Source organism: Gossypium arboreum, chromosome 7 (genome assembly GCF_025698485.1).
Source record: "Gossypium arboreum isolate Shixiya-1 chromosome 7, ASM2569848v2, whole genome shotgun sequence".
NCBI lineage: Eukaryota > Viridiplantae > Streptophyta > Magnoliopsida > Malvales > Malvaceae > Gossypium > Gossypium arboreum.
In genome coordinates, this window is record NC_069076.1 from 95,631,701 (window position 1) to 95,703,789 (window position 72,089).

General features: G+C 36.4%; 6 non-coding genes across 6 annotated transcripts; 5 read left to right on the plus strand and 1 right to left on the minus strand.

Moving 5' to 3' along the window:
- Positions 1–4,503: 4,503 nt before the first annotated feature.
- On the plus strand, positions 4,504–4,610 carry LOC128295648 (small nucleolar RNA R71). The gene has a single exon (XR_008286208.1). It is a non-coding gene; the product is annotated as a small nucleolar RNA R71 (small nucleolar RNA).
- A 5,093-nt stretch (positions 4,611–9,703) lies between these two features.
- Positions 9,704–9,810, plus strand: LOC128295948 (small nucleolar RNA R71). The gene has a single exon (XR_008286497.1). It is a non-coding gene; the product is annotated as a small nucleolar RNA R71 (small nucleolar RNA).
- A 20,460-nt stretch (positions 9,811–30,270) lies between these two features.
- LOC128296176 (small nucleolar RNA R71) lies at positions 30,271–30,377 on the plus strand. Its single transcript, XR_008286724.1, has one exon. It is a non-coding gene; the product is annotated as a small nucleolar RNA R71 (small nucleolar RNA).
- Positions 30,378–38,148: 7,771 nt separating this feature from the next.
- Positions 38,149–38,255, plus strand: LOC128295966 (small nucleolar RNA R71). The gene has a single exon (XR_008286514.1). It is a non-coding gene; the product is annotated as a small nucleolar RNA R71 (small nucleolar RNA).
- A 15,050-nt stretch (positions 38,256–53,305) lies between these two features.
- LOC128296234 (small nucleolar RNA R71) lies at positions 53,306–53,412 on the minus strand. The gene has a single exon (XR_008286783.1). It is a non-coding gene; the product is annotated as a small nucleolar RNA R71 (small nucleolar RNA).
- A 7,908-nt stretch (positions 53,413–61,320) lies between these two features.
- Positions 61,321–61,427, plus strand: LOC128295843 (small nucleolar RNA R71). Its single transcript, XR_008286392.1, has one exon. It is a non-coding gene; the product is annotated as a small nucleolar RNA R71 (small nucleolar RNA).
- The last annotated feature ends 10,662 nt before the right edge of the window (positions 61,428–72,089 follow it).

Consider the following 72,089-nt stretch of genomic DNA (forward strand, 5'->3'; position numbering starts at 1 on the left):
AACGTAATTTATACATATTTTCACCCATGTTTAATGCATTTTATGGATGATTTTCTATTAGAATTGGTGAATTCGATGCTTCTAATGCTTTAATTTCATGTTTTATACTTAGAAGAACATAGGGGAGCAAAAGGAACAAGAAATGGGCCAAAAACAGAGAAAATGGGCCAAAGTACGAACTTAAAACGGCCTGGACTTCCTTACACAGGCAGACCACACGGCTGTGTCAATTGGCAGAATCGAATCACGACTCACACGGGTATAGCACACGCCCGTGCCATTCTAACAGGCTCGAACACGGCCTAAAGTAATCCCACACGGGCGTGTCACACAGGCGTGTCTCTGTCGAGCCCAAGTTGAGTCCAATACAGAAAAGGCAATTTTGAGGGTTTTAGGCATTCCAAAGCCTATAAATACACCCTAGAGGAGGAGGAAAAGGGGAGACGGAGAATAGGGAGTAAGGAATTACTCCAAGGAAGCCGATTGACCCATCTCAGAAGTCGGATTCATCATCAAGACTGAAGATCTCTCCTCAAATTCCCTTTAGGAGTTTTGGGTTTTCTTTATGTTTTGTATTCTTTATTCTTCTGAGATGTTTTCTTATTTAGTTATGAACTAAAAACCCTAAATACCTAAGGGGAATGAAACCTAAGACGAATCTTGTTATTATTTTCTGAATCGTATGATAAATATTTAACTTGTTCTTAATTATGTGTTCTTAATTCTTGTTTTGATATCCCAGGATACTGATTCAAGATAAGCTCTTATTCAGAGGAGGAATAGACCCTGGCTAAGAGTACATTTATCATAATTAAGCGGAGTTGATTGCGCGCCTAGACATAGGGTGACAAGATTTTGCCGGATTAGGGTGAAATCTAATAAGGGGATCCATAGATCGAGTTAACGCAACCCTAGAGTGTTTATTAGAGAAAAGTCTCAGTTATTCAATCTAGGGATTAGACGTTATTAGTCTTGAATAGGGATAATAACATAACTTAGGGATCTCTACGGAACAAGTTGAATGAATAAATCGTCCGATTCAGAGCCAGAATAACAAGTAAAGTCTAGGTGGATTTTTCCTTAAGTATTGTCTTAAGTCAATCGATTTTTCCCAAAAGCAATTCCCCAGTTCTTTTCTCTTTGAATTCTTAGTTTAGATAAGTAGTTAATTAAAACAAAACCCCATTATTCTTAGGCTAGATAATAAAAAGACAGTCATTACTAGTACTTTTAGTTCCTTTGGGTTCGACAATCTGGTCTTGCTAAAACTATACTACTATTCGATAGGTACACTTGCCTACATCGTGATAATAGTTAGTTCAAGGATGAGTAATTATAAATATTTAAAACCTATCACGAAACCACGCGATCAATTCTAAATATGATATGAGAGCTTTTCAAGAGAACAAGGCAGTCATTTAGGGATTTTTCTGATAGTGAAATGAATACCCCCCACACTTAAGATGTACATTGTTCTCAATGTACAAAGATAGATATTTTGACAAATGTAAGTGTAAGTTTATAAGATAGGGAGAAAAGTGAAACTTCTTGAGTTAAAAATGGACAAAATTCATGGATTAGCGAAAGGGAGTTGTTGGAAATAAAGCTGGAGGACAAACATGATTCTGAAGGACAAAAGGGGAATTGGGGGACTAATTTGATAGTAATCATAAAGATAAGTAGTGTTTAAAAACAAAAGAATCTTCAAAAATTAATAAAAGAAAAATAAAATAAGATAGATAATCTAATTTTTCAAGTGGCACGGCCGGTTCACACGCCCGTGTGGATCGTGTCCCGCTCGTGTTTATCGCGAAGTGAGATGTCGTCACATGGCCTTTGGGCATGCTCGTGTGTTTAGGCCATGTGGCTACATGATCATGTTACACAACAGTGTGTAATGTGGTTCGCTTCTCCCACGGTCGTGTAGCTCTGCGTACGCCCGTTGTATTTTGACAATGTTGTCCACGGGTGCTAGACACGGGCGTGTCGCACGCCCGTATTCATTTGGCAGATTTGACCACGACCAGGTCGCATGCCCGTGGCCACTTATCACATCCCGTGTTGGGAAAGATAACTTTTACCCTGTTTTCACACGGCCATGTTTGGCGTTGTTCGCTTCTCCCACGCCCATGGTAATTTAACAGGTTCGACCAAGGGTGCTAGACACAGGCATGTCAAATGCCTGTGTTAATTTGACAGTTTCAGCCACGGTTTCAAGGCACAGGTGTGTCGCACGCCCGTGTTGTTTTGGCAGTTTCCCCCACGGCCATGTCGCAGGGTCGTGGCAATTTATCGTAGCCCGTTTTGGGGAAATCTTTGCCCTGTTTTCACATGGTCCTAAGCACGCCCGTGTGCTTGGCCGTGTCTGTGTGGTAAACCTGTATTTAAGAGCTCTGTTAGTAAGTTAGGTGCTAAACACTAAAATTGAAAGAAGTTAGTACAATTAGTGCTCAGGTTGCCTCCTGAGAAGCGCTTATTTATAGTCTAAGCTCGACTTACCTCTCCATTGAATGGTCATGGTGATTCGAGGAGTTTTTACTCCTCATTCCTGCTATCATTCTCATCAAAATAAGGTTTTAGACAAGTGTTGTTTACCTTAAAAGTGCCAAACTTGGGATGACTTACCTCGACTGTACGGAATGGGAAAATGCTAAGTACCATAAGAGGGATTTCTTCATTTGGTTTGGTAGTGACAATGTGAGGATCTGCGGCATCTAAAAATACTTTATCTCCAACCTTAAGTTGATTTGGGAAGGTATTGAGCTCGTTCTGGCGTAGTTTTGATTTATCATGTTTTCTCAGTTTATGCGTCCGCCACTCATCTAGATCCTCGATTTGTAGCCCTCGATCTCCATGAACAGGTCCTCTACTACTGCTTGAGAATGACTCATGTGCTTCCTTCAGACTCATTTCCTGCAAAGTAGGTTGTACAATATTGTCAGTTTTAGTAGAATGGGTTAAACGATCACCTTCAATTTTTGATGTGTTGCCAGAATTGCGAGCTTGAAGGGTGTGTTTCATCTCCCACACGGAGTGTGAGTTCACCTGTGCCAACATCAATAATCATTTTAGCAGTTGCTAAAAAGGGCCTTGCTAAAATCAAAGGAGTGTTGCTATCTTCCTCTATGTCTAAAACAATGAAGTCAATGGGAAATATAAATTTATCGATTTTAACTAGCACATCTTTAATAATACCCCTAGGAAATCTTATAGTTTTGTCTGCTAATTGAATGCTCATCCTAGTCTGTTTGGGTTTCCTGAGACCTAATTGTTTGAACATTTTGTAGGGCATGACATTAATACTAGCCTCCAAATTAGCCAATACATTATTAACATCTAAACTACCAATTAAGCAAGGAAACGTAAAACTCCCTGAATCTTTTAGTTTGTTGGGTAGTTTATTTTGGAGAATAGCTGAGCAAACTATGTTTAGCTCCACATGCGACGCCTCATCCAACTTCCGCTTATTTGCTAAAAGCTCCTTTAAAAATTTCATTGTGTTTGGCATCTGCGATAGAGCTTCAATAAACGATAAGTTAATATGTAATTTTTTTAAGAGTTTAAGGAATTTACCAAATTATTCATCTGAGCGGTCTTTCCTTGTTGCATTGGGGTATGGCACACGAGGTTTATATTCAACATTCACTAATTTAATTTTATTATGACCCACCTCACCTTGACCTCTGCTTACCACAGTTTCTTGCCTCGGTTCTGGCTCAAGCTCTACGAATCCTTCTTCATCTTGAACATTTATCGCGTTGAGCTGTTCCCTTTGGTTGGGTTCAGTATTACTTGGTAAGCTACCTTGTGGTTATTCAGAGATTAGTTTAGAAAGCTGGCCTATTTGAGTTTCAAGCCCTTGGATTGATGCTTGTTAATTTTTAAGTGTTGTTTCGGTGTTCTGAAAATGGGTTTCTGACACCGAGACAAACTTTGTGAGCATCTCTTCAAGGTTCAGTTTCTTTTCTTATTGATAGGGTGGCTGTTGAAAACCCGGAGGATGTTGTGGTCTTTGATTTCCTTGACCGCCCCACGAGAAATTTGGGTGGTTCCTCCAACCTGCATTGTAAGTGTTTCTATATGGATTATTTTTAGATCGAGGATTATTACCCATGTAATTTAACTGCTCGTTATTTATGTTGTCACCATAAGGTTGGTATTCCGAATGGCTTGTTCCACCCCCACTTGCTTCGCACTGCATTATTGGGTGAACCTGTGAAGAACTAAGAAAACCATCAATCTTTTTATTCAGAAGTTCTACCTAGTTTGACAGCATAGTAACTGAATTGATGTTATAAACGCTTGCTGCTTTAGTTGGCTATTTTAGTTGGCGTAGTCCTCATGACTTGCCACTAATAGTTATTCAGTGACATCTCCTCTATAAACTCATAAGTGTCTTCAGGTGTTTTACTATTGATAGTTCCGCCAGCAGCTGCGTCAACCATTTGTCGAGTCGAAGGATTCAGGCCATTATGGAATGTTTGAACCTAAAGCCAAAGCGGTAACCCATGGTGAGGGCACCTTCTCAAAAGGTCCTTGTATCTCTCCCATGCATCGCAGAGTGTTTCTAAGTCCATCTACACAAACGAAGAGATATCATTACGTAATTTGGCCGTTTTAGCCGGCAGAAAATATTTTGATAGAAATTTTTCGGTCATTTGCTCCCAAGTTGTAATTGACCCTCGTGGTAACGAGTTCAACCACTGTTTGGCTTTGTTCCTCAATGAAAAATAGAATAATTGAAGACGGATGGCATCATCAGAAACACCATTAATTTTAAATGTATCGCATAATTCCAAAAAGTTTGCTAAGTGAGTGTTGGGATCCTCATCCTGCAAACCATCAAACTGAAAAAATTGCTGTATCATTTGCATAGTGTTAGGTTTTAGTTCAAAAGTATTTGCCGCTACAGCAGGTTTTACTATGCTCAATTCAGTTCCTGTTAAAGAAGGTTTAGCATAATCATACATAATGCGTGGAGCAGGATTTTGATTAACCGCAATTACAGGAGGTAGCTAATTGTCTTGGTTTTCAGCCATCTCTTCGGTTGGGGGTTGAGTATCGTCCTCTTGCTCGTTCTCTATGTATCTTAAGTGTCGCTTATTTCTTGTTGGTTTCTGCGAACTATGCGATCAATTTGTTCGTTAAAGAGTAGTGGTCCTGACGGGTTTCTTCTAGTCATAAACTATAAAAACCTGCCAAGAGAAAGAAAAAAAATTAATAAATAATAATAATTAATTTAAATTAAATTAAATTTTAAGGAAAATAAATGGCTAAAGTAATAAAAATTGAGCGTTCCTAATATCTTAGTTACCCGACAACGGCGCCAAAAACTTGATCGCGATTTTCGTGACAGGTAAGTTTAAAATATTTATAATTACTCATTCTTGAAACTAACTATTATCGCGATATAGGCAAGTGTACCTATCGAACAGTAGTATAGTTTTAGCAAAACCGGATTGTCGAACCCAAAGGAACTAAAAGTACTAGTAATGACTGTCTTTTTATTATCTAGCCTAAGAATAAGGTGGTTTTATTTTAACTAACTAATTAACTAATCTAAGAATTCACAGAAAGTAGAATTGGGGGATTACTTTTGGAAAACGATTGAATTAAGACAATACCTAAGGAAAAATCCACCTAGACTTCACTTGTTATTCTGACTCCGAATCGGACGATTTATTCATTTAACTTGTTCCGTAGAGATCCCTAAGTTATGTTTTTATCCCTATTCAAGACTAATAACGTCTAATCCTTAGATTGAATAATTGATATTTTTCTCTAATTAAGACCCTAGGATTGCATTAACTCGATCTATGGATCCCCTTATTAGGTTTCACCCTAATCTGGCAAAATCTTGTCACCCTCTCTCTAGGCGCGCAATCAACTGCGCTTAATTATGAAAAATGTACTCTTAGCCATGGTCTATTCCTCCTCTGAATAAGAGCTTATGTTGAATCAATATCCTGGGATATCAAAACAAGAATTAAGAACACATAATTAAAAATAAGTTAAATATTTATCATACAATTTAAAAATTAATAACAAGATTCGTCTTAGGCTTCATCCCCCTTAGGTATTTAGGGGATTTAGTTCATAACTAAAAAGGAAAACATCTCAGAAGAATAATGAGTTCAAAACATAAAGAAAACCTAAAACTCTTGAAGGGAAACTGAAGGGAGATCTTCAATCTTGATAATGAATCCAACTTTTGAGATGGATCAATCGGCTTCTTTCGAGTAATTCCTTCTTTCCTCCCTGTGTGCCCCCTTACTTTCCTCTTCTAGGGTGTATTTATAGGCTTTAAATTGCCTAAAAGCCCTCAAAATTGGCCTTTTCCGAATTGGACTCAACTTGGGCTCGGCAAGGACACGCCTATGTGACACGCTCGTGTGAGTCGTGCTTCGAATCTGCCAAATTAACACAGCCATGTGGTCTGGCCGTGTGAGGAGGTCTAGGTCGTGTTGAATTCGTACTTTGGCCCATTTTTCTCTGTTTTGGGCCTGTTTCTCATTCCTTTCACTCTCCGATGCTCTCCTAAGTATAAAACATGAAATTAAAGCATTAGGAGCATCGAGTTCACCAATTCTAATGGAAAATCATCCATAAAATGCGTTAAGCCTGGGGTAAAAATATGTATAAATTACGGTTTATCACACACGGTGGTGGAACAGAGTTGGTTGCGGGGTGGGGTTTGTGGGCTATGAAGTTTGTAAGGTAGGGGGAATATAGAAAGGAAAAGGAGGGGAAATAAGGAATGGAGGTTGAGGTTGAGGAGGATGCAACAAGATGGGGGGTGAAGGTTTGGTCGAGGGAGAGTTGCATAGCGCAGGAAGGTGGGTTGCGGTGATGGGAGGTGGTTCATGGTTCTTAGGCGAGGGAATGACTGGGGCGATAAGGAAGAAAGGGGAACAAACAATGATGGATAGAGCAACAGTGGCAGGAAGGGAAGATAGGCCTGTAGGGAGTAGCGGCTAGGTTTTTGGTGCTTGGAGGATTAGAAGGAAGAAGACAAAAAATAAAAGAAAAAGGAATTAGGGTTTGGGGTTAAAAGGGCGACACAATTGTGTAAGACCCATGTTGAGCCACACGATCGTGTCACATGCCTGTCTGGTTCATCTCAGCCCATGTGTGATTTTAAAAGTGAGCCCAATTTTCACATGGCCGTGTGCCAAGCTATGTATGTGTTTCTCTGCTTCTTCCATGCCCATGTGAGACTCCACACGCCCGTGTGGCTCGGCCATGTCTCACACACGATCTTGTCTCTTACCTGTGTAACTCACTAACTTAGAATAAAATCAAAAAAACTAGCTTCAGGGTTCACAAGGCATAGGACATGCCTGTGTGTCCAGGTCGTTTGTGCCATACGGCCGTGTCGCACAACCGTGTAACTGTTGAATTTTTGAAAAAAAATAAGTCCCAGGATCCACACGGCCAAAGACACGCCTGTGTGTCTAGGTCGTAGGGGTCACATGGCCATGTAGCCAGGCTGTGTAACTCACTGTCGAAACCATTATTGCGTACACGGCTTGGGACATGTCCCTGTGTCCAAGCCATATGGGTAAAATAGCAGTTTTTTTAAATTAAATAGTTTTTAAAAATAACATGAAATAAAATGAAAAGAATTAGCAGTGTTAACACTTAGGCCGCCTCCCGAGAAACGCTTATTTAGAGTCTAAGCTCGACTTACCTCGTATTCGCAAGGTCATGGTGGTTCGCAGAGCCGAAGCTCCTCTTTCTCATTATCAATTCATTACCAAAATAAGGTTTAAGTCGAGTACTATTTACCTTAAATGTGCCAAATTCAGAATGAGTTACCTCGACTCTACCGTATGGGAAGACATCCAGTACCGTTAATGGGTTTGATCGTTTGCATCAAGCTCCGAAGGGGCAATTTTTGGATTTGTTTTGTCTAGCAGTACCTTGTCACCAACTTTAAATTGGTTCCTCACGTGTTCATCAGGGCGTCGCTTTGGCTTGTCATTGTGCTTTCTTGGTTTTTTCTTGACATGTGTCTGTCATTCATCTAGTTCATTAATTTGTAACATTTGTTCATCGTAAATCATTCTGTTTCTATCGTATTGACTGGAACATGGCTCCATTACGTTTTTTCGAGGGGTTTCTTGCAAAGAAGGTTAAGCCACATGGTCACTAACATTAATAGAATATCTAAAATCATCTCGATCACTAGATGTTCTAACAGAATCACAAGCTTGAAGAGTAATTGATTTGTCACTTACACGAAGTACTAACTCACCAGTACTAACATCAATTATGGTTCTAATAGTTTCTAAAAAGTGTCACCCTAAAATTAAAGGTACCTCACTACCCTCATCCATGTCTAATACATCAAAGTCAACAGGAAATATAAATTTATCGATTTTAACAAGCACATCTTCAATAACACCCCTGGGATATCTAATGGTTCTATTTGCTAATTGAATACTCATCCTAATTTGTTTGGATTTCCCAAGACCTAATTGCTTAAACATTTTATAGGGCATGACATTAATACTAGCCCTTAAATTTGCGAAAGCATTATCAATATTCAAACTACTAATTAAACAAGGAATAGTAAAGCTCCCTAGATCTTTCTGTTTGTTAGGTAGTTTATTTTCTAATATGGCCGAGCAAACTACATTTAGCTCCACAGTCAAAAAATCATCTAACTTCCTTTTGTTTACCAAAAGCTCCTTTAAAAATTTGACGTAATTGGGCATCTGTGAAAGAGCTTTAAAAAAAGGGTAAGTTAATATGTAATTATTTTAGAAGTTTAAGAAATTTACAGAATTTTTCGTTCATGTGGTTTCTCTTTGTCGCATTAGGGTATGCCACTCGAAGTTTATATTCATTAAAAACTGGCTTTTTCTTTTTCTAGATTACCTCAACCTTATCATTATTTACCACAATTTCTTGCCTTAGTTCTGGTTTAGATTCAACTAACTCTTCTTCATCTCGCACAGTAATTGCATGAAGCTGTTATCTTAGGTTAGTTTTGGTATTACAAGGCAAACTACCTTGTGGTCTTTCCAAGATTAGTTTAATAAGTTGATCGATTTGGTTCTCAAGCCCTTAAATCGATGCTTTTTGATTTTTAAGTGATGCTTCAATGTTTTGAAAGCGGGTTTCTAACACCGAGATAAACTTCGTCAACACCTCCTCGAGATTTGGCTTCTTCTCTTGCTATTAAGGTTTTTGTTGGAAGCCTGGAGGGGGTTGTGCTCTTTGATTTCTATGACCACCCCAAGAGAAATTGGGATGATTCCTCTAACCTGCATTATAGTTATTACTATAAAGGATATTTTGAGGCCTATAATTATTACCCATATAATTAATTTGTTCGTTCTCTATTCTAGGTGCGAAGGGTAAGCATTTTGGATTGGTCATTCCACCTCTATTTGTATCAAATTGCATCATCAGATGTACCTGCGTAGAAACATATAAACCATCAATTTTCTCATTTAATTATTCTACCTGATTTGATAGCATGGTGACTGCATCTAAGTTGAAAACACCGACTGCTTTCATTGACTTCATCCTCATGACTTGCCACTAATAATTATTCAGTGACATCTCCTCAATAAATTCATAAACCGCTTTGATTATTTTATTATTCAGAGTTCCACCAGCTGCTACATCAATCAACTGCTTAGTTGAGGGATTCAAACCTTTGTAGAAGGTTTGAACCTATAACCATAAAGGTAACCCATGGTGAGGGCACCTTCTTAATAAATCCTTGTATATCTCCTATGCATCATATAAGGTCTCTAAGTCGATATGAACGAAGGAAGAGATATCATTCCTCAACTTGGTTGTCTTAGCCAGTGTGAAGTACTTCAGTAGAAGTTTTTTTGTCATTTGATCCTATGTAGTGATAGAACCTTGTGGTAAAAAAATCAACCACTATTTAGCTTTGTTCGTCAATGAGAAAGGGAATAGCCAAAGGTGAATGACATCATCAAAAATTCTATTAATCTTGAAAGTATCGCAGATTTCCAGAAAATTAGCCAAATGAGTATTTTTGGTATTCGTCTTGCAAACCATCGAATTGAACAAATTGTTGTATCATCTGAATAGTGTTCGGCTTCAGTTCAAAATTATTTGCAGCAATAGTGGGTCGCACAATACTTGATTCAGCCTCAATTAGAGTGGGCTTGCATTAATCATACATAGTACGAGGAACAGAATCTGGATTTGCAGCAACTGCAGGAGGTAGCTAATTATTCTGATTATCACTCATCTCTTCAGTAATAATAATGTCCTCTTGCTCGTCTACTATATTCTGTCGACTTTGCCTTGCTTCTCTACAGTTTCTACGAGTTATACTTTCAATTTCACTGTCAAATAATAATGGTCCCGACAGGTTTCTTCTTGTCATAAACTACAAGAACCTGCTAGAAGCAAATTAAAGAAAAATTAGAATGTAAAAGTTAAACTAAAAACAAAAATAAAATACAATAAAAAATGGCTAAATTAATAAAAAATTGAGTGTTCCTAGTATTTTAGTCTTCGACAACAGCGCCAAAAACTTGATAGTCACTAAACTAACTATAAATACGACAAATGCAAACACACCTATCAAACAATAGTGTAGCTACGGTGAGTAGGGAATGCTGTATCCACGAGTACTAAAACTACTAGTAGTTACCGTCTTCTTATTATTTAGCTAACAAATTGGAGTGATTGTGTTTTAATCTAAAATTACTAAACTAATTTAACTAAGAATGCAACAGAGAGTGAAAGAGGAAAATAATCGAAGATAACCAATGAGATAGACAATACCTAGGAAAGAATCCACCTAGACTTCACCTATTATTATGAATTTGAATTAAACGATTTATTCACTTGTGTCTTGATCCCTAGAAATCCCAAAATTATGTTAATATCTCTTTCGAGAGTAAGAACAACTGATTCTAGGTTGATTAATTGAAATCTCTTTCTAATTAAAACCCCTATCGTCGCATTAACTCGATCTATGGATTCCCCTATTATATTTGACGCTAATCCGGTAGATTTATGTCATCCTATTTCTAGGATTGCATGCAACTCCACTCAATTATGCTAGATCTACTCTTAAACAGGGCCTTTTACTCCATTGAAATAAGCACATTAAACATGAATTAATATCCCAGAAATATTAAAACAAGAAATAAGAATATATAATTGAGAACAAGAATCAACTATTTATCGTGTAAATCAGAAATCAAATAATAAGATTCATCATAGGTTTCATTTTCCCTAGGTATCTGGAGAATTTAATTCATAATCCTGAATAGAAACATCTCAAAGTTAGGATAACCACTAGACATAAAGAAACTCAATAAAACTTCAAAAGAAATTAAAAGGAGATCTTTGATCTTTACGGAGATCCGCTTCTGAGTTGATTCTGATGGCATTTTTTGAGTGTTTTCTTTGATCTTCTCTGATTGCCCCCTAGGTCTTCTTCTAATTGGTATTTATAGACTTTAGAATGCTCAGAAAGACTAAAAATTGAGGTTTTCCATGTATTTTGGAAGTAGGGTGCGAAACCGACACGGGCCGGCACATGGACATTTGGCCAGCCAGTGTGGCTTACACGGGCATGTGGCTAGCCCATGTGGAAATGCCCAGGCCATGTGGATCCTGAAAATAGCTCCATTTGTCTGATTTTGGCTCGTTCTTCTCTCCTTTCACTCCCAAATGCTATCCTAAGTATAGAAATATGAATTTAAAGGATTAGAAGTGTAACACCCCTCACCCGTATTTAATGCCGGAATAGGGTTACGAATCATTACTGGACTTATAACACAAATAAACATACATTTCACATACATATTCCAACACCATGTAATAATCATTCAACATCAATCATATTGTCCTTATTATGAGCCTACGAGGCCTAAAACATGCATTTGGGGTGGTTCGGGATTAAACTGATAACTCAAGAGATTTTTACGAGACTTAGAAAATTTTTCAAACTACAAGGGACATACGCCCGTGTGGCCCAAAAACACGCCCGTGTCACAGGCCGTGTGGACATTCGAAATGGGAACACATGGTTGTGTCCCAGCCCGTGTCTGACCCCATGTAACTCTCTGACTTGGGTCACACTGCCAACACACACGCCCATGTAACTAGCCCGTGTACCCTAAAAATGGCCACACACGCCCGTGTGCCAGGCCATGTGCTAGGCCATACCAAACCTATAGGGTATATTGACTTATGCCATAAGGCCAAGTCACACGCCCGTGTGCTAATCCGTGTGGAGCATACTAACTTGATTTTTAATTCAACACCAGGGGACACACAGCTATGTAACATAACCGTGTGTCATGTATGGCTGAGACACATGCCCGTGTGGACAAAAATAAGCTATTTACCAAACCATTTTGCCACCTAAACTTGCACACACCTAAACCAATCTAATTGGCGCAAAATCATGGTATAATTAGGCATTCAACCAACCTCGAACAAGCATAATTTTTACCATTTCAATACCAACCAATACCAAACATATTAATACCACAATGTGCCATTCAATTCATACCAAAACTCATAATCTTAAACCAACAATACAATCACTTTCAACTATGCATCATTTAGCCTAATCTCACAAACATACCAATTCTCAACCATTTAGCACCCCTAATTACCAAATACCAACTAACATCACATATCCATAATCAATCACATAACAAGAGCCATTTGCACAATTATATTCACAACCAAATCAACCAAAATAAGCCAACTCTCATGGCAATATACAAAACCAAACTTTAGACATTTACAAGCCAATTCAAATGGTTAAATTCTTGACCAAACTATATATCAAAAATGACCATAATCCTATACATGCTATATACTCAAAATACTTAAATTCAAAAGTACCCAGTGATAGTTAGATAGTATGATGAAGTCTCCGACGAATCCTGAATCTGAGCTAGCTTTGATTTCACTATAAAACACGGAAAATCAACAAAGTAAGTTATAAAGCTTAGTAAGTTCATATAGCATAAAAATCAACTTACCATATATGCACAACTTAAGCAAATAATACATAACATAACATAATTCATATTTAATCATCAACTTACCACATATTCATTCACAAAATTATATATATAACTTTCATAATTTCCTCAATACTTGTACGGTTTATGTACATACCTGTACCACCTCGTATCAACTTATACATAACCACCTCTCTAATATACCTATTGAACCATTCGAATCTATCTCAATCTCATATCACATATAATGCTCACACTAGACCTATCAACGGGTCTGCTCACACAAGCTGACAGTCATGACGAAGCTACACAGTGTTGCTCACACAAGCTAACGAGTATCCACAACACATGCCAGATAACTCAGTCACCGGTAGGATGTACGGACCAGCACCCAAATCACACAACCCTTTATGACATGTTATTCGTATCCTAATCTATTTCTAAGCTTCAACAGGGATTTCTCACTTGCCAAACCATCATTGAACATGTCTGTTGAGTCGTACTCACAATTTATGTAATATCAAAGCATTTAAAATACAATTAAAACAAAACTTATTGCATATGAACTTACTTCAAATGTAAAAATGGTGTAACAAGTCGATTAATCCGAAACCTTGTTCTTTTCCTGATCTAAATCCGTATTTCGCCTTTCTTGATCTAAATGTAATCAAAATTAACTTATTTAATTATCACTTTATTCAATTTAGTCCAAAATACACATTAAGGCAAATTAACACTTTTTCCCTAAATTTCAACATTTTTACAATTTAGTCCTTATTTCATAAAATCACAAGTTCATGCAATTCAACCAAAACCCAAGTTAGCCGAATTTCAATTAGGCCCTTAACAGTCCATGTTTTTCATTTATTTCACGATTTAACCACAAAATGTACACATTTCACAAATTAATCCTAAATGACAATTTTGTCAAAAATCACTTTACAAATGTTGTTTATCTAACAATAAGCATGCATATTCTACCATTAAACATTAAAACACATATAGATTCATCAATTGAAAAACCCTAAACCTTTAACAGTTTTGCAAAATAGGCCCTGGGCTAGCTAGACTAAGCTGCAACGATCTAAAAAACATAGAAATCATTAAAAACGGGACAAAATTTACTCACCAATTGAGCTAGGAAGCTTGGACGAACATATCCATGGTTTTCCCTAGGTTAGAATCAGTTGAAGAAGAAGAAGATGGACATAAAATAGTGATTTTTGTTTATTTATTATAGTTTATTACACTAGTTACTAAATTACCCTTTACTAATATATTAAAACTTATATAAGTAATGTCCATAAATGTCCATTTGAATAACCAATGGTCTATTTATCACATAACCCCCTCATCTATTTAATTTAATAACCAAATAGTACTTTTAGCTATTAAAACATCACTTTGCACTTTACGCGATTTAGTCTTTTTTATCAAATTAACCATTCAAACAATAAATTTTCTTAACGAAAATTTCTCACAATCATGCTATCATACTGTAGACATTAAAATAATAATAAAATAATTATTTCAACTTCAAATTTGTGGTCCCGAAACCACTGTTCTGATTTGACTAAAAATGAGTTGTTACAAGGAGCATTAAATTCACTAATTTGCATAATTAATCATCCAAAATATTAAGAATGGGAGTAAAATATGTTACTTTTATAACTTATCATAGGCATAATATATCTAGGACAATTTATGAGACAAAAAGGATCATGAAGATATATCTTATATTTCATTTTGATGAACGGTACATCTGTTTATGGAAAAAAAATCTCTTTTGGTGATGGGTAAAACTTTATAGGTTGGCATTGCTCACTCTATGTTTAGGTAAATGTACCGTGCATATACATTGTATATTTTCATTTATGTGTTTAGGATCAGGCAAGCATGACGAAGTAATCCTCACATGGGCATGCATTTAATACTAGGATGGATGTTGACATAAGTCAATTATTATGAGTTAGAAAATTTATTTCTAATTATATCTGATGAATGTTGTATTTCTATTACTTATTTAGCAACAAATTTAAACAATATTTCCAATTTTGATTAGGAGATACTAGAAAAGATTCCTAATACGGTAGGAACTCTAGTGGTGATGAAAAAACTAAGGCTTTCAATGAATTTAAAGTTGAATATTAGACATATTACATATTGGATGGTTATGAGACAAAAGAGGTCCTGCATATGGATCTTGTAGTTTTTTTTAATAAATTATACATCTATTAAAGGAAAATTATATTTGTTTTGGTAAGGATAAATCTTTATAAATTGGAACTATTTCAGTCTACCTGTAATTAGTTCACATAGATATAGGTGTAGTGCATGTATGTCGTAAACTTCTTTATGTATGCAAAATAATTGGTGAGAGTGGTTGAGTAATCAGTGCTTACATAATGACTTTGATCCAAAAAATACTGACACTAAGGCATGCATTTAATTCTATAATACAAGTTGATATAATTCAATAATTATTTCAAATATCATATGCTTTATTGACACCAGAATAGCATATTGATAGGTAGTTATACACACAAAATTTTAAAATACGCGTCATTAATTGCTGCATGATTTAATGAAAGGGACATTTTAGTTGTGGAACTTCATTGAAGACCATAAAGGGGTTAATTTATAGTATGCGGGGTTGTTTTCTAGGCAAATTATTCTCACCAATAGGTATATATTCCTTTTATCCTAATTCGGGTTCCCAAGTGTTATCTATCTTGAATGTAGCATCCCGATTTTGGTATTAGTAGGAATAATGGTTTTGGGACCACAAATTCGATGAGAAAAATTTTATTTTTATTATATTTCTATGGTCTACGGTTTCACGGAATGATTTCATGAAAATTTCGTTCGAAAATTTCGACGTTTGGGCACTCTATTTAGTAAAAAGGATTAAATTGTAAAAAGTGCAAAAGTTGAATTCTACATGTTAGAGGTGTCTAACTGTCATGAAATTTTAAATGGGAGGTCCTTAAATGGTAATTAAACCATTGTATAACTTTTTGGACAAAAGTGGCCTTGGTTGGGTAAAATTTGAAAGAATAGTAAAAAGGGCATTTTGGTTATTTAGGGGTAAAATGAATTAAAAGACAAATTTTAAACCTCAAATGTGTCCCTTTCTTCTTGCTTCAGCATAATATACCAAGAGTAGCCATGGTTAGCATTTGGCCAAGCCTCCAAGCTTAATTGTAAGTGATTCCGAGCTCCGTTTTTAATGTTACTCATTTCTACCATTATTTTGAGCTAGGGTTTATGTTTTAAAATTTACCCATGAGTGACATGGTTGTATTTTGATGTTTAATGGTAGGAAATGAGTGTTGGGTGTTAAATAAACGACTTTTACTAAGCGGTTTTCAATGAAAACATCCGAAAGGACCGTTTTGTAAAAGTTGTAAAATTGATCATAAAAGGGTGATTTAGTGGGAATTGGAGGCTGCCATAGTTATGAAAATGATTCAGATAGTTATGAATTGATTCAGATAGACTTAAATGTAAGGAAATTGAATAAAAATCATTTTACGAGCATTGGGACAAAAGTGCAAATATGTGAAAGTTTAGGGGTCAAAATACAAATTTTTAAAAATATGATTTTTAGACCCAATTTAATAATTTGACTAATTAGTAGGCTAAATGTGATAGTATAGATCAAGGAAATCGAGATTTGGGCTTAAATCGGGAAAATACAAGGTTATGGACTAAAATGGTAAATCGCCATTTCTGGATCCGAGGTAAGTTCGCGTGATTTAATAAGCCTATTATTCATGTTATTATTGTTATACATGAAATACATCTTGTTATAATTTTATTGAATTTCATGTTAATAGAAATTTGATGGAATATGATATTTAAAAGAAATGAGTGGTTACCATGTAAATGAGGTCCTGCATATGTTGCAGTAAAGGTTGTCCCGAAAGGGTAATCTTTTAATCTCATTATGAAAAGGAAATGTACACCTTGTGTGTACCATGTGAAAAGGGATAGCTCCGGCTATCAAATGTGAAAAGAGATAGCTTCCGCTATCAAATGTGAAAAGGGATAGCTTCTGCTATCTAATATGAAAAGGTTAGGTATACTTTGTGTATACCTCATGAAAAGGTTATGTACACTTTGTGTGTATGCTTGAAAAGGAAAGGTATACTTTGTGTATACCATATGAAAAGGAAAGGTATACTTTATGTGTACCACTCAGAAAGAAATGTACACCTCGAGAGTACAATTGGAAAAGAAAAGGTCTATTGGAAATTCAATAATTCAGTGATAATGACATACATAGTGATATAAAGAAAAATGGTATGATAAACTCATCTATACTTAGTTGATACTAGTATGATGCATATGATTGTCCTGTTTGCATGAGCAGTTGTGCTAAGAGATAGCACAGGTACGTACTCGAAACTCATGAGTACATGTTTGACATGTGAAATGAAATGGACTTGTGAAAAGAGTGCAAATGAATAAGTGATATTTATGAGAATAATTTCTATGACAAGCTTGTGATAGTTATCATTATGTTGCACTAAGATAGATTAGGACAATAGCAGTGGTCTGACTTTGAAAATCCACTAAAAATAGTTGAAATTGATTTAGAGGCTAACTAAAATATGGAATTAAAGCTTAATGAGTCTAGTTTCACATAAATGAAACGGTGTAAGCAAAAGAATTCTTGTGAGATATTTGAATTCTTGTGAGACAGAGTCAGAATAAGTTCAAAATCCCCTATTCTAACTTGGGAAAATCACTAGAAATTGTAAAAAAAAATAATTATAAGTTAGAAATCATATGAATAAAATCCTTAATGAGTCTACTTTCAAGAGAAAGAGATAGGAACATTATCTGAGTCTTATACTATGAGATAAATAAATTTTAGTGAAGAAAGGTCGAAGTTGTTAAACAGCGAAACAGGGAAGACTTTAAATAATAAACTGTACTTATTGGCTAGACCAAAAATTTTGAAAATTTTATGACAGGAAGGGATATGAGTCTAGTTTCTGGGAAAATTAACGGAACTTGATTTGGAGTCTCATAACTCCAGATATAAATAATTTAATGACTGTGACTCGAGAAAAAAACTTAGCTGGAATTTGAATAAATAGAAAGAATTTGAAAATAACATGTTATCACATTGTTTATTATTTTCATGTGAGCTTAATAAGCGTAAAGCTTACTCACTCCTTTCCATTACTTTTAGTTTTTTCAGGTTAGCTCGGGGTTGGAGAACGTCGAAGGCAGTATCACACTATCGAGCCATTACCTTTGGAGTATTGACATGCGTAAGTTAAATGTTTTCAAGTGAGTGGCATGTATAAGGACTTAGTTTTTCTATGATGAATATTGTTGTGAATAGCCAAATGTATTGGCTTATATTGACTTATTGCTTATAGCCATGAGATGTGGCTTATAATGATTTTGGTTTGTAAGCTTATCTATCTATGATATGTGTTATTGTCTTGTGATTGTACTCGTTCACTATGTATGAGAAGTTTATGGTATAAGTGATTAATAAGATGAAAAGGTCAAATGTATGTGTGTACATGTGAAAATGACAAAAAGGCTTGGAAATTAGCCTAAGTTTTGACCACATGGGTAGAGACATGGCCGTGTGTCTCAGCCGTGTGGAGGACACAACCTCTCTCCACGGGCATGTGCCTTGGTAGTGTGTCCTTAAACGGTTGCTAATGTCACAAATAGAGAGTTACATGGGCTGAGGACACGTACGTGTCCCAAGCCACACGGATGTGTGTGACCACACGGCCCAATCCACACGGGCGTGTGACTCTCCAAAGCAAGAAAATTAGTTAAGTTGCCCAAAGATTTTCAAAGTTCTTGGTTTAGTCCTGAACCACCTCAATGTATGTTATAGGTTTCGAAGGCCTATATAAGGGACGATATGCATGTGTTCGAGATGTTTTAATTTTGGCAAAAATTTTGTGGCCCAATTTTCCATGTTGTAAATGTTTAAGTCCGATAACGCCTCGAACCCTGTCCCGGCATTGGATACGAGTGAGGGGTGTTACATTTAGTGGTATAAGAGCTATGGTTTAGTCCCAAACCACCTCAATGTATGTTATAGGTTTCAAAGGCCTATATAAGGGACGATATGCATGTGTTCGAGATGTTTTAATTTTTGGCAAAAATTTTGTGGCCCAGTTTTGCATGTTGTAAATGTTTAAGTCCGGTAACGCCTCGAACCCTGTCTCGGCATTGGATACGGGTGAGGGGTGTTACATTTAGTGGTGTAAGAGCTATGGTTTACTCGATTCTCAGACTAACCTAGCATATGTATGAGAGTCCAGCTATACACGCCACTGATTTGGGATAGTATGACGTCTCCCGACTCGTATGAGAGCTATTTTGTTTAGACAAAGGTACTCTCCAACTGAGCTACACTGACCATACTGAATGTGATGCTAAAATATTTGAGTAAAGCACAGTCATGATGAACTGAAACTTGGAAAGGTACGAATGAGGATTCATGAAATGTGTACATGGTGAAATGAGCTTATCTATGATTAATAGATAATTATATGATGTAAATGGTCTATTTGCTTGAGTGAATACATGTGTTTAGATAACTTACCAAAGATATAGATGGAATGAATATTCACGTACGCTTATATGAAAAATCATGGTTGATAAGCTTGTATAGCTTAAGTAAACGTGTTAAATTGCTTGTACTAATTCATATGATTGTAACGATATGCCTAAATGATGGTGTACGAGGTAAAAGTATAGATTGTGATAAACTCATCTGTGTTTGTTGGCCCATGTATGATATCATGTGCATGATTTATATGATTAAATGAATAGATAAGTAAAGTTATCCAGAAAACATGGAATGCATGTATAAGTATACTCATTAAAATGAGATAATTGGAAAGTAGGCCTTAAATCAATACGAATGTTAGTTACCTAAAATGAATGACATGATTGAGATATGATTGCTATGATGATGAAAACTGTGTTACATGTATATGTATATGAGAGTCGAGTCAGAGGCCCTACGACCTCTCCCCCTTACCAAAGTGGTGTTTTATAATGTGAAATTTCTGAGATTTGTGTTGAATGAGTTACCAGGCAAGAAACCAAAGAGTTTAATGATATAATGGTTATAAGAATGATTAGAGATTGAGAAGGGGTTGGTAAGTACAGACATGAGCTAGAAAAATATCAGATTGACCGAAAGACTGTTTAATTTTCGTAACTCGCAGCTAGTGAAAAAGGTCAATTTTGGTAAAACAAATCTATCCTGGTATGACATCAAGAAATGTATTGATTGAAATTCCCTCATGAATTGGTTCTTTTAGTGAAGGGAATATTATGGAATTTGGAACGGCAGAAATAATTAAAGGAATAATGTTCGAAATATGAAATGTTCAAGCATGGTAATTACAGTGAACAGTTTGTGACTGTCTCTATTGAGATATTGTATAAGATTATCTGATACCGAAAATATTATTGGGGCTATCTAATCCCTGATGAATTCTTATATTATGAAAATGTTCCTTGATCTTAACGTTAGACAAATATGTTGTCAATCTGATTGGGTTATGATTTGCATGGTTTTGTTTTTCTCTGGTATTTTGTTATATTCTGCCTATTGAGAATAGATGAGAAATTGTGTACGGTGCCATGATTCTGTCTCTACTGATCATTGCTCTGACTGATTATACACACACATATATATATATGAATAGCATATAGTTCCGATCGTATTTGTTGTTAGTGGTTGAAATGATGGGCTTTTAGGTCTCGGATTTCTCTATCTTGGATTTTCTTGTTATATTTATCTTGTAACTTGTTGATCATGACTTGCATTTAGAGCATGACCTCCAGCTTGTGATTAATATATATAGAACAAGTATGACTATACCTCTGAATTGATTCTGATAATGTGGTGAAATTTCCAGTCCTAATGTGTATGGTGGATTTCCTTTCTCAAGTAAGTTAATCAGAGTTAATATATTCAGTTGAAGTATCAGTATTACTTATGCCAATGCATTTGTTATGGTCTTCGATTGGCATGATGAGTGAATTTGGAATGATGCATGTTGAATCGTTTTGTTGACTAGAAGAGAGAATTTTTTTTAAAATATCAATTACGGATGAATAAGGTCAACTTAATTTTTCAATCTATGAAGAATATATGTTTAGAATTTAATGGGATGTCCATGCTTGAGAATAAGAATTTATTTCTTCACGGTAAAAAGACAAATAGTCTAATTAAGAAGTGTATGTTTCCTAGAAAAATTGAATGCGATAAGAAGATCTGAGATTAATAGTGTGAAGATAATTTGGGTATTTAAAAATACTGAAATGATCATTGTTTATCTTTGAGTACAAATTCTTGAAATGTTGAAAATTTAAAGATGTATAACAAGAATCATCAGAATTATTTTAGTCGTTTGGGCACTAGAATGGAAATAGAAAAAGTTAATATGGATTTTCTTGTTTGGATCATTCCTGTCCTTGAAAGAGGAAAGTGATATATAGCGTTGTTAAACGTTATGAGGTGTGTAAATTATGTTGGTATATCCAAATGTCTGCTCACCAGATTTATAGAATTTCGTGTCTTTATAAATTTTGGATATCATAGAATTTTAATCTCCACTAATCGGATTGAGATCTAAGTTTCATATCATGATTTCTATGGAAAACTGGAAGAGGCTTGAAATGAAGAGTAGCTAAGGGTTGAATTGGCAAATAGTTGGACTGTGTGAAATTATAAAGAGTATGAGGTTGAGAAGAACTGACTAGTTTTACTATTCGAATCTGAAAAGATTCAGGTGCAAATGTATATGTAACATGATGGTATGGATCAGAATTTTGAGTACATGAGCTTTCTGGTAGAGATTAAGTTTCAGTAAAAATATTGTAAAGTGAATACCAGTTATGATTTTTGTATGTGAATTTAAAGAGATAGGTAGTAAAAGTTTAGCCTGAGTGAAATTTTGATACGTGATATTCGCGACAGGTTTTAAAAATTTATAATTAATCGCTCTTAAAACTAACTATTATCACGATGAAGGCAAGTGTATCTATCGAACAGTAATATAGGTTTAACAAGACTAGATTGTCGAACCCAAAGGAACCAAGAGCACTAGTAATTACTTTTTTTTATTATCTAGCCTAAAAATTAAGGGACTTGTTTATCTAAACTAATTAACAAAACTAAGGGTGCACAAAGAGAAAATTAGGGAAAAGCTTTTGGGAAAAACTCGATTGATGAAGACAATACCCATGGAAAAATCCACCTAGACTTCACTTTTTTTTTACTCTCAATCAGACGATTTATTCATTTGACTTGATCCGTAGAAATCCCTAAGTTATATTATTATCCCTCTCGAGACTAATAACATCTAACCCTAGATTGATTAATTGAAATCTCTTTCTAATTAACACCCTAGCGTTGCATTAACTCGATCTATGGACTCTCTTATTAGGTTTCACCCTAATCCGGCAAAATCTTGTCACCCTATCTCTGGCGTGCAATCAACTCCACTTAATTACGACAAATTTACTCTTAGACAGGGACTTTTGCTCCTCTGAATAAGCGCATTAACTTGAGTCAATATCCTGGGATATTAAAACAAGAACTAAGAACACATAATTAAGAACAAGTCAAATATTTATCATACAATTCAGATAAGAATAACAAGATCCGTCTTAGGTTTCATTCCCCTTAGGTATTTAGGGGTTTTAGTTCATAATTATGAAAGAAAACATCTCAAAAGAATAAAGATAAAAAACATAAAGAAAACCCAAAACTGTTGAAGGAAATTGAAGGGAGATATTCAATCTTGACGATGAATCCAGCTTCTGAGATGGATCAATCGGCTTCCCTTGAGTAATTCCTTGCCTCCTACTCCGTGTGTCCCCTCCTAAGTGCCTCCTCAGGTCTTTAAATAGGCTTTAGAATGCCTCAAAGCCCTCAAAAGTGGCCTTTTCCGAATAGAACTATACTTGGGTGATACGTGATATTCGCGATAGGTTTTAAAAATTTATAATTAATTGTTCTTGAAACTAACTATTATCACGATGAAGGCAAGTATACCTATCGAACAGTAGTATAACTCTAGCAAGACCGGATTGTCAAACCCAAAGGAACCAAGAATACTAGTAATTACTTCCTTTTTATTATCTAGCCTAAAAATTAAAGGACTTTTTTATTTAAACTAATTAACTAAACTAAGAGTGCACAAAGAGATATTGGGAAAAAGCTTTTGGGAAAAATTTGACTGATTAAGACAATACCCAAGGAAAAATCCACCTAGACTTCACTTGTTATTGACTCTAAATCAGACGATTTATTCATTTGACTTGATCCGTAGAAATCCCTAAGTTATATTATTATCTCTCTCGAGACTAATAACGTCTAACCCTAGGTTGATTAATTGAAGTCTCTTTCTAATTAACGACCTAGTGTTGTATTAACTCGATGTATGGATCCCCTTATTAGGTTTCACCCTACTTCGGCAAAATCTTATCACCCTATCTCTAGGCGTGCAATCAACTCCACTTAATTATGACCAATTTAAGGATCTATTCCTCCTCTGAACATTAACTCGAATCAATATCCTAGAATATTAAAACAAGAATTAAGAATACATAATTAAGAACAAGTCAAATATTTATCATACAATTCAGATAATAATAACAAGATCTGTCTTAGGTTTCATTCCCTTTAGGAATTTAGTGGGTTTATTTCATAATTATAGAAGAAAGCATCTCAAAAGAATAATGAATACAAAACATAAAGAAAACCCAAAACCCCTGAATGAAAATTGAAGGGAGATCTTCAGTCTTGATGATGAATCCGACTTCTGAGATGGACCAATCTGCTTCCCTTGAGTAATTCCTTGCCTCCTACTCTGCATCCCTCTCCTAAGTGCCTTTTTAGGTGTTTAAATAGGCTTTAAAATGCCTAAGAGCCCTCAAAATTGGCCTTTTCTAAATAGGGTTATATTTGGGCTCAGCAGTGACACGCCCGTGTGCGATTACTCCAACCCGTGGTCAAGGCTGTTGAATAGGCACGAGCGTATAGTCTGCCCATGTAAGTCATGCTTCGATCCTGCCAAAGGGACACGGCCATGTGACACGCCCGTGTGATGAAGTCCAGGCCGTGTTGATTTCCCATGTGGGTCCATTTTCTCCGTTTTCAGCCTGTTTCTCACTCTTTTTACTCTCCTATGCTCACCTAAGTATAAAACATGAAATTAAAGAATTAGGAGCATCGAATTCACCAAATCAAAGGAGAAATCATCCATAAATATGCTAAGCATGGGATATAAATATATATAAATTACGGTTTATCAAATACCCCCACACTTAAGCATCTGCTTATCCTCAAGCAAAATCCTCAACTCAAAATCAAAATAAATTCTTCTCAATTTATAATCCCTATCAATAATATCTCAAAATAATTCATAAGTATTCATACATTGAAAATTCAACTAAAAGTACATCAAAGTTTCAAACATTCCAAGTTGAGTATTTTATCAAGAAAACATAGGTGTCTCCCCTTATCTAAGTGATTACCTTTGATTAAAATATCACAGAGTTTAACATCCTCACTAAAGATCCACTCAAATTACTCAAGGTGTTTAAGGACATCAATTAAAGCACTCATTAGTCAATATGAAAAGCTATTTCCATAGCCTTGCTTGAAAATCAAATCTCCACCACTATATATTGAGCTGATGCATCAATCAAAAAGGTCTTTTAGAGGGTTGTATTGTCGCTTTGGTTAGGGGGTGTTGTCACAAGCTAAAAGAAAAGGCTAGAATCGAGATTGAATTGGAAAATTACTTAGCTATAAAAATAACTAGTCATCAGTTGAATACAAGTGAGCTTCTTATTAGAATATGGAATTAACACTCAAGCTCAAAAACGACAAATTACTACTAATATGTGTTGAAGTTTTTTTTTTTTTTTTAGAACAAGTCAAATGTTAGAAGAGTAAAACATAGCTAAGCAATTAGTTCAAATCAAATCTCGACAAAAATAGGGATCAAATTAGGGGATTTCAACAATAATGGTTATGCGTTAATATTGAGGGTAAATAAATTAATGGCTTGTTAGGCTCAAAGGGGTTCACTAAGGGTTCACTAAGTGAGCATGAAAAAAATAAAATATGCTCTAAAGGCTCAAGATCTCACAAAAATTATGGTTTTTTTATGTTCAAACTTCTGAATTTCAACTCAAGATAATACCTAAACCTAGGGAAGCAACCTAAAAGTTTTTTTTTTTTAATTCTTCAAAAATCAACTTATCATGCTTGATTCCCTAATATCTTAAAGTTTAAACAATCGATGCATAAATGCCTATGTTTTAATTCAATACATATCAATAAAAATCATAAATTAATTAAAATTCATTCTAATAGTGATATGAGTAATTCACGTGAGAATAAGACAAAATTCAGGGATTTATAATGATGATATAAAAGACCCCCCACACTTAAGATGTACATTGCCCTCAATGTACAAAGATAGATATATTGAAACATAAAGATAATTAATCATAAAATAGGGAGAGAAGTGAAACTTCCTGAATGATGAATGAATTCCTTGAATTGGAGTTATGGAGAACAATCGGCCAAGGAAATGACGAGAGTGGAGGAGGATACTCTAGTGGTAGTAGTGGTTTAGTAGTCCATAAGTCCTGCCCCAAAAGAATATTATATCTGATGGTAGCTCTGGTCATGGTCGAGCAGGACATGGCAGTCGTGGAGAACCTTTCCCAGTGGAGTTTTTAGTTCCTATGCGATGATGAGCTTTGGAGCTCTTTATAACTGTGATAGAATCAGGAACTTTTTAGGGAATATAATGAAGCATAATTACTGGTAATGAAATAGCCAAAACTATAAATTATTCAATAAAAATTATAAAAACTAAAATTAAAATAATATTAAAGAAAAATGAAATAAAAAGTACTTAAATAAGATAAATAAAGATAAAAGTGAAAATAAAAGTAATAAATAAAAAAGTTTTTAAACATCGTCATCGCTGAATGGTTCGCGAGGTGGTGTTGGCGATGAGATGTGAAGGTGCTAACAAATCTGGTGAAGTGTAGCATCAATGTGATCAAAATGCTAAAAAAACTGCTACTCAAATCGAGTAAGGCGCTCAGCGATGTCAGAGTATGAAGCCACCGCATAAACTGGATGATAGATGGGTAGTGGCTGAGGCAATGGGTCCTCGTGACGTGGAGGGACATCATCAGTAATGTCCTTTGGGTCCTCCTCATTGGTGGACTGGATGAGGTGGTACTGAGAAGGGTAGGTGCCACGTCGTTTCTTGATCATCCTCATATTTAGCATGCTCGACATGCCCTGTGGGGAAATATGATTGATGAGAGTAAGGGAGGATGATTGTGCTGCTGTGTTGAAGAGCCCAAAGTGTCGAGCCAATCGAGTCACATAGGGCCCGATAGAGATGACCTCTCTCCTATATCGCTCCGTCTGATGGCGGATGGCGAGGGAGATAAAGTAGGCAGGGTCGAAGACGTGCCCGTTCACCATGCTCCACAAGAGTGTGGGCCAAAATGGCATGTAGGTATCACAAGGATGGAGCGAGGGCTGATGCCTTAGAGTGGCTAGGCTCATAGGAGGCCGAGGCAGGGACGAGGTCCTTCCAACACTTTGAGGGAGAGTAGTGAATGTGGCGGTGGAGGGTGTCAAGTTTATTGTCGTCCATGAACTCCTCTGTATACAGCCCTAGTGCAATCCCGAACTCGAGTACGCTCAATTAGCTCACTAGACCACCAAGGCAGAACTAGACTGTTCTAGGATCGTCGAAGTTTGTCATGACAACTTGGAGATGGAAGGTCGAGCATAGTTCCATCATGAGCTCGAGGTATGTCGGCTCGATGATCTCAAAGAAGAGCCCCCACGGTTCAGTCGTCAGGAGGGCTCGGACCGCTTCAGCCATCTGAATTTGTTCAAGTGTGGCCCAGTCAATGCAACGCCCACGCCTAAGGGTCGGGCCTGTAATATCTGAAATAGCTCCTCTTGGGGTCCCAAGGGGAACTCGAGGAAAGGGCGCCTAATCTCCGTGATAGGACCAGAGGATGACGCTACTCCTTTCCTTTTCTTCTAGGCGAGGACAACGGTTTTCTTTCCACGTGAAGATGACATGGTATGTCTGCAGTGAAAAAAAATCGAAGTTCAACCAATATGCCCTAAGAATAGCATGAAAAAACAAAACTAACTAGGAATATTTCATAAGACTAACGTACTAGATGAAGAAAACAAAACTAAAAATTACTAAATGAAAATATATCAAGTTAATAAAATAGGACTATGAAAATAATGCTATGGGAATATCTAATGTTTGAATGCATGTGGGTAAGCATAAAATCCATGGAAACAAGAAAGATAGATGAATGTAATATAAAAAATGGCAAAATTCTTTAATAATAAGCATGAGTATTTCTATTATTCTACTATGAATATTCACTTAAAATAGTCAAATGGATCAGAGAAAACATGAAATAGGCAAAATATTTAAAGAAAATAGAGAGAAAAGAGTAAACAAACGCAAAAGGGAGAAGCTTAGGTCGTCGGAAATAGTGTTGTAGGCAGCGCACGGGCGTGGCAGGTAGGGCGTGTGGAGTTGCAGCGGCTAGGGTTAGGGATTTTTGGGGAGGGGGATGATGAATAGTGAGGGGTTTATATAGATTTTAGGGCACACGGCCATGGGGCACGCCCATGTGCCCTAATTTTTGCCTGTGTATTTCACGATTTTTAAATTTAGACGCGTCTGACATTCACCCCAAGCCCGTGTTCCTTTGGCGTGTGGGTACACACGACCGTGTCGCACAATCATGCCTTGCTTTGTTCGCTTCTCCCATGCCTGTGTATGATAGCCCATGCCTGTGTTAGTTTGACAGTGTCGAGCACGGGGTTTGGGCACGTCCGTGCTAAATTGATAGTTTAGCCACGGTTTCAAAACACGAGCGTGTCGCACACCCGTGTTGGTTTAACAATTTTGTCTACGGCCTTATCACACGGCTGTGGTGACTTATCGCATCCCGTGTTAAGGAAAAATTTTGCCCTGTTTTCACACGGTCGTATCGTATGGCCGTGTCTCCTCCTGTGGTGTGAGCACGGCCTAAGGCATGCCCATGTGCCTAGCCGTGTGGATGGGAAAACCCTGTATTTCAAGACTCAGTTAGTAGGTTAGATGTGAAAAACTAGAATTTAAATAAATCATTATTGTTAGTGCTAGAGTTGCCTCCCGAAAAGCGCTTATTTATAGTCTAAGCTCGACTTACCTTTCTGGTGCATGGTCATGGTGGTGTGAGGAGTTTACACTCCTCATCCCTGCTATCAATTTTATCAATATAAGGTTTAAGACGAGTATTGTTTACCTTAAAAGCATCAAATTTGGGATGAATTACCTCGACTGTACCATATGGAAAAATATTGAGTACAGTAATAAGGATTACTCTGTTAGGTTCAGTAGTGGTAATGCGAGGATCTGCTGCATCTAGTAGTACTTTGTTTCCAACCTTAAGTTGATTTGGTGAGGTATTGAGCTCGTCCTGGCTTAGTTTTGGTTTATTGAGTGTTCTCGATTTTTGTGCCCGCCATTCATCTAGTTCCTCGATTTGTAGCCTTCGTTCTTCATAGATAGGTCTTTTGTTGTTGCCTGAACATGGCTCATGTAGGTTCTTCAAACTTATTTCCTGTAAAGTAGGTTGCACCACATGGTCAGTTTTAGTAGAATGATTAATACAACCACCTTCAATTTTCAATGTGTTACTCGAATTACGAGCTTGAAGGGTGATTGTTTCGTTTCCCACACGAAGTGTGAGTTCACTTGTGCCAACATCAATTATTGTTCTAGTAGTTGCTAAAAAGGGCCTCCCTAAAATTAAAGGAACGTTACTATCCTCTTCTATGTCTAGAACAACGAAATCAACTGGGAATATAAATTTGTCAATTTTAACGAGTACATCTTTAATAATCCCCCTAGAAAATCTGATTGTTTTATTGACTAATTGAATACTCATCCTAGTTTGTTTGGGTTTCCTAAGACCTAGTTGCTTAAACATTTTGTAAGGCATGACATTGATACTATCCCCTAAATCAGCCAAATTATTATTAACATCTAGGCTACCAATTAAACAGGGAATCGTAAAACTCCCTGGATCTTTTAATTTGTTGGCCGGCTTATTCTGTAGTATGGCTGAGCAAATCGCATTTAGGTCCACATGCAATGCCTCATCCAACTTCCGCCTATTTGTTAAAAGCTCCTTTAAGAATTTGACTACGTTTGGCATCTGCGAAAGAGCTTCAATAAACAGTAAGTTAATATGTAACTTATTTAATAATTTAAGGGATTTACCAAATTGTTTTTCTATGCGATCTTTCCTTGTCACGTTTAGGTATGGCACACGAGGTTTGTATTCTTTACTTACCGGTTTCTGGTCATTGTGGTCCACCTCACCCTTACCTTTACTTACCACAGTTTCTTGCCTCGATTTTGGTTCAGGTGCAACTAACCCTTCCTCATCTTGAATGGTAATTGCATTGATTTGCTCCATTGGGTTAGATTCAGTGTTACTCAGCAGGCTACCTTGTGGTCGTTCAGATATCAATTTAGTGAGCTAACCGATCTGAGTTTCGAGCCCTTAGATAGATGCTTGTTGATTTTTAAGTGTTGCCTTGGTATTCTAAAAATGAGTTTCTGACATCGAGATGAATTTTGTTAGCATCTCCTTAAAGTTTGGCTTTTTCTCTTGTTGGTAAGGTGGTTGTTGGAAGCCTTGAGGTGGTAGTGGTCACTGATTCCCTTGGCCTCCCCATGAGAAATTTAGGTGGTTCCTCCAACTTGCATTGTAAGTATTACTATAAGGATTATTTTGAGATCGAGGATTATTATCCATGTAATTTAACTGCTCATTCTCCATGTTGTGGCCATAGGGTGGGTATTCTAAATTGCTTGATCCATCTCCACTTGCTTCGCACTACATTACTGGGTGAACCTGTGAAGAACCAAGAAAACCGTCAACCTTTCTGTTCAAAAGTTCTACCTAATTAGAGAGCATTGTGACCAAATCGACGTTAAAAATGCCGGCTGTTTCGTTGGTTTTGTCCTCATGACTTGCCACTGATAATTATTCAGTGACATATCTTCTATAAATTCATAAGCATCCTCAGGTGTCTTATTATTAATAGTTCCACTAGCGGCTGCGTTAATCATCTGTCGAGTCGAAGGATTCAGGCCATTATGAAAACGTTTGAACCTATAGCCAGAGTGGTAACCCATGGTGAGGGCACCTTCTCAAAAGGTCCTTGTATCTCTCTCATGCATCGTAGAGTGTTTCTAAATCCATCTACACAAAAGAAGAGATATCATTACGTAATTTGGTTGTTTTAGCCGGCGAAAAATATTTTAATAAAAAATTTTCGGTCATTTGTTCCCAAGTAGTGGTTAACCCTTGTGGTAACGAGTTCAACCATTGTTTAGCCTTATTTCTCAATGAAAAAGGGAATAACTGAAGGTGAATGGCGTCATCAGAAACACCATTAATTTTAAAAGTGTCGCAAAACTCTAAGAAATTTTCCAAGTGAGCCTTGGGATCCTCATCCTGCAAACCATCAAACTAAACAAACTATTGGATCATTTGGATGGTGTTAGGTTTCAGTTCAAAATTATTTGTAGCAACAACAGGCCTAACTATGCTTGATCTAGTTCCTGTTAAAGAAGGTTTAGCATAATCATACATAGTACGTGGAGTAGGATTCTAATTAGCAGCAATCGCAGGAGGTAGCGGATTTTCTTGGTTTTCAGCCATCTCTTCGGTTGTGGTTGAAGTATCGTCCTCTTACTCTTCCTCTGTGTATCTTAAGCTTCGCCTTATTTCTCTTCGATTTCTGTAAACTGTGTGATCGATCTCACTATCAAACAGTAATGATCCCAACGGGTTTCTTCTAGTCATACATTACAAAAACTTGCCAGAAACAAATAAAAGAAAAATTAGAAAATAAAATAAAATTTTAAATGGCAAATAAAGGATTAAGAGCATCGAATTCACCAAATCTAAGGAGAAATCATCCATAAATGTGCTAAGCATGGGATAAAAGTATGTATAAATTACGGTTTATCAAATACCCCCACACTTAAGCGTTTGCTTGTCCTCAAGCAAAATCCTCAACTCACAATCAAAATAAATTCTTCTCAACCTATAATCTCTATCAATAATATCTCAAAATAAATCATAAGTAATCATACATTGAGAATTCAACTAGAAGAATAGCAAAGTTTCAAACATTCCAAGTTGAGCATTTTATCCCGAAAACATAGGTGTCCCCCCTCATTTAAGTAATCACCTTTGATCAAAATATCACAGAGTTTAACATCCTCACTAAAGATTCACTCAAATCACTCGAGGTGTTTAAGGACAACAATTAAAGCACTCAACAGTCAATATGAAAAGTTATTACCATAGGCTTGCATGAAAATAAAATCTCCACCACTATAAATTGAGATGAAACATCAATCAAAAGGTCTTTAGAGGGTTGTAACGTGGCTTTGGTTAGGGGGTGTGGTCACAAGCTAAAAGAAAAGGTTAGAATCGAGATTGAATTAAAAAATTACCTAACTAGAAAAATAACTTATCATCAATTGAATACATTTGAGCTTCTTCTCAGAATATGGAATTAATCACTTAAGCTCAAAAAATGACGAATTACTACTAATAAATATTTATGTATTGTATTTTTTTTAATTTAAGAACAAGTCAAATAACATAGACTGTCTATCAAAAATAAAACATAGCTCAGCAATTTATTCAAATCAAATCTCGAAAAAAAATAGGGATTAAATTAATTTAAGGGATTTCAACAATAATGGGTTAAGGGTTAATGTTGAGGGTAAATCAATGAATGGGTTGTTAGGCTCAAGAGGGTTCACTAAAGGTTAATTGTGAAGGTAGGCTTTTGTGGAGTGAGCGGGTTAAACCTAAGTGCCTTTATCATCTCGACATATCAAATCAAATGGTGTGGTCTTGACATGCATAATCAAGCAAGTTCTAGAATAACAATTCAATTGACGCACCCAAAGCAACAATAAAAGTGAGCGTGAAAGAAATAATAGATGCTCTTAAAGGTTCAAGATCTCACAAAAATGATGGCTTTTTGATGTTAAACCTGTGAATTTCAACTCAAGATAATACCTAAACTTGGGGGAAACAACTTAAAAAATTTTAATTCTCAAAAATCAACTTATCATGCTTGATACTCTAATGTCTTAAAGTTTAAACAATCAATGCATGAATGCCTATGTTTTAATTCAAGATATATCAATGAAAATCATAAGTTAATCAAAATTCATTCTAGTAATGATATGAGAAGATCACATGAGAATAAGACAAAATTCAGGGATTTTTCTGAACAGGATATAAATTAACCCCCCACACTTAAGATGTACATTGCCCTCAATGTACAAAGTTAGATTTACAACGATATGGATATAAGATCATAAGATAGGGAGAGAAGTGAAACTTCCTAAATAATGAATGGACTCCTTGAATTGGAGTTATGGAGAATAATAGGCCAAGGGCAATGATAAAATTGGAGGAGGATACTCTGGTGGTGGTAGAGGTTGGGTTCCACAACCATAGTGTCTAGCGAACAGGTTATCATGGTGGTCGAGCAGGACATGGCAGTCGTGGAGAACCTTTTCCAGTGGAGTTTCAAGTTCTAAAGAGATAGTAAGCTTTGGAGCTCTTAATAACTGTGATAAAATCAAGAACTCTTTAGGAAATATAAAGAAGTATAATTACTCATAAAAAAATAGCCGAATAAAAATTATAAAATCTCAAGATAAAATATTATTAAGGGGAAATAAAAGTAATTTTAAAATATAAATAAAGATAAAAATAAAATAAAAATGAAAATAAATAATAGGTGTTTATAAAGAAATTGGGGTACACGGCCGTGAGGCACGCCCGTGTGCCCTCATTTCAGCCCGTGTGTTTCGTGGTTTTCGAAATTGGGCATATTGGTGCACACGGCCATGTTGCATGGCCGTGTCATTCTTCGTTCACTTCTCCCACTCTCGTGTATGAAGGGGAACGCCCGTGTTATTTTCACAGGCTTGACCACGGTCAGTAGGCACGGGCATGTAGCACGGCCGTGTTAATTTGGCAAGATTTCCCACGGCCATGTCACACGGCCGTGGAAACTTATCAGATTCTATGTTGGGGAAACATTTTTGCTCTATTTTCACACGGTCGTATCGCACGGTCGTGTTGCCTCCCATGGTATGGGCACGGCATACGACACACTCGTGTGCCTAGCCGTGTGGTTATGGAAATCCTGTGTTCAGTGACTCAGTTAGTGAATTAAATGTTAAAAACTAAAATTTAAAGAAGTTAACACCATTAGTGCTCGGGTTGCCTCCCGAGAAGCGCTTATTTATAGTCTAAGCTCGACTCTACCTTGTGGGTATATTTAGGTAACTTTGTGGAGCCGTAGCTCCTCTTTATCATCTTTGAAATTCTCACTGTTATAAATTTTGAGACGATGTCCATTTACCTTAAAAGTGCTTTGTGATGGATGACTGACCTCTACTGTGCCATATGGAAACACATTTTGAACTATGAAAGGACCTGACTATCGTGATTTAAGCTTTCTAGGAAACAATTTGAGCCCCGAGTTGTATAATAGGACAAAATCTCCAACTTCAAATTGCCTTCGTTACTTCAAACGGGCGTCGTGGCGGCGCTTCATTGCTTCCTTGTATAGGCACGAATTTTCATATGCATTGGCTCGCCACTCATCTAACTCATTGAATGCATCAACCTGTTTTCAACTGCAAGTTTGAGGTCAAGGTTTAGAAATTTTATAGCCCTGTGTTCTAACTCAAACGGTAAATGATAACTTTTTTCTTAAACAAGTCTATAAGGGGATGTTCCTATGGGGGTCTTAAAAGCAGTTCTATAAGCCCATAAAGTATCATCCACTTTCATCGCCCAGTCCTTCCTATTTGACTCTACTATCTTTTCTAGAATACGTTTGAGCTCTCAGTTTGCTACTTCGACTTGTCCACTAGTTTGAGGATGATAAAGGGTAGCTGTTCTGTGGTGAACTCAGTATTTCTTAAGGGTCTTATCAAATTGGGCGTTACAAAAATGAGTACCTTTATCACTGATAATTGCTCTAGGGGTTCCAAATTGAGAGAAGAGTTTCTTAAGGAATCGTACTACCACTCTAGCATAATTAGTAGGTAAAGCTTGGGCTTCTACCCATTTAAATGTATAATCAACGGCTACTAATATGTATTTATTCCCAAATGAACTGAGGAATGGACCCATGAAGTTGATACCCCAAACGTCAAATATTTCACATGAGAGCATATATGTTTGAGGCATTTCATCACGTTTGGATATATTACCTGTCCTTTGACATTTGTCACAAGAAGTAACATACCTGTTGGTGTCTTTGAATAGAGTGGGCCAATAAAAACCTGATTCGAGGACTTTATGTGCGGTCTTATTTCCACCATAATGTCCTCCAGTCGGTCCTGAGTGGCAATGTTCCAAAATTTTCAATTCTTCTGTCCTTGTAACGCATCTCCTAATGATTTGATCTGCACATATACAGAACAGAAAAGGCCTTCCCAAAAGTAGTTTTTCACATCAGTGAAGAATCGCTTCTTTTGCTGATGTGTCAACCCTTTTGGGATAATGTTAGCAGCTAAGAAATTTGCAATATTTGCAAACCAAGGTACCTCAAAATCAGATATAGCAAAAAATTGATATAGCAAAAAATTGTTCTTCAGAGAATGAATCATTTATTTCAACGTCATCTGGCTCTTTGGTACTTGAGTTTTCAAGCCTGGAGGGATGGTCAGCCACGAGATTTTCAGCTCCTTTCTTATCCTTAATCTCCAAGTTAAATTCCTACAATAATAAGATTCATCAAATGAGTCAAGGTTTTGCATCAGTTTTAGTCAAAAGGTAGCGAAGAGCGGAATGGTCAGTATAAACGACAACTTTAGACAATATTAAATATGGCCTAAATTTATCGAATGCAAAAACCACAGCTAGCAGCTCTTTCTCCGTGGTGGTGTAGTTTTCTTGTGCGGGTGTCAAAGTTTTGCTAGCATAATAGATAGGTTGAAAATGTTTATCTCTTTGCTATCCCAAAACTACCCCTACTGCAAAATCACTCACATCACACATTAGTTCAAAAGGTGAATTCCAATCAGGTGAAATTATAATTGGAGCTTTAGTCAGTTTATCCTTTAAAGTATTAAATGCTTCTAAACACTCCTGATCGAAATTAAAAGGTACATCTTTGTCTAGTAATTTAGTCAAAGGCTTAGCTATTTTAGAAAAGTCTTTAATAAATCTTCTATAAAACCCAGCATGTCCTAAAAAGATTCTAATATCCTTAACCAAATTAGGGGGAGGTAGTTTTTCAATGGTTTCAATTTTAGATTTATCAACCTCAATCTCTCTACTAGAAATTTTATGTCCTAACACAATACCTTCTTGAACCATAAAGTGACATTTTTCCCAGTTAAGCACAAGGTTTATTTCCCCACATCTTATTAACACTCGTTTTAAATTTTTAAGGCAAAGATGGAAAGAGTTATCGAAAACCGAGAAATCATCCATAAATACCTCCATGACGTCTTCTACGAGTTTGTCAAAAATGGCCATCACGCAGTGCTGAAAAGTAGCAAGAGCATTACATAATCCAAAAGGCATTCTAGGATAAGCAAACGTACCGTATGGACATGTAAATGTCGTCTTTTCTTGATCTTCAGGAGCTATTGGGATTTGAAAATAGCCAGAGAGTCCGTCTAAAAAGCAGTAGTACATGTTCCCCGACAATCTTTCCAACATTTGGTCAATGAATGGACAAGGGAAGTGATCTTTTCTCGTGGCATCGTTTAGCTTCATATAATCAATGCAAACTCTCCAACCTGTGACTGTCCTTGTTGGGATTAATTCATTCTTCTTATTGGCTACCACAGTCATGCCTCCTTTCTTAGGAACAACCTGCACTAGACTTACCCAAGAACTATCAAAAATAGGATAAATAATTCCAGCATCTAGGAGTTTAATTACCTCAGCTTTAAAAACTTCCTTCATGTTGGGGTTCAGTAGTCTTTGGGCTTGCACGCATGGCTTATATTCATCTTCCATTAAAATTTTGTGGGTGCAAAAAGAAGGGCTAATACCTTTAATGTCAGAAATTTTCCAAGCTATGGCCCTTTTATGCTCTCTTAAGACTTTTAGTAATTCCTCTTTCTCTTTGGGCTACAAGTTAGACGCAATAATTACCAGTAATGTAGAGTTATTTCCAAGGAATGCAAGAGTTATTTCCAAGGAATGCATATTCCAAGGGATTCGAAAATTGTTTAAGTTCCAATTTGGGAGGTTCTTCAATAGAAGATTTTTGCTTAGGTCCATCGTTTACCTTCATACCCTCATATTCTGCTAGTCTTGGGGAGGGTTCAATGGAATTCAGTTCAGTTCCTATCTCAGAATTATCATTCCCCTCCTCTCATTGGGCAATACACAGTTCCAACGTGTCCTTATATATGATTTCCTAAAAAGAATCTTTAGTAGCATGATCAATAGAGTCAATAAAATAACATGAGTCATCCTGTTCCCTAGAAAATCTCATAGCGTCATAAATTTTAAAGATAATCTCTTCGTCACCTACTCTAAGTACTAATTTACCATCACCCACATCAATAACAACCCTAGCAGTGGCTAAAAATGGACAACTTAAGATTAAAGGCACTTCAACATCCTCATCCATGTCAAGCACAACGAAATCAATAGGGAATATGAATTTACTGACTTTTACAAGTACATTCTCTATAATTCCCCTAGGATATTTAACAGATCTATCAGCTAATTCAATACTCATCCGAGTTGGTTTAGGTTCCCCAAGACCAAGTTGTTTAAAGATTTTATATGGCATCAAATTAATGTTAGCGCCTAAATCAACTAGTGCCTTATCAAGATTCAAACTACCAATTAACTAGGGAATAGTAAAACTTCCTGGATCTTTTAGTTTGGTTGGTAGTTTATTCTGGAGTATGGCTGAGCATTCCTCATTAAGCTCCACTGTAGATAGGTCTTCAAATTTCTTTTTGTTTATTAGAAGCTCCTTTAAAATTTTGGCATATGTAGGCATCTGTGATATAGCTTCAACAAAAGGTAAGTTAATATGCAGTTGTTTGAAAAGTTTGAGAAATTTACCGAATTGTGCATCCATACGGTCTTTCTTCAAATTTGCAAGATATGGGATTGGTGGTTTATATTCCTTTGGCATTAGATTGTTTTCGGGTTTTAATTCTTCTCCTTTGTTTCTGTCAGCTTCTTGTGGTAGCTTCTTTTCAGATTCAGCTAATGCTTTCCCACTCCTTAGTGTAACTGCTTTCATATGCTCTTTTGGATTAGGTTTGGTGTTATTAGGTAGACTTCCTGGTGGTCTTTCTGAAATTAATTTAGCAAGCTGCCCTATCTGAATTTTGAGCCCTTAGATCGACGCTTGTTGATTCTTAAGTGCTATCTCGGTATTCTGAAACAAGTTTCTGACATTGAGATGAATTTTGTTAGTATCTCCTCAAGGTTCAACTTTTTCTCTTGTTGGTAAGGTGGTTGTTTGAAGCTTGGAGGTGGTGGTGGTCTCTGATTTCCTTGGCCTCCCCATGAAAAATTTGGGTGGTTCCTCCAACCTGCATTGTAAGTATTACTATAAGGATTATTTTGAGATCGAGGATTATTACCCATTTAATTTAACTGCTCGTTTTCCATGTTATGGCCATAAGGTGGGTATTCTGAATTGCTTGATCCACCTCCACTTACTTCGCACTACATTACTGGGTGAACCTGTGAAGAACCAAAAAACTCGTCAATCTTCTTATTTAATAGTTCTACCTGAGTAGAGAGCATGGTGACTGAATCAACGTTAAAAATGCTGGCTGCTTTCGTTGGCTTTGTCCTCATGACTTTCCACTGATAATTATTCAGTGACATCTCTTCTATAAATTCATAAGCATCCTCAGGTGTCTTATTATTGATAGTCCCATCAGCGACTGTGTCAACCATTTGTCTAGTTGAAAGATTCAGGCCATTGTGAAAAGTTTGAACCTGTAGCCAGAGTGGTAACCCATGGTGAGGGCACCTTCTCAACAAGTCCTTATATATGTCTCATGCATCATATACTGTTTCTCAATCCATTTGTAAAAAAGAAGAGATATCATTCCTTAATTTAGCTATTTTAGCCGACGAAAAATATTTTAGTAAAAACTTTTCGGTCATTTGTTCCCAAGTAGTGATTGACCCTCGTGGTAATGAGTTCAACCACTTTTTAGCTTTGTTCCTTAGTGAAAAGGAAAACAACCGAAGGCATATGGCATCGTCAGAAATGCCATTGATTTTAAATGTATCGCAAAAATCCAGAAAATTCACCAAGTGATTGTTTGGATCCTCATCCTGCAAACCATCAAACTGAACAAATTGTTGTATCATTTGAATCGTGTTAGGTTTCAGTTCAAAATTATTTGCAGCAATAGCAGGCCTAACTATACTTGACTCAGTTCCTGTTAAATTTGTTTTAGCATAATCATACATAGTGTGTGGAGCATGATTCTGATTTACTGGATCAGCGGCAATCACAGGAGGTAGCGGATTTTCCTGATTTTCAGTCATCTCCTCGATTGTGGTGGAAATATCGTCCTCTTGCTCTTCCTCTATGTATCTTAGGCTTCGCCTTATTTCTCTTCGATTTCTGTAAGCTATTCGATCGATCTCACTATCAAAAACTAGTGGTCTTGACGGGTTTCTTCTAGTCATACACTATAAAAACCTACCAGGAGTGAATAAACGAAAAATAAGAATAAGAAAATAAAATAAAAATTTAAATTGCAATAAAAGTAAAATGGCTAAAGTAATAAAAATTGAGTGTTCCTAATATCTTAGTTCCCCGGAAACGGTGCCAAAAACTTGATACATGATATTCGCGACAGGTTTTAAAAATTTATAATTAATCATTCTTGAAACTAACTATTATCACGATGAAGGCAAGTGTACCTATCGAACAGTAGTATAGCTTTAGCAAGACCGGATTGTCAAACCCAAAGGAATCAAGAGCACTAGTAATTACTTTCTTTTTATTATCTAGCCTTAAAATTAAGGGATTTGTTTATCTAAACTAATTAACTAAACTAAGGGTGCACAGAGAGAACTGGGGAAAAGCTATTGGGAAAAACTCGATTGATGAAGACAATACCGAAGGAAAAATCCACCTAGATTTCACTTGCTATTTGACTCTGAATCAGACAACATAAAAATCCCTAAGTTATATTATTATCTCTCTCGAAACTAATAACGTCTAACCCTAGATTGACTAATTGAAATCTCTTTCTAATTAACACCCCAGTGTTGCATTAACTCGATCTATGGACTCTCTTATTAGGTTTCACCCTAATTCGGTAAAATCGTGTCACCCTAGGCGTGCAATCAACTTTGCTTAATTACGACAAATTTACTCTTAGACAGGGACTTTTTCTCCTCTGAATAAGCGCATTAACTTGAATCAATATCCTGGGATATTAAAACAAGAATTAAAAACACATAATTAAGAACAAGTCAAATATTTATCATACAATTTAGATAATAATAACAAGATCCGTCTTAGGTTTCATTCCCCTTAGGTATTTAGGGGGTTTAGTTCATAATTATGAAAGAAAACATCTCAAAAGAATAAAGATAACAAAACATAAAGAAAACCCAAAACTTCTGAAGGAAATTAAAGGGAGATCTTTAGTCTTGACGATGAATCCGGCTTCTGAGATGGATCAATCGGCTTCCCTTGAGTAATTCCTTGCCTCCTACTCTGTAACGCCCCGATTTTTGGGCCTGGAAGTATTGGGCCTTGGTCTGGGTTCGGGTGGAAAACGACCTGAATAATTTGGATGTTATTATTATTTCGTATGTTTAGTTTAGTAATTAAATAAATTACGAAGGGTTTATGGTGTGGGAAAAAAAGGCCCAAGAGTAAATTTAATTTGAGGCAATTCCTGAATTTTAATTTTGGGAGAGAGGGTTCTGGCGATATGGCCTTTTAAAGTTGAGGTGGTAAAATAGGACACAAATAAGGCCTTGGTAAAGTGGCAAGGTGGCGCCACTAAGTTCCTAAAAAAAATGGCGTGTGGGAAGGAATTAAAGGTTTAGGGTTCAAGTTGCAAGGTAGGCATATGGTTACTTTTTAATTTTAGGCATGTGCCGGGCATGTGATCACTTAAGTGAATTTTGGCAAGGGCCTTAGGGAGGTTGGGCCGATTGTTTTAGTTGATATTAGGGTTAGGTTATTTTCTTTTTCTGTCTTGGAGAATTAGGGTTAGCTACCTGAAAGCTTTCACTACCATTCATCCTTTTTGAGTTCTCATAAAAGCCGAAAAAGCAAATTCCTTCTCCTGGGTGCCGATTTCTTCTTCCTCTCTTTTTCCACCATTTTATTTCTTCCTTTTTGCTTTTTCTTCTAGCCGAAACCTTCTAATCACCTTACTCACCTCCTCTGTCAATCCCATCTTCCACAAAACCTCCATAGCCGATTGCCATAAAAGCCGAAATCCCGAAAACTCACTTCTTGTGCCGATTTTTCCAAGCCAAAATCCTTCAGTTATTTTTGTTCTTTTTGAGCAACTTTCATCTTCTCTAAACCCTTAGTATCTGTCGGCAACATTACTTCAAAGTTATAGCCTCAAATCGTCATCTTCTTCATCACTTAAAAAGCCGAAATACCATAGATTTAGGGACTTATAGCCGAAACTTCAGATCTCCTGGATTCAAGTTCTACTATCGTTTAGAGGATAGATCTATATCAGATCTACGTAGAAATCAAATAGGAATAAGTTGTAAGTGCTCATCACCTCAGATCTAGTGTTATTTTACAATTTAGAAAAGCCGAAGTCCCTAAAATCTAGGGAGGCTGTCGATTTGGGCATAGGGCTTTAAGGGTTTTTAACCGACAATTTCTTTTGGTGATTAGCGTCTTCTAGAGGTTTGATTGAAGGCTTGGATCTTTGGAGCAACTAGACTTGGACCTAGTCATCGGTTTTCGGCAAAAAGGTAAGATTCTAAAGGCTTTAGGTGAATGGTTCGAATATGGGTAGGTGAATATTGGGATTGGTTGTTATGGGTTGTAATCTAAGAATTATGGTAATCAATTGTAAGACATCGTAAGGGATCTCAGTAGCAGTCGTCGCGAAACAGGTGTGTATCGAACACCTTCTCGTAGTTCAATTCGGCAAAAGCCGAAATGCCAAAATTCCGGCATTTCGTGGGCTTGTGAGTGTGTGAGTGCTTACAGGATGTTTAGAAATCATTAGATCTAAAATCGAAAAGTGGTAAGTTAGTCGTGTGTGAAATTTCGTGCACTTCGGTAATTGGGCCTTGATAGGCTAAAATTGGGCCCAATGGGCTTACGGGCCCATACGGGTAGTAATAAAAATATTTATAATATAAAAAAATAGGCAATAAGTATGTTCTGTTAGATTGTAGAATCAAAACTGCTTAAACCAGTAAACTGGTCATAAAACTCGAATTAAATGGGCTTAAATTGCTAATGGACACTGTAGGGCCCATTAGGGGTTTTAGGGCCCAATGGCTAAAATTGTGAAATTAAGATAAATAAATTATTGCGATGACATTTGGGCTAGTAAGGATCGTAACATTCATAAGAACCCTTAAAACTGATAAAATTACTGAAATACCTTTATAGGTGGAAAATTTACAAATTTACCCCAAGGAGCGAAATTACTAATATACCCCTAGGGTTAAGGTTGACCTGAATGCATGTTTGACTATTACTATTTATTGCATGCCATGTTATTATTATCTGATGCATAGGACTGGGTTATTAACGGAAGAAGTACTAAAAGTGGCTTGACCACGTACTGGAGGTTTTGCCTCAACTTACTGATATCTGACGACAATCTGCCAAAATCTGGAGTCTTGGGTGGGTGGGTTGAGCTATTCCCCACATGGAGTGTAGGGCTGGTACGGGTGGAGTGTAGCGGTTGGTTATAGGCTGGGTTGGGCTTGCATAGACAAATATGTCTGTTCTGTTCAGGAATGGGCCTATGGGCCATATTGTTATCTGAAAAGGGGCTCAGGCCCAGTTTACTGTATTTTGAAAAGGGCTTCAGCCTAGTACCCACTGTTATCTGAATAGGGCTTAGGCCCAATGGGCTTGAGCTGACTTGGGCTTTGGATGGGTTTTCCATACACACTGAGTTTTCCAAACTCACCCTCTTTCTCTTCCATCCTTACAGGTGAGCCCTAGTTGGTGGACTTGGAGCTGGGTGGGATTCAGAGTGGCCACGAAGATTAAATTTCTGGTTTTTAAATAAGTTTCAGTTAGCTTCCTTTTAAATTTCGCATTTATTTTTTATCTTTTCTATTTTGGTTAAAGTTGTAATAAGGCCGCTCTATTATTTTTATTTTGGGTTTTTAAATTGGTTAGCTCTAGGGCACGTTTTATAAAAGTTACTTATTTTCAAAATATCACGATAACCGAGCAAAGCTTCCACAACGTAAATGTTTTCAAAGGAAATAAATATTTTAAATAGACTTAAACTTAATTTGTTGTTCGTGGACAAGTAATAAGCTTAAAGTGTGGCAATGGATGTGTGCATGTCTAGGATTGGATCATGGAAGAGCTAGGTACTTAAGCAGCCTAATTGACTCACCTCCTCTTTTCTTGAATCCTACCTAGTGCGCAGCTTCCATTCACTTTAATTTAAAATGAAAATGTTCTTTAAACACTAAGAAAGATTTTAGATAAAACATGACTTCTCTAATAACGCTTCAATGTGACACGCCAAATTCGGTCGTAACATCTAGGTCGGGTTTGGGGTGTTACATACTCCGTGTGTCCCCTTCTAGATGCCTCCTCAGGTGTTTAAATAGGCTTCAGAATGCCTAAGAGCCCTCAAAAGTGGCCTTTTCCGAATAGGACTATACTTGGGCTCGACAGGGACACGCCCGTGTACGATTGCTTCATACCGTGGTGAAGGCTGCTAAATAGGCACGGGCGTGTAGTCTACCCATGTAAGTCGTGCTTCGATCTTACCCAATGGACACGACCGTGTGGCTTACCCGTGTGCAGAAGTCTAGGCCATGTTGATTTCCCATGTGGGTCTATTTTCTCCGTTTTTGGCCTGTTTCTCACTCTTTTTACTCTCCTATGCTCACCTAAGTATAAAACATGAAATTAAAGGATTAGGAGCATCAAATTCACCAAATCAAAGTAGAAATCATCCATAAATGTGCTAAGCATGGGATAAAAATATGTATAAATTACAGTTTATCAAAGTTCTTTGACATCGATTATAGGATTGAGGAATCCAAGTAAAAATCCAAAACCACTTTTCTGGTGGGATTTTCGGGGACAAAATTCCATAAAGGGGGGAGAAATATAACATCCCGATTTTGGGCTTAGTCGGAACAGTGGTTTCGAGACCACAAATTTGATGAGGAAAATTTCATTTTTATTATGTTTTTATGGTCTACGATTTTACGTAATGATTTCGTGAAAATTTCGTTCGAAAATTTTGACGTTTGGGCACTCAATTTAGTAAAAAGGACTAAATTGTAAAAAGTGTAAAAGTTGAGTTCTACATGTTAGAGGTGTCTAATTATCATTTAATTTTACATGGGGTGTCCTTAAATGGTAATTAAACCATTGTATAACTTGTTGGACAAAAATGGCCTTGGTTGTGTAAAATTTGAAAGAATAGTAAAAAGGGCATTTTGGTCATTTAGGGTAAAATGAATTAAAAGACAAATTTTAAACCCCAAACGTGTCCCTTTCTTCTTGCTTCAGCAGAATGTACCAAGAGTAGCCATGGTTAGCATTTGCCCCAGCTTCCAAGCTTAATTGTAAGTGATTCTGAGCTCCGTTTTTAATGTTCTATGTATTTTTGAAATCCTGGTAACATGATTTACTCATTTCTACCATTATTTTGAGCTAGGGTTTAGTTTTATAATTTACCCATGAGTGACATGCTTTTATTTTGATGTTTAATGGTAGGAAATGAGTGTTGGGTGTTAAATAAACGACTTTTACTAAGCGGTTTTCGATGAAAACATCTGAAATGACCGTTTTGTAAAAGTTGTAAAATTGATCATAAAAGGGTGATTTAGTGGGAACTGGAGGCTGCCATAGTTATGAAAATGATTTAGATAGACTTAAAATGTAAGGAAATTGAATAAAAATCATTTTACGAGCATTGAGGAAAAAGTACAAATATGTGAAAGTTTAGGGGTCAGAATGCAAATTTATAAAAATATGATTTTTAGACCCATATGAATAATTTTACTAATTATTAGGCTAAATGTGATATTATAGATCAAGGAAATTAAAATTTGGGCTTAAATCGGGAAAATACAAGGTTATAGACTAAAATGGTAAATTGCCATTTCTGGATAAGAGGTAAGTTCGCATGATTTAATAAGCCTATTATTCATGTTATTATTGTTATACATGAAATATATCTTGTTATAATTTTATTGAATTTCATGTTAATAGAAATTTGATGGAATATGATATTTAAAAGAAATGAGCGGCTACCGTGTAAATGAGGTCCTGCATATGTTGCAGTAAAGGTTGTCTTGAAAGGGTAATCTTTTGATCTCATTATGAAAAGGAAATGTACACTTTCTTTGTACCATGTGAAAAGGGATAGCTTCGACTATCGAATGTGAAAAGGGATAGCTTCAACTATCGAATGTAAAAAGGTTAGGTATACTTTGTGTATACCACATGAAAAGGTTATGTACACTTTGTGTGTACACTTGAAAAGGAAAGGTATACTTTGTGTATACCATATGAAAATGAAAGGTATTGTGTATACCATATGAAAATGAAAGGTATACTTTGTGTGTACCACTCAGAAAGAAACATACACCTCGAGTGTACAATTGGAAAAGAAAAGATCCATCAGAAATTCAATAATTCAGTGGTAATGGCATACATAGTGATATAAAGAAAAATGGTATGATAAACTCATCTATACTTAGTTGATACTAGTATGATGCATATGATTGTCCTGTTTGCATGAGTAGTTGTGCTAAGAGATAGCACATGTACGTACTCAAAACTCATGAGTACATGTTTGACATGTGAAATGAAATGGACTTGTGAAAAGACTGCAAATGAATGAGTGATATTTATAAGAATAATTTCTATGACAAACTTGTGATAGTTATCATTATGTTGCACTAAGACAGATTAGGACAATAGTAGTGGTCTAACTTTGAAAATCCACTAAAAATAGTGGAAATTGATTTAGAGGCTGAATAAAATATGGAATTAAATCTTAATGAGTCTAGTTTCAGACAATGAAACGGTGTAAGAAAAATAATTTTTTATTATGAGATATTTGAATTCTTGTGAGACAGAGTCAGAATGAGTTCGAAATCCCCTGTTCTGAATTGGGAAAATCACTAGAAATTTTACAAAAATAATTATGAGTTTAAAATCATATGAATAAAATCATTAATGAGTCTACTTTCTGGAGAAAGGGACAGGAACATTATCCGAGTCTCATACTATGGGATAAATAAATTTTAGTGAAGAAAGGTCAAAGTTGTCAAATAGTGAAACAGTGGAGAATTTAAATACTAAACTATACATATTGGCTAGACCAAAAATTTTGAAAATTTTATGGTAGGAAGGGATATGATTCTAGTTTCTGGGAAAATTAACAGAACTTGATTTGGTGTCTTGTAACTCCAGATATAAATAATGTAATGACTGTGACTCGAGAAAATAGCTTAGCTGGAATTTGAATAAATAGAAAGAATTTGAAAATAACATGTTATCACATTGTTTATTATTTGCATGTGAGCTTAATAAGCGTAAAGCTTACTCAATCCTTTCCATTACTTTTAGTTTTGTCAGGTCAGCTCGAGGTTAGAGATCGTCGAAGGCAGCACCAGACTATCGAGCCATTACCTTTGGAGTATTAACATGCGTAAGTTAAATGTTTTCAAGTGAGTGGCATGTATAGGGACTTAGTTTTTCTATGATGAATATTATTGTGAATAGAAAAATGTATTGGCTTATAATGACTTATTGCTTATAGCCATGAGATGTGGCTTATACTGATTTTGGCTTGTAAGCTTTTCTATCCATGATATGTGTTATTGTCTTGTGATTGTACTCGTTCACTATGTATGAGAAGTATATGATATAAGTGATTAATAAGATGACAAGGTCAAATGTATGTGTGTACATGTGAAAATGACAAAAAGGCTTGGAAATTAGCCTAAGTTTTGACCACACGGGTAGAGACACGGCCGTGTGTCTCAACCGTGTGGAGGACACAGCCTCTCGCCACGAGCGTGTGCCTTGGTAGTGTGTCCTTAAATGGTTGCTGATGTCACAAACAGTGAGTTACACAGGCTGAGGACACGAGCGTGTCCCAAGCCACACAGACGTGTGTGGGCCCAATCCACACAGGCGTGTAACTTTCTAAAGCAAGAAAATTAGTTAAGTTGCCCAAAGATTTTCAAAGTTCTTGGTTTAGTCCCGAACCGCCTCAATGTATGTTATAGGTTTCGAAGGCCTATATAAGGGACGATGTTCGAGATGTTTTAATTTTTGGCAAAAATTTTGTGGCCCAGTTTTGCATGTTGTGAATGTTTAAGTCTGGTAACGCCTTGAACCCTGCCCCGGCATTGGATACGGATGAAGGGTGTTACATTGTTTATTTGTAATAAAGTCTCTCAACTTGAGCAACTAAGAAGGTTAACCAATTTATTACTTGAACTAGGAAAACATTATTTGATAATATTTAAAATGAGATATACCAAATATCAATTGTGCTAATGCAACTAAGATATGTTCAGAATGTGACGCTAAAAATAAAGAGGTGCAGAAAAAGGTAATGGGAAATGTAGGAATCCCCTTATAATGGATGGACAAGATACTTTCTAAAAAATGATTGAGCCAAATTATTCTTTTCATTGCCATTAGAGAAAGTCTTGTGAAAACGAAAATGAATTGGCAAGAAGGTGAAGAGAAAAAAAGCTTAAAATTAGATTATAAACTAATTAGTTCCTCTTCTCTTTCCTTTTTCCAAATGAATTTGCAAATGGAGATTGTGCTAGAAGCCCTATCCTTTTTAAAGGTATTAGTATCTCTTCATGGTGACTCACATGTTTTGGATGGTTTTGGTTTCTAGGGTCTATACCTCTCCATATGTGAACAAATTCAGTTGTTATTCTATTATTTTGTTGTTAACCTTCCCACCAATGTGGAATATGACTTCAACATAACCTGAACTCCTTGAAGTACAAATTATCATGCATGATTGTTTCTTTTCCTTTTACGAATAAAATGTACCAAACATGTGGTAATCATTGAGGTTCAGATCATAAAATGATTCGAATCTTACTTTAGTATAACCAAGAAACTTGTAGGAATATTATTGTCGTAGGAATCGACATAATAGATTAGTGCAATCAAGAACAAAATGACAATGGAATTTAACAAAATCCAAAAAATCTATCATGCTACTAAATATTTGAATCCAAACGAGAGATAGAAACTAGATAATAATAATAGTCATGATAGAATAAACCTAAGCATGAGCATAACAAAATAAGAAGACTAGAACAATAATAGAGCCAAAAAGTTAATGTAGCAGGAGCAATACTGCAAAGTCAACACTAAAACATACTAAAGAGAAAAACATTAAAAAGAATAACTAAGAATAATACTAATAGTCAGGAGTGAAACAAATAATAATAATCAAAATAAAAATAAAGATAAAGAAATAAAATAAAATAAAATAGGGAAAAAGGGAAACCGACGGTGATGGTGGTGGTCGGAGGGTCACGTAATAGTGGAGCGTATGGGAATGATGGGGGCAGCATGAAGGTCGACACGCGGGAGTGTGGGATCTGACGAGGGTGAAAGGAAAGGAAAAATAAAGAAGGGAATGGGGTGTTTGGTGGTCGGGTGGGAAGAAAATAGGTGAAAACGAAGGGAGAGGATGAGAAGGAAACTGAGGGACGTGAAGGGGGTGCAAGTATGAGGACTGGTAAGGGAAGAGGGAGGGGGTAGCGTCTGTTGGGGTCGGCTAGTGGGGCGTGTGGGTGGGTGGGCAGCGTAGGCGGTTTCAAAAGGAGAAGGGGAAAGAAGGAAATTAAAAGGAAAAAGACTATGTTTGGCGTGGTCGGTGGCGACGAAAGGTGGCTAGAGTAGGGGAAAATTTTCGAACCGACGGCTAGGGTTAAGTAGGTGAATTTTTTGAGGAAGATGAAAAGTAAAAATCTTAGGGTTTTGAGGTTAAATGGGTGACACAATCGTTTAAGGGCCCGTGTTGGGCCATACGGCCATGTCACACGCCCTTGTGGTTCTTCCTAGCCCATGTGCGATTCAAAAGTACTAGCCAAATCTTTACACGGCCTTGGACTTGCCTGTGTGTCTAGGCCCTGTGGCGCACACGACCGTGTTGCATGGCTGTGTGCAGCTCCCTTCGCTTCTCCCACACGCCTATGAGACTCGGCCATGTCTCACACACGGCAGTCTACCTTTCCCGTGTAACTCTCTGAATTTTTTTAAAATTGAAAAATTAGCTTCAGGTTTCACACGACCTACGACAAGCCCGTGTCTCTGTCAATTTTTGAAAAATTAAGTCCCAATATCCATACGGCCAAGGGCACACCTGTGTGTCTAGGCCGTGTGGGTCACACAGTCGTGTCGCCAGGCCGTGTAACTCACTGTCAATTTCCTTAAAATTTTAAAACTAAGTTCCAGGATCCACACGGCCGAGGATACACCCATGTGTCTAGGCCGTGTTGATCACACGACTGAGGACACGCCCATGTGTCCCGGTCGTGTGGGTTACGTGGCCATGTCGCCAGGCCGTGTAACTCACTGTTGAACCCCTTATAGTACATACGGCCTGGGACACGCCCGTGTGCCCAGGCCGTGTGGGTTAAAAAACCTACAGTTTATTTATTTAATTAATTTTTTTAAAAATAGCATGAAATGAAAATAAGAGAATTAGCAATGTAAAAACTCGGGTTGCCTCCCGAGAAGTGCTTATTTAAAGTTTAAGCTAGACTTACCTTGTGCGCACAATTACGAAGGTTCATGGAGCTAAATCTCCTCTCTATCTTTTCTAAAATCCTCACCACTATAAAGTTTAAGTCGATGACTGTTTACCTTGAATGTGCCATATCCTAGATGAGTTACCTTTATCGTACCATATGCGAAAACGGTTTGTACTATGAATGGACCTGACCATCTTGATTTTAGCTTTCTGGGAAACAAGTTGAGCTTTGAATTATATAAAAGGACGATCTCTAGCTGTGAATTGTTTAGGCTGCTTCAAACGAGCATCATGGCGTCGCTTTGTCGCTTCTTTATATAATCTCCAGTTCTCGTAAGCATTGGCTAGCATAGTCAATTCTATTATCAAAATAAGGTTTAAGTTGAGTACTATTTACCTTAAATGTGTCAAATTCAGAATGAGGTACCTCGACTGTACCATATGGGAAGACATTCAGTACCGTAAATGGGTTGGATCCATTATCATCAAGCTCTGAAGGGGCAATTTGTGGGTCTATTTTGTCTAGCAGTACCTTGTCACCAACTTTAAATTGGTTGCTCATGCGTTCATCATGGCGTCTCTTTGGCTCTTCTTCCTGCTTTCTTGGTTTCTTCTTGACATGTGTCCGCTATTCATCTAGTTCATCAATTTGTAACATCTGTTCATTGTAAAATGTTTTGTTTCTGTCGTATTGACTGGAACATTAATCCATTACATTTTTTCTAGGGTTTTCCTGCAAAGAAGGTTGAGCCACATGGTCACTAACATTAACAAAATGTTTAAAATCATCTTGATCACTAGATGCTCTAACAAAATCACGAGGTTGAAGGGTAATCGATTCGTCACCTACACGAATTACTAACTCACTAGTACCAACATCAATTATAGTTCTAGCAATTGCTAAAAAGGGTCGCCCTAAAATTATAGGTACCTTACTACCCTCATCTATGTCTAATATAACAAAGTCAATGGGAAATATAAATTTATCGATTTTAACAAGCACATCTTTAACAACACCCCTAGGATATCTAATGGTTAATTGAATACTCATCCTATTTTGTTTGGATTTCCAAAGACCTAATTGCTTAAACATTTTATAAGGCATGACATTAATACTAGCCCCTAAATCAACGAAAGCATTATCAATATTAAAACAACCAATTAAACAGGGAATAGTAAAACTCCCCAAGTCTTTCAATTTGTTAGGTAGTTTATTTTGTAATATAGGCCAGTAACTTGCATTTAGCTCCATAGTCAACAAATCATCTAAGTTCCTTTTGTTTTCCAAAAGCTCCTTTAAAAATTTTACGTAATTGGGCATCAGTGAAAGTGCTTCAAAAAACGGTAAGTTAATATGTAATTTTTTTATAAGTTTAAGAAATTTACCGAATTGTTCATTTAGATGGCTTCTCTTTGTCGCATTAGGGTATGGCACTTGAAGTTTATATTCCTTAATAACCTACTTTTGCTCTTTCTGGCTTACCTTAACCTTATCATTATTTACCACAATTTCTTGCTTTGGTTCTGGTTCAGATTCAACTAACTGTTCTTCATCTCATACAGTAATTGTATGAAGTTGTTCCCTTAGGTTAGTTTCAGTATTATTAGGCAAACTACCTTGTGGTCTTTTTGAGATTTGTTTAGGAAGTTGACCGATTTGGCTCTCAAGCCCTTAAATCGATGCTTGTTGATTTTTAAGTGTTGCTTCAGTGCTTTGAAAGTGAGTTTTTGACACCGAGAAAAACTTTGTCAACATCTCCTCTAGATTTGTCTTCTTCTCTTGCTGGTAAGGTTGTTGTTGGAAGCCTAGAGGGGGTTATGCTCATTGATTTCCTTGACCACCCCAAGAGAAATTGGGATGATTCCTCCAACCTGCATTATAGTGGTTACTATAAGGGTTATTTTGAGGCCTAGAATTATTACCCATATAATTGATTTGTTCGTTCTTTGTGCATGGAGCGAAGGGTAAGCATTTTGGATTGTTCATTCCACCTCAATTTGTATCACATTGCATCACCAGATGTACCTGCGTAGAAACATATAAACCATCCATTTTCTTATTTAATTGTTCTACCTGATTTGATAGCATGGTGACTGCATCTAAGTTGAAAACATCGGCTGCTTTCATCGGCTTCGTTCTCATTACTTGCCACTGATAAATCATAATTTATACATATTTGAACCCCATGCTTAACACATTTTATGGATGATTTTCCCTTAGAATTGGTGAATTCGATACTCCTAATGCCTTAGTTTCATGTTTTATACTTAGGAGAGCATAGGAGAGCGAAAGGAACAAGAAACGGGCCAAAAAGGGAAAAAATGGGCCAAAGTACAAAATCAACACGACCTGGACTTACTCATACGGATAGACCACGCGGCCATGCCAATTTGGCAGAATCAAAGCACGACTCATACGGGCGTGTCCCTGTCGAGCCCAAATTGAGTCCAATTTGGAAATGCTAATTTCAAGGGTTCTTAGGCATTCCAAAGCCTATAAATACACCCTAGAGGAGGAAGGAAACACAGACAGAGAGAAGGAGGCAGGGAACTGCTCAAGGGAAGCCGATTGATCCATCTCAGAAGCTGGATTCACCATCAAGACTAAAGATCTCCCCTCAATTTCCTTTCAGGAGTTTTGGGTTTTCTTTATGTTTTGTATTCATTATTCTTCTGAGATGTTTTCCTTTTTAGTTATGAACTAATTCCCCTAAATACCTGAGGGGAATGAAACCTAAGACGAATCTTGTTATTATTTTCTGAATTGTATGATAAATATTTAACTTGTTCTTAATTATGTGTTCTTAATTCTTGTTTCGATATCCCAGGAGATTGATTCAAGATAAGCTCTTTTTCAGATGAGGAATAGACCCTGTCTAAGAGTACATTTGTCATAATTAAACGGAGTTGATTGCGCGCCTAGAGATAGGGTGACAAGATTTTTTCGGATTAGGGTGAAACCTAATAAGGGGATCCATAGATCGAGTTAATGAAACCCTAAGGTGTTAATTATAGAAAAGTCTCAATTATTCAATCTAGGGATTAGACATTATTGGTCTTAAATAAGGATAATAGCATAACTTAGGGATCTCTACGGAACAAGTTAAATGAATAAATCTTCCGATTCGGAGCAAGAATAACAAGTGAAGTCTAGGTGGATTTTTCCTTAGGTGTTGTCTTAATTCAATCGTTTTCCAAAAGTAATTCTCCAATTCTATTTTTTTTGAGTTCTTAGTTTAGATAATTAGTTAGTTAAAACAAAACCTTCTTATTCTTAGGCTAGATAATAAAAAGACAGTCATTACTAGTACTTTTAGTTCATTAGGGTTCGACAATCCAGTCTTGCTAAAACTATACTACTGTTCGATAAGTACACTTGCCTACATCGTGATAATAGTTAGTTTCAAGAATGATTCTTTATAAATATTTAAAACCTGTCACACGAATATCGCGATCAAGTTTTTGGTGCCGTTGCCGAGGAACTAAGATATTAGGAATGCTCAATTTTTATTACTTTAGATATTTATTTTTCTTACAATTTTATTTTATTTTATTTTTATTTTTATTTATTAATTTACTTTTTCTTTCTCTTGGCAGTTTTTTATAGTTTATGACTAGAAGAAACCCGTCAGGACCACTACTTTTTGACAAGAAATTAATCGTACAGTTCGTAAAAACCAAAGAGAAATAAGGTGAAGCTTAAGATACACAAAGAACGAGCAAGAGGACAATACTCAAACCCCAACCGAAGAGATGGCTGAAAACCAAGACAATCAGCTACCTCCTGCGATACATGTTGAACTAGCAAATCAGAATCCTGCTCCTCGTACTATGTATGATTATGCTAAACCTACTTTAACAGGAACTGAGTCAAGTATAGTTAGGCCTGCTATTGCTGCAAATAATTTTGAACTGAAACCTAACACTATTCAAATGATACAGCAATTTGTTTAGTTTGATGGTTTGCAGGATGAGGATCCAAACACTCACTTGGCAAATTTCCTGGAATTCTGTGATACATTTAAAATTAATGGCGTTTTTTACTATGCCATTCGTCTTTAGTTATTCCCTTTTTCATTGAGGAACAAAGCTAAACAGTGGTTGAACTCGTTACCACGAGGGTCAATCACTACTTGGGAACAAATGACCGAAAAATTTCTATTAAAATATTTTTCGCCGGCTAAAATGATCAAATTATGTAATGATATCTCTTCGTTTGCGCAGATGGACTTAGAAACTCTTTACGATGCATGTGAGAGATACAAGGACTTACTGAGAAAGTGACCTCACCATGGGTTACCGCTTTGGCTACAAGTTCAAACATTCCATAATGGTCTGAATCCTTCGACTCGACAAACGGTTGATGCAGCTGCAGGCGAAACCATCAATAATAAAACACTTGAAAATGCTTATGAGTTTACTAAAGAGATGTCACTAAATAACAGTAGGCGTTTATAACGTCTATTCGATCACTATGCTGTTAAACCAGGTAGAACTTCTAAAGAAAAAGATTGATGGTTTACTTGGTTCTACTCAGGTACATCCAGTAATGAGGTTCGAGACGAATGGAGGAGGAGCATGCATAGAGTATCAACCCTTCAACCCTAGCATCGAAGAGGAAAAAGTCCAATATATGGGTAACAATAACTCTAGACCCTAAAATAATGCATATAGCAATACTTATAATATAGGTTGGAGGAACCATCCCAATTTCTCGTGGGGCGGTCAAGGAAATCAAAGACCACAGCATTCTCCGGGTTTTCAACAACCACCCTATCAACAGGAAAAGAAACCGAACCTTGAAGAGATGCTGTCTAAATTTATCTCAATGTCATAAACCAATTTCCAGAACACCGAGACAGCACTTAAAAATCAACAAGTGTCGATCCAAGGGCTCGAAACTCAGATAGGCTAATTGTCCAAACTAATTTCGGAAAGACCACTAGGAAGTTTACCTAGTAACACCAAATCAAAAGAGCATGTAAAAGCAGTTACACTAAGGAATGGAAAAGTGTTAGCGGAATCTAAAAAGAAGCTAACATAAGAAGCCGTGATGAGTGAAAAGGGGGAAGAAAAACCGAAAAATAGTGACAAACCAATGCCGAATGAATATAAACCACCAGTTCCATACCCAGAAAAATTGAAAAAAGACCGTATTGATGCACAATTTGGTAAGTTTCTTGAACTTTTTAAGCAATTACATATCAACTTACCTTTTGTTGAAGCCATCTTGCAAATGCCTACATACACAAAATTTTTTAAGGAACTTCTAACAAATAAAAGGAAGTTCGAGGACGTATCTATAGTAGAACTCAACGAGGAGTGCTCAGCCATACTCCAAAAGAAACTGCCAACCAAACTAAAAGATCTAGGAAGTTTTACTATCCCTTGTTTAATTGGTAGTCTGAATGTTGAGAAAGCACTAGTTGATTTAGGCGCTAGCATTAATTTGATGCCATATAAAATGTTCAAACAACTTGGTCTTGGGGAACCTAAACCCACTAGGATGAGTATTCAATTAGTCAATAGACCTGTTAAATATCCTAGGGGTATTATAGAATACGTACTTGTGAAAATAGATAAATTCATATTTCCTGTTGACTTTGTTGTGCTTGACATGGATGAAGATGTGGAAGTGCCCTTAATTTTAGGGCGCCCATTTTTAGCCACTGCTAGGGCTGTAATTGATGTAGGTGATGGTAGATTGGTACTTAGAGTAGGTGACGAGGAGATTGTCTTTAAAATTTATAATGCTATGAGGTTTTCTAGGGAACAGAATGATTCATGTTATTTTATTGACTCTATTGATCATACTACTCAAGACTCTTTTTAGGAAATTATACAGAAAAACATGACGGAACTGTATCTAGCTCAAGAAGAGGAGACAGATGACGAACCTAATGAGCATTCTTCAAGACAAATAGAATATGAGGGCATTAAGGTAAACGATGAACTTAAGCAAAAACCCTCTATTGAAGAGCCTCTGAAACTAGAACTTAAACAATTACCAAACCACTTGGAGTACCCATTCCTTGGAAATAATTCTACATTACCAGTTATTATTGCTTCTAACTTGCAACCCAAGGAGAAAGAGGAATTGATCCAAGTATTAAAAGAACATAAAAAGGCCATAGCTTGGAAAATTTCTGACATTAAAGGAATCAGCCCTTCTTTTTGCACCCACAAAATTTTGATAGAAGATGAATACAAATTGTGTGTGCAAGCTCAAATACGACTGAACCCAAACATGAAGGAAGTAGTTAAAGCCGAGGTAATTAAACTTCTAGATGATGGAATTATTTATCCTATTTCTGATAGTTCTTGGGTAAGTCCAGTGTAGGTTGTCCCTAAGAAAGGAGGCATGACGGTTGTAACCAATGAGAAGAATGAATTAATCCCAACAAGGATAGTCATAGGATGGAGAGTTTGAATTGACTACAGGTAACTGAATGATGCCACAAGAAAGGATCACTTCCCCTTGCCATTCATTGACCAAATGTTGGAAAGATTATCCGGGCACATGTACTACTGCTTTTTAGACAGACTCTCTGGCTACTTCCAAATCCCAATAGCTCCTGAAGATAAGAAAAGACGACATTCACATGCCCATATGGTACATTCGCTTATCGTAGAATGCCTTTTGGATTATGTAATACTCTTGCCACTTTTCAGCACTGTATGATAGCCATCTTTGACGAACTCTTGGAAGATATCATGGAAGTATTTATGGATGATTTCTCCGTATTTGGTAACTCTTTCCATCTCTGTCTTAAAAATTTAAAACAAGTTTTAATAAGATGTGAGGAAACGAACCTTGTGCTTAACTGGGAGAAATGTCACTTTATGGTTCAAGAAGGTATTGTATTAGGGCATAAAATTTCTAGTAAAAGGATTGAAGTGGACAAATCTAAAATAGAAACAGTCGAAAAATTACCCCCTTCTAGTTTGGTTAAGGCTATTAGAAGCTTTTTAAGACATGCTTGTTTTTATAGAAGATTTATTAAGGATTTTTCTAAAATAGCTAAGCCTTTGACTAAATTACTAGAAAAAGATATACCTTTTAATTTCAATCAAGAGTGTTTAGAAGCATTTAATACTTTAAAGGATAAATTAATTAATGCTACAATCATAATTGCACCTGATTGGAGCTTACCATTTGAATTAATGTGTGATGCGAGTGATTTTGCAGTAGGTGCAGTATTGGGACAGCGAAGAGACAAGCATTTTCAACCTATCTATTATGCTAGCAAAACTTTGTCAGCTGCACAAGAGAATTATACTACTACGGAAAAAGAATTGCTAGCTGTGGTTTTTACATTTGATAAATTTCAATCATATCTCATATTGTCAAAAGTTGTTGTTTACACTGACCATTCCGCCCTTCGCTACCTTTTAACTAAAACTGAAGCAAAACCTCGACTCATTCGATGGATTCTCCTATTGCAAGAATTTGACTTGGAAATTCAAGATAAGAAAAGAGCTGAAAATCTCGCGGCTGATCATCTGTCCAGGCTTGAGAACTGCAATACCAAAGAACTAGATAAAGTTGAAACTCCGAGGTACCTTGGTTTACAGACATGGAAAAATTTTTAGCCGCTAACATTATCCCAAACGGGTTAACACACTAGCAAAAGAAGCGATTCTTTAATGATGTGAAAAACTAATTTTTGGGACGACCCCTTTCTTTTTTGCAGATGTGCAAATCAAGTCATTAGAAGATGCATTACAAGATCAGAAACATCAAAAATATTGGAACATTGCCACTCAGAGCCAACTGCATGACACTATAGTGGAACTAAGACCGCACATAAAATACTTGAATCAGGTTTTATTGGCTCTCATTATTCAAAAACACTAACAGGTACATTACTTCATGTGAAAAATGCCAACGGACAGGTAACATATCTAAACGTGATGAAATACCTCAAAACTATATGCTTTCATGTGAAATATTTGACGTTTGGGGTATCGATTTCATGGGCCCATTCCCCAGTTCATTTGGGAATAAATATATCTTAGTAGCAATTGATTATATGTCCAAATGGGTAGAAGCCCAAGCTCTACCTACTAATGATGCTAGAGTGGTAGTACGTTTCCTTAAGAAACTCTTCTTAAGATTCAGAACACCTAGAGCAATTATCAGTGACAGGGGCACTCATTTTTGTAATTCCCAATTTGAAAAAACTCTTAAGAAATACGGAGTTCATCATAGAACAACCACCCCATACCATCCTCAAACTAATGGACAAGTTGAAGTGGCAAACCGAGAGATCAAACGGATCCTTGGAAAAACAGTAGAATCAAACAGAAAAGATTAGCCAATGAAAGTAGCTGATGCCTTATGGGCTTACAGAACTGCTTTTAAGACCCCCATAAGGACATCACCTTACAGACTTGTTTGTGGAAAAAGTTACTATCTACCATTCGAACTAGAGCATAAAGCTTTTTGGGCTATTAAATTTTTAAACCTTGATCCCGAACTTGCAGGAAAAAATAGGTTGATGCAGCTGAACGAACTTGATGAGTGGCGAGCCGATGCATATGAAAACTCACACCTATACAAGGAAGCAACAAAGCGGTGCCATGACAGTCGTTTGAAGCAACAAAAACAATTTGAAGTTGGAGATCTTGTCCTACTATACAACTCAAGACTCAAATTGTTTCCTGGGAAACTTAAATCACGATGGTCAGGACCTTCGTAATTCAATCTATTCTTCTATATGGCATAATAGAGGTAAGTCACCCTTCACACGGTACTTTCAAAGTAAATGGACATCGTTTCAAACTTTATAATGGTGAGAATTTTAAAGACGATAGAGAGGAGCTACGACTCCACAAATCGCCCTGAATAAACCAACAAGGTAACAGTCGAGCTTAGACTATAAACAAGTGCTTCTCGGGAGGTAACCCGAGTACAAACGATTTTAAATTATTTAAATTTCAATTTTTAAACATCTCGATCACTAACAGAGTCTTTGACCATAGGTTCCCAACTCCACACGGCCTATCACAAGGTCGTGCTTCATCCCGTGTGACAACCATGGACGGAAACACGGCCGTGTGATACGGCCGTGCGAAAATAGGGTAAAAGTTATCTTCCCTAACATGGGATACGATAAGTGGCCACGGGCGTGCGACCTGGCCGTGGTGAAATCTGCCAAATGAAAATGGGTGTGCAACACACCCATGTCTAGCACCCATGGACAACACTGTCAAAATAACACGGGCGTGTACAGAGCTACACGGCTGTGGAAGAAGTGAACCACATCATACACAGTCGTGTAACATGATCATGTAGCCACACGACCTAGATACACGAGCGTGCCCTAAGGCCGTGTGACGACATCTCACTTTGCAACAAACACGGGTGAGACACGATCCACACGGGCGTGTGAACCGGCCGTGCCACTTGAAAAATTGCATTATCTATCTTATTTTATTTTTATTTTATTAATTTTTGAAGATTCTTTTGTTTTTAAACACAGCTTATCTTTATGATTACTATCAAATATTAGTCCCCCAATTCTCCTTTGGTCCTTCAGAATCATGTTTGTCCTCCAACTTTATTTCCAACAACTCGCTCTCACTAATCCAGGAATTTCATCCATTTTTCACTTAGGAAGTTTCACTTTTCTCCCTATCTTATGAACTTACACTTACAATTGTCAAAATATCTATCTTTGTACATTGAGGACAGTGTACATCTTAAGTATGGGGGGTATTCATTTCACTATCAGAAAAATCCCTGAATGACTGTCTTGTTCTCTTAAAAAGCTCTCATATCGTATTTAGGATAAATTTTGATTAATTTATGATTTTGATTGATATATCCTGAATTAAAACATAGGCACTTATGCATTGATTGTTTAAACTTTAAGACATTAAGGAATCAAGCATGATAAGTTGATTTTTTTTTAAGAATTTCAAATTTCAGGTTGTTTCCCCAAAGTTTAGGTATTACTTTGAGTTGGAATTAACAAGTTTTAAATATCAAAAAACCATAATTTTTGTGAGATTTTTTATCCTTTTGAGCATCTATTAATTCTTTCATGCTCACTTTTATAATTGCTTTGAGTGCGTCAATATTGAACTGTCATTCTAGAACTTGCTTGATTGTGCATGTCAAGACCACACCATTTGATTTGATATGTCAAAATGATTAAGGCACTTAGGATTAACCCACTCATTCCATGAAAAATCTACCTCCCCAATTAACCCTTAGTAAACCCCGTTGAGCTAACAAGCCATTTCTTGTATTACCCTTAATATTAACCCTTAACCCATTATTGTTGAAATCCCCTAAATTAATTTGATCCCCATTTTTTTCGAGATTTGAATTGAAATAGTTGCTTAACTATGTTTTATTCTATTTTGTAAGTTACCTTGTTCTTAATAAAAAAATGTATCTATACATATTAGTAGTAGTAATCTTTTGAGCCAAGGAAATTAAATTCCATGTTCTGAGAAGAAGCTCTGTTGTACGCAAGTGATGATTAAATTTTTTTCTAGTTAAGTGATTTTTCAATTCAATCTTGATTCTAACTTTTTTTTCAGCTTGTGACGACACCCCCTAACCAAGCCTCATTACAACCCTCTAAAGACCTTTTGATTGATGTATCATCTCAATTTATAGTGGTGGAGATTTGATTTTCATGCAAGCCTATGGTAATGACTTTTCATTATTGACTATTAAGTGCTTCATTTGTTGTCCTTAAACACCTCGAGTGATTTGAGTGAATCTTTAGTGAGGATGTTAAACTCTGTGACATTTTGAATCGAAGATAATTACTTAGACGAAGGAAGACACCTATGTTTTCAGAATAAAATGCTCAACTTGGAATGTTTGAAACTTTGATGTTCTTTTAGTTGAATTCTCAATGTATGATTACCTGTGGATTATTTTGAGATATTTTCAATAGAGATTATAAGTTGAGAAGAATTTATTTTGATTATGAGTTAAGAATTTTGCTTAAAGACAAGCAAATGCTTAAGTGTGGGGGTATTTGATAAACTGTAATTTATACATATTTTTACCCCATGCTTAACACATTTTATGAATGATTTTCCCTTAGAATTGGTGAATTCGATGCTCCTAATGCCTTAATTTCATGTTTTATACTTAGGAGCGCATAGGAGAGCTAAAGGAACGAGAAACGAGCCAAAAATGGAAAAAATGGGCCAAAGTACAAAATCAACACGGCCTGGGCTTCCTCACACGGGCAGACCACACGGCCATGTCAATTTGGCAGAATCGAAGCATGACTCACACGGGTGTGTCTCAGCCGAGCCCAAGTTGAGTCCAATTCGAAAAAGGCTAATTTCGAGGGTTCTTAGGCATTCCAAAGCCTATAAATACACCCTAGAGGAGGAAGAAAACACAAACAGAGAAGGGAACTTCTCAAGGGAAGCCAATTGATATCCCAGGATACTGATTCAAGATAAGCTCTTATTCAGAGGAGGAATAGACCCTGTCTAAGAGTACATTTGTCATAATTAAGCGGAGTTGATTGCGCGCCTAGAGATAAGGTGACAAGATTTTGTCGGATTAGGGTGAAACCTAATAAGGGGATCCATAGATCGAGTTAATGCAACCCTAGGGTGTTAATTAGAGAAAGTCTTAAGTATTCAATCTACGGATTAGACGTTATTAGTCTTGAATAGGGATAATAACATAACTTAGGGATCTCTATGGAACAAGTTAAATGAATAAATCGTCCGATTCGAAGCTAGAATAACAAGTGAAGTCTAGGTGGATTTTTCCTTAGGTATTGTCTTGATTCAATCATTTTCCAAAAGTAATTCCCCAATTCTATTTTCTGTGACTTCTTAGTTTAGATAATTAGTTAGTTAAAACAAAACCTATTTATTCTTAGGCTAGATAATAAAAACACAGTCATTACTAGTATTTTTAGTTCATTTGGGTTCGACAATCTGATCTTGCTAAAACTATACTACTGTTCGATAGGTACACTTGCCTACATCGTGATAATAGTTAGTTTCAAGAATGATTCTTTATAAATATTTAAAACCTGTCACACGAATATCGGGATCAGCCACTAATAATTATTCAGTTACATCTCCTCAATAAATTCATAAGCCACTTTGAGTATTTTATTATTCAAAGTCCCACGGCTACTGCATCAATTAACTACCTAGTTGAGGAATTCAAACCATTGTAGAAGGTTTGAACCTAAAACAATAAAGGCAACCCATGGTGAGGGCACATTCTTAATAAATCCTAATATCTCTCCCATGCATCATATAAGGTCTCTAAGTTGATCTGAACGAAGGAAGAGATATCATTCCTCAACTTGGTTGTCTTACCCGGTCGGAAGTACATTAGTAGAAATTTCTCGGTCATTTGATCCCATGTAGTGAGAAAACCTCATGGTAAAAAATTCAACCACTATTTAACTTTGTTCCTTAACAAGAAAAGGAATAACTAGAGGTGAATGACATCGTCAAAAATGCCATTAATCTTGAAAGTATTGCAGATTTCCAAAAAATTAGCCAAATGAGTATTTGGATAATCATCTTGTAAACCATCAAACTGAACAAACTGTTGTATCATTTGAATAGTGTTCGGCTTCAGTTAGAAACTATTTGCAGCAATAGTGGGTCACACAATACTCGATTTAGCCCCAGTTAGAGTGGGCTTGGCATAATCGTACATAGTATGAGGAACATGATTTCTATTTGCAGGATTTGTAGCAACTGTAGGAGGTAGCTGATTATTCTGATTACCACCCATCTCCTCAGTAATAATAATGTCCTCTTTCTCGTCTACTATATTCCGTTGACATTGCTTTTCTTTTTTACAATTTTTGCAAGCTGTACATTCAATTCACTGTCAAATAAAAATGGTCCCTATTGGTTTCTTCTTGTCATAAATTAGAAGAACCTGCCAAAAGCAAATTAAAGAAAAATTAGAATGTACAAATAAAACTAAAAACAAAAATAAAATGCAATAAAAAAAGGATAATTAATAAAAATTGAGTGTTCCTAATATTTTAGTCCCCGATAACGGCGCCAAAAACTTGATAGTCACTAAACTAACTATAAATACGACAAATACAAGCACACCTATCGAACAATAGTATAGCTACAGTGAGTAGGGAATGTCGTATCCACGAGTACTAAAAGTACTAGTAATTACCGTCTTCTTATTATTTAGCCGATTGATCGTGAAATGATGTGATATATGATACGTTCCATAAGTTTTATAATTTACAATGGATCGCTCTTGAAAACTAACTATCACGATGAAGGCAAGCGCACTTGTCGAACAGTAGTATAGCTTTAGCAAGACCAGATTGTCGAACCCCAAATAAACTAAAAGTACTAATATTAATTTTCTTTTTATTATCTAGCCTAAAAGATTAAGGGTTTTGTTTATCTAAACTAATTACTAAACTAAGAATGCACAGAATGAAAATTGGGAAAAACTTTTGAGAAAACTGATTGATTAAGACAATACCCAAGGAAAATTCCACCTAGACTTCACTTGTTATTTGACTCTGAATCAGACGATTTATTCATTTGACTTGATCCGTAGAAATCCATAATTTATATTATTATCTCTCTCGAGACTAACAACGTCTAACCTTAGGTTGATTAATTGAAATCTCTTTCTAATTAACTCACTCATGTTCCATTAACTCGATCTATGGATTCCCTTATTAGGTTTCACCCTAATCTGGCAAAAGCTTGTCACCCTATCTCTAGGCGTGCAATCAACTCCGTTTAATTATGTTAGATATACTCTTAGACAGGGACTTTTGCTCTTCTGAATAAGCACATCAGAACTTGAATCAATATCCTGGAATATTAAAACAAGAATAATCCATAATTAAGAACAAGTCAAATATTTATCATACAATTCAGATAATAACAACAAGATCCATCTTAGGTTTCATTCCCCTTAGGTATTTAGGGGATTTAGTTCATATTTATAAAAGAAAACATCCCAAAAGAATAAAGATAACAAAACATAAAGAAAACCCAAAACTCCTGAAGGAAATTGAAGGGAGATCTTCAGTCTTGAAGATGAATCCGTCTTCTGAGATGGATCAATCGGCTTTCTTTGAGTAATTTCTTGCCTCCTACTCCGTGTGTACCTTCTAAGTGCCTCATCAGGTGTTTAAATAAGCTTTAGAATGCCTAAAAGCCTTTAAGAGTGCCCTTTTCCGAATAGAACTAAACTTGGGCTTGACAGGGATACGTCCGTGTCGGTTACTTCAAACCGTGTTTGAGTTTGTTAAATGGACACGGGCGTATGGTCTACCTGTGTACGAAAGTCCAAGCCGTGTTGATTTCACATGTTGGTCATCTCCGTTTTTGGCCCAATTTTCACTCTTTTTTCTCTCTTATGCTCACCTAAGTATAAAATATGAAATTAAAGGATTAGGAGCATCGAATTCACCAAATCTAAGGATAAATCATCTAAAAAATATGCTAAGCATGGGATAAAAATATGTATAAATTACGGTTTATTACAGGTAAGTCGGCCAAGGCAATGATAAGATTGGAGGAGGATACTCCGGTGGTGGTAGAGGTTGGGTTCCACAACCACAGTGTCCAGCGAAGAGGTTATCATGGTGGTCGGGCAGGACATGGCAGTCGTGGAGAACCCTTTCTAGTGGATTCAACTTCCTAAATGGTGATGAGCTTTGGAGCTCTTTATAACTGTGATAAAATCAAGAACTCTTTAAGAAATATAGAGAAGCATAATTACTCGTAATGAAGTGGCAGAAACTATAAATTGTTCAATAAAAATTATAAAACCTAAAAATGAAATAATATTAAAGTAAAATGAAATAAAAAGTACTTAAAGAAGATAAATAAAGATAAAAGTGAAAATAAAAAATAAAAAGTCTTTAAACATCGTCATTGCCGGATGGTTCGCGAGGTGGTGGTGGCGATGAGATGTGGAGGTGCTGACAAATCTGATGTAGAGTAGCATCAATGTGATCAAAGTGCTGAAAATACTGCTGCTCAAATCGAGTAAGGCACTCAAAGATGTCAGAGTATGAAGCTGCTGCATGAACTGGACGATGGATGGGTGGTGGCTAAGACGGTAGGTCCTCATGACGTGGAGGGACATCATCAGTAATATCCTCTGGGTCTACCTCCTCGGTGGACTGGATGAGGTGGTACTGAGGAAGGTCAGTTCCACATTCTCACTCGATCGTCCTCATATGTAACATACTCGAGATGCCCTGTGGAGACATCTGACCAAAGAGAGTGAGGGAGGATGATTGTGCTACTGTGTTTAGGAGACCGAAGTACCGTGCCAGTCGAGTCATATAGGGGCCAATAGAGATGACTCCTCTCGTACGTCGCTCCGTCTGATGGCGAATGGCGAGGGCAATAAAATAGGCAAGGTCGAAGATGTGCCCATTCGCCATACTCCATAAAAAGTAGGCATTGTGAGTGTTGACGACGGCGGTGCTCTATCGCCGCCCTGTCAGAGTGTGGGCCAAGATGGCGTGTAAGTACCTCAGAGATAAGGTGAGGACCGATGCCTTAGAGTGGCTAGGGTTATAGGTGGCCGAAGCAGGAACGAGGGCCCTCCAGTTGTTGGAGACAGACAAGTGGATGTGGCGATGGAGGGTGTGAAAATCATCGTCGTCCATAAACTCCTCCATATAGAGCCCTAAGGTGACGTCGAACTCAGGTACGCTCAACTGGCGGCCTAAACCGCCGAGATGGAACTAGATCATTCCGAGATCATCGAACTCTATCATAACTACATGAAGATGAAAGGTCGAGTAGAGTTCGAGTGTGAACTCGAGGTACGTCGACTCGATGATCTCAAAAAAGAGCCCTTATGGGTCAGTCATCAGAAGGGCTCGGACCGCTTCAGCCAGCTGGATTTGTTCAAGTGCGGCCCAGTCAATGCAACGTCCTATACCTAGGGGTCGGGCCCGTAGTATTTGAAATAGTTTTTCCTGCAGTCCCGATGGAAATTGGAGTAACGGGTGTCTGATCTCGGCAGTGGGACCTGTAACACCCCCTAATCCCAAACTGTCACCGGAATAGGGTTACTAGGCATTACTAGACTTATACACTAACATTTATACAAAACCGAGTCATAAACTTTCATTCCAATTCAAAACCTTTCAAATTTCACTATAAAGTCCCTAATATGGGCCTACGAGGCTCAATACATGCTTTAGAAGATAAGGGCACACGCCCGTGTGGCCTAAGACATGGCCATGTGGCCAGCCTGTGGGGCACTCATGGACGTAGGGCCAGGCCGTGGGTAGATCTGACTTGCTCACACAGCCGTGGGAATAGCCCGTGTGACATAAACAGAGAGCCACACAGCCAGAGCACACACCCGTGTGACTTGGCCGTGTGAAAACATGATTTTTGACCATTTTTAAGCTATTTTCACATGCTAAACACATCTAATTTACACCCAAACATTTACTAATAGTTCTTAAATCAATTATCACTCTTTGTGCCATTCAAACTTAGCAAACATTCATTCATTTACTTCTATATCCCTTAAAGATTATGCACTACAATTCATATTGAAATTATATTACATTATCATACTTAGTCAAACTCATGTAAGGTTAACTTCCAAAATATGCATATTTCATACCATCCTTCAACAACTTTCATCTTATAGCTCTTAAATGTAATTAAGGAATTCTTTATATATATTTCATATCATTCGATACCTTTTAATAATCATATAACAGTCACAGTCCCATAATCAATAGCAGTCAATATTTGTCTTCAGTACTTTCATTTACCCCTATTAACATAACTCAGGCCTAAACGGATACACGGATCCAATCCACACACCGGGGATAATATACAGTGTCTCATCAGTCAAAACTGGAATACACCGTAGGGTAACAATAACAGTAACAGTAACAGTCATAGTCAGGTATGAAGTATCACTTCGAAATGAATCCGGAACAGTGACAGTAGTCAACACATATAGTGTCTCATCGACACCCAGTCGGAATATCCCTGAACACTTCCAATCCTATGGCATGCCAATTGTATCCGACTAGCCCGACACTGTTAATAGGGTATTCAAATCGTTTCATTTCAATACGGAAGTAGTAACAGTTTCCACCATACCATTCATCAAACATTATAACTATTAAAATATCAATTACATTGTATTAAATCACTAAGCACAGTTTATAGAAATACAAACTGAAATTCTCAGGTTTATTCGATATCCTCGTTCACTTTCTCCTTTCCCTTATTCAATGACGTTTCCGGTGCTACGTTGGCTACATAAAATTTAACATTTAAATTATCAATATATGTTATTTGATAACATACTCTTTAATTTTTATGTAACTTTTTCTATATTTCCAATTAGGTCCTACCACCGTAACTATTCTTTTTCTTCAAATAACCTTACAATTTTCATTTTATATCTACTTTTAACAAGTTTCAACTCTTAATATTCAATATAAAACATCAATTCTACAATTTAAAAATTTAATCCCTACTATAACAAAACTTATATCTCTCTTAACAAATCAATCATTTTCCCACTTTTAACTTGAATTTTTATCAATTAAACCAATAATTCATCAATTCATACAACTTAATCAACATCTAAAAATTCATTAACTTCTAAATTTCAGCATAACTTAAGTATTATTTCTTCCTAGGATTCCATAGACACCAAAATTACAAGAAAAGGGATTAAATTGACTTACCACTTAAAGCTTGAACCTTAAAACCCTATTTTTCCTTTCTTTTTCTTTCCCTTTTTCTTTCTTTCTTTCCCTGTTCTGTTTTGCCCTTCTTTCTTTCATTTTTCTTTATTTTATTTCTTTATTCTTTTATTATAATAATAATAATAATAATAATAATATTATTATTATTATTATTATTATTATTATTATTATTATTATTATTATTATTATTATTATTATGTTTTAAATTATAAATATTATTTCTTATTTAATAAGTAAATACATATTTATACATACATTTGTCCCAATCATAATAACGCAAATGCACTTATACATACCACACACTTGTCACATAAGGCTTATTTACTAATTTAATCCCTTGACTATTCTATAGTTCATAATTAAACTTTCACACTTTATTCAAGTTAGTCTATATACTAAATTAACCTTAATTAAGCTAAATTTACTAAATTAAAATCTAATTAACCTCTCATTTAACTTCGTAAATATTTCTAATAAATATTTACGAATCAAATTTTTAATATCAAAGACCTGAAAACTCACTTTTCTGATGACCTTAAAATTTGGGTCGTTATATTTCTCCCCCTTAATAAATTTCGTCCTCGAAATTTACCTGAAAAGAGATGGGGGTACTGTGATCTCATTGTATCTTTTGGTTCCCACGTTGCTTCTTCAATATTATGACTTCTCCATAACACTTTTACTAAGGGAACTCATTTATTATGTAATTTATTTACTTCTCGTGCTAGTATCTTAACCGGTTCTTCTTCATATGATAAATCGGGTCGAATCTCTATATCTTCAGTTGAAATCACATGAGATGGATCTGATCGGTATCTTCATAACATAGAAACATGGAAAACATCATGAATCTTCTATAATTCAGGAGGAAGAGCTAAACGATATGCCACTGGTCCAATTCTTTCTATAATCTCATACGGTCCAATATATCGTGGACTCAATTTACCCTTCCGACCGAATCTCAAATTTTTCTTCCAATAAGAGACTTTAAGAAATACTTTGTCTCCAACTGAGTACTCATGTCCCGTCATTTCAAATCTGCGTACGATTTCTGCCTTTCGAAAGCTGCTTTCAATCGTTCTCTAATCTTTCTAATAGTGTTTTTCGTTTCTTGAATTAACTCTGGACCAACCACTTTTCTTTCATTCAGTTTCGTCCAACACACTGGTTATCGACATCTCCGACCATACAAAGCTTCATACGGTGCCATTTGAATACTTAATTGATAACTATTGTTATATACAAAATCAACTAACGGTAAATAACGTTCCCAACTTGATTAAAAATCAATGATACAAGCTCAGAACATGTCTTCTAAAATCTGAATAACTCATTCTGACTATCCATCAGTCTGTGGATGAAAAGCTGTACTAAAATGAAGTCGAGTACCGAAAGACTCATCAACTGTTTCCAGAACCTTAATGTAAACCCTGGATCCCGGGCAGAAATTATTGATACAGGAATACCATGTAGTCTTACAATTTCCCGGATATAAGTTTCTGCCAACTTTTGAAGTGACCAATCTGTTCTGACTGATATAAAATGAGCTGACTTTGTAAGCTGATCAACAATCACCCAAATAGCATTTTTCTTACTTGCTGACAGTGGCAACCCGGTTATAAAGTCCATCGTGATGCAGTCCCATTTTCATTCAGGAATATTAATAGGCTGAAGTAATCCAGTCGGAACTTGATGTTCAGCTTTAACTCGCTGACATGTTAAACATTTAGCCAAATATTCCACTATATCTCTTTTCATACCTGGCCACCAATACAGTTCCCGTAAATCACGGTACAACTTCGTTCCTCTGGGATGTAATGTAAAAGAACTGTCATGTGCTTCTCGAAGTATTAACTCTTTCAACTCTGAAGTAGTTGGAATACAAAGTCGATTCTAAAATCTCAGACAATCATTTTCATCAATACTAAAGCTCTCTGTTGTACCGTTCTGTACTGTCTCCCTTTTCTTTATTAACTTTTCATCTTCTAACGGTGCTATTCTGATTTGATCAAACATTATTGGTTTTACTCTCAATTCAACTAGAATACTTCCTTCATCAACAATACTAAGCTGTACAAACATTGCTCTCAACTCAGTTGTAGCCTTCCTACTTAACGCATCAGCTACCACATTAGCTTTACCCGGATGATAATCAATAACACAATCATAATCTTTTAAAATTTCTATCCACCGACACTGTCTCAAATTTAATTCTTTCTGTGACAGAAGATACTTGAGACTTTTATGATCAGTGTAAATATAACACTTTTCTCTGTATAGGTAATGTTTCCAAATCTTCAAGGAAAATATCACTGCTACTAATTCTAGATCATGTGTCGGATAATTGCGTTCATGCAGTTTCAATTTTCGTGAAGCATAAGCAATTACCTTTCTGTTTTGCATCAGTACACACCCGAGACCATTTAAAGAAGCATCAATGTACACGAAAAAATCTTTTCCCAACTCTAGTAAAGTTAATACTGGTCCCTCTGTCAACAATTGCTTCAACATTTCAAAACTTTTCTGACACTGCTCACTCCAAACAAATGGAACATTCTTTTGCAGTAACTTTGTCATCAGTAAAGCTATTTTTGAAAATCAATTTACAAACCTTCGATAATATCCGGCCAACCCAAGAAAACTACGTACTTCTAACATATTTCTGGGAACTTTCCACTGAAGTATGGCTTCAATCTTCTTTGGATCTATTCTTATCCCCTCTGTTGATACTACATGACCAAGGAATACAACCTTCGTTAACCAAAACTCACACTTACTCAATTTCCCATATAATTGTTTTCCTCACAATATTTGCAAAACAATTCGAAGATGTTGCTCATGTTCAGTTTCAAACTTCGAATATACTAAAATATCATCAATGAAAACTACTACAAACTGATCCAAGTACGATTGAAAAATCTGATTCATAAGATCCATAAAAGCAGCCGAGGAATTTGTTAACCCAAATGGCATTACCAAAAATTCATAATGCCTATACCGTGTACGGAATGCCATCTTCGGTACATCACTCTTCTTTACCTTCAACTGATAATATCCCAACCTCAAATCAATTTTTGAAAATATAGGAACTCCTTTTAGTTGATCAAATAAATCATCAATGTGAGGTCACGGGTATATATTCTTGATAGTCACCTTATTCAACTGTCAATAATCAATACACAACCGCATCGGACCATCTTTCTTCTTAACAAACAACACTGGAGCTCCCCACGGTGATGTACTTGGTCGTATAAACCCCCGATCCAATAAGTCTTGCAATTGTATCTTCAATTCGTTCAACTCAGTAGGTGACATTCGATATAGAGGTATTGATACTGCATCTGTACCCAAGTATACTTCAATCGCAAATTCAACTTCCCGATCAGGAGGTAATCCAGACAACTCTTCAGGAAACACATCAGAAAATTCACATACAGTTCAAATTTTACTGTACTGATTCTCAATTAAATCGAAATTAATAACATATGCTAAGAAAGCAGCACATCCTTGATAAAGAAGCTTACTAGCTTTAATTGCTGAAATAACACGAACAGTCCTACTGGTCCGAATACCATTTACTTCAATCTGATCACCAATTTTATTCTGAATAGTAGATTTCTTTTTATAACAGTCCAAAATTACTCCATGTTCTGATAACCAGTCCATGCCCAGTATAATATCAAAATCGCCAAATGGCATAATCAACAGATCAACAAAAAAAATATTATCCTGAATCATTAATGGACATCTTTGACATATCTGATTCACTAACATAGTTTTCCCCAATAGACTAGACACTTCTATCGTTGCTTTAGACAATTTAGGTTTTAAATTTCTCGTCTCAACTAGTTTTGTATTAACATAGGAATGTGACGATCCTAAATCTATTAAAACATAAACAGGTTCTGAATGTAATAAGAATATACCTGTCACTACATCATGAGCATCCTCCTCGTATCGAGTTCTTACAACATATGCTCGGGCCGAAGCTCTTACTTTAGATTGTTGTGTTGCATTTTCACTAGCTTTTCTAATTCCACCTCTAGCAACCGAACCACTTCGGCATGAACCTCGGCCTCTGGAAATAGATTCTGATCTATGAGAAACCATTGGTGCTGCTTTATTAAACTTTGGGTAGTCCTTTACAAAATGATCAGTGGATCCACAATGGAAACCCCCCAATTAACTTTCTACATTCTTCCCTATGTCTTTTTCTACAATATTCACATTCTGGAATTTTAGTGCTCTGGGCTGGGCTTTTGATACTTCCAGTAGATACAGTAGTTTGTCTCTTTCTAATCTTGAACTGTATCTTCCATTACCACGAGATTCCCTCGATCGTTTGAATTGCAGACTTGAACTAGTAGTTCCAGGATATTTTCCAGCTGAATGGACAGTTCAGACTTTTTACTTTTCCCCAATACTTGCTCAATCATTTTATCTATTTCCATTAAGTCTGCAAACTCTGTAACCCGTAAAGGCATCAATTGCAGTTGGAATTCATCTCGCAGTCCTTTTAGAAATCTCTTATGTCTATCAGCTTCAGTAGGTACAAATTTGGTTGCATATCTACTCAGTCTCAGAAATTTTCGTTCACAATCCACTACGGACATATCGCTCTATTTCAGCATCAAAAACTCTTGTTTACAGTCTTCCATATATGTCTCTCCCAAATACTTCTTCTGAAATTCTCGTTGAAAGAATTCTCAGTTTACCTGTTCTTCTTGTATATTCTGAATCACTGGTTCCCACCATATGTAAGCCTCTTCTTGTAACAGAGAAACAACACATGCCAAACTTTCCTGTGGCGTGCATTCTAATTGCTTCAAAATTCTCTTGGTAGTCTCTAACCAATTTTCAGCCATTGTTGAATCAGTTCCCTTTGATCCCAGAAATTATGTAGCCTCATACTTTCGCAGTTCCATAATAGGAGCTCGTCGGGTAGCAGGGGTAAAAATAGTTGCAGGCATACTTTCTACCACTCTTTGAAGAGCTTCGGCAATCATTCTAAATATTTCTGTATTATCCCTTCTAGTTTTCGGTGGTTGGTTACCTACCGGGTTTACACTTGGGGTTGCAGATTCAAATTTATTAACATCACGTGATTCATCTCTACTGTATATTTCCTGATTGGTACCCTCAATACTTTCGTTAGACATATTTTACTCACTATAAAACAGAGTTAGTTTATCAGTATATAAATCAGTATCCAATCCTGACTCACAGTTAACATAAGAATGGCATGTACCTCTTGA